General features: G+C 38.6%; 4 protein-coding genes across 5 annotated transcripts; 1 reads left to right on the top strand and 3 right to left on the bottom strand.

The window, feature by feature from the left end:
* The first annotated feature begins 4,278 nt into the window (after positions 1–4,278).
* LOC108959176 (splicing factor YJU2) lies at positions 4,279–5,155 on the top strand. Its single transcript, XM_039311038.1, has 2 exons — positions 4,279–4,597; positions 4,693–5,155. Exons 1-2 carry the CDS (start codon positions 4,343–4,345, stop codon positions 4,888–4,890), a joined length of 453 nt encoding a protein of 150 aa, XP_039166972.1. The 5' UTR covers positions 4,279–4,342; the 3' UTR covers positions 4,891–5,155.
* A 5,811-nt stretch (positions 5,156–10,966) lies between these two features.
* Positions 10,967–20,154, bottom strand: LOC104440683 (probable 3-hydroxyisobutyrate dehydrogenase, mitochondrial). 2 transcript variants are annotated; one of them, XM_010053615.3, is made up of 10 exons: positions 19,918–20,154; positions 18,726–18,814; positions 18,192–18,306; positions 17,516–17,666; positions 16,694–16,776; positions 15,564–15,659; positions 14,610–14,752; positions 13,743–13,827; positions 11,710–11,789; positions 10,967–11,310 (listed from the first exon to the last, which is right to left on the bottom strand). In XM_010053615.3, exons 1-10 carry the CDS (start codon positions 20,053–20,055, stop codon positions 11,214–11,216), a joined length of 1,077 nt encoding a protein of 358 aa, XP_010051917.2. In that variant the 5' UTR covers positions 20,056–20,154; the 3' UTR covers positions 10,967–11,213. The 2 variants fall into 2 exon arrangements, with proteins under 2 accessions (XP_010051917.2, XP_039166558.1); XM_039310624.1 differs by lacking the exon at positions 18,726–18,814 and having other exon boundaries at positions 19,918–20,108.
* A 727-nt stretch (positions 20,155–20,881) lies between these two features.
* LOC104440682 (LRR receptor-like serine/threonine-protein kinase GHR1) lies at positions 20,882–26,783 on the bottom strand. The gene is given in 5 exon segments (XM_010053611.3): positions 20,882–21,679; positions 22,969–23,382; positions 23,385–24,509; positions 24,630–26,381; positions 26,638–26,783. Coding segments are annotated over 4 exon segments (3,189 nt in total). The 5' UTR covers positions 25,696–26,381; positions 26,638–26,783; the 3' UTR covers positions 20,882–21,095.
* A 9,969-nt stretch (positions 26,784–36,752) lies between these two features.
* On the bottom strand, positions 36,753–52,415 carry LOC104440681 (obg-like ATPase 1). Its single transcript, XM_010053609.3, has 12 exons — positions 52,212–52,415; positions 50,964–51,131; positions 48,930–49,053; positions 48,015–48,106; positions 45,344–45,442; positions 42,911–43,024; positions 42,361–42,425; positions 41,921–42,037; positions 40,688–40,763; positions 38,375–38,467; positions 37,665–37,715; positions 36,753–37,134 (listed from the first exon to the last, which is right to left on the bottom strand). The coding sequence occupies exons 1-12, from the start codon at positions 52,296–52,298 to the stop codon at positions 37,036–37,038; spliced, it is 1,185 nt and encodes a 394-aa protein (XP_010051911.2). The 5' UTR covers positions 52,299–52,415; the 3' UTR covers positions 36,753–37,035.
* Positions 52,416–60,948: the final 8,533 nt, after the last annotated feature.

Here is a 60,948-nt window from a genome sequence, read left to right as displayed (position 1 = left end):
CGCAACTCAACTTATTTGCTAAAAATACTTTTCATAAAACACCCTTAAATAATTTCAAAACTCTTACCAAATCAAATGCATGTCATAAGACATTTCACAAATTGATATACATAATATTCCATAACCCATGCTCAAAAAGCTTTTCGTAAAAAGGTTTCGTAAACCCAAAATATATAATATTTCTCAACTTCGTTTCCCAAACAAAATATATATTCCCACCAAAAAGTTCTCACACTATTTATAAATATCAAAATGTTGTAAATGCCAGATCCAATTTTATGCAACAAACATGCTTATTCATAACTCATAAAATGTCAAATCTTTATAATTTGAAGACATGAGTTTATAAATTCTTAGAAGAAATAGTATCACTCACTGGGAAAGCCCAAACCAACCTACTACAGTTACTCGAGCTCACATACTCAAAGTCCTAACAAATAACCAAATAACACTATCAAAAGATTGAGTAAAACGATATTTTTATAAATGACTCAATCACACTATGCCTATTCATTGAGAAAACGACATCCATACGCCAACCAACGCTTGCCCATACCAAAAATCTATTGTTGTCCCATCGCGCTCTAAACTTGTTTGGGCCATAATTTCCTCCACATAGGTTATTTTCAAACAAACCATAGAAAGCCCTTTTGATGTACTACAAAACCCCAACTCAGCCACCCCAAAGACTCATTGAAAACAGCTGAAATTCAGGCTTGAAAATTACTGTTCGGAACCCCACCAGCACGCGCAATGAACTTCGAAATTTTGTTCTGGCCAAACCATAAGTCCAAATTGAGATCTGTAAGATTCTACAACATCACAACACCTTAAACTATCACTTCTATAAAAATATGCAGTTCAACGACTTAAAAAATTAGACTTCACTGCATGAATATCCAATAATTTCGAATTTTAGTTCTAACCTTGAAAAATAATCCTATTAGAAGAACGATAGGTGCGAGCGTTTACCGGGCGTTGCAAATCTGAGTTGAATCAGCTTGGGGATGTGTCCATGACGAGAATCCGTCTCTTTTTCCTCCTCCTCCTTCTTCTTCTTTTCCTTCCTTTCTCTCCTCTCCCCTTTCTTCTGTCCGAACGTGCTTCTCCTTTTCCTTTTATCTCCTTCCCTCTCTTTTTTTTTCTCTCTTTCCTTCCTTTCCCGAATGTTCTCGGTGCCTCCTCATCCTTCTTCTTTTCTCCTCGTTTCTTCTTTGACTTTTCAACATTTCTTTTCCTTTTATTTTCTTATTTTTTGTCTTGTTTTTGCTGAGCCCCAAAAATGCCATATCTTACATATAGTATAAAAGGTAGGGTGTAATTACCGTAAGTGGGATCATCATCACCAACGAGTACAAATTCTTCATGTGCTTTTTAAGTTTATAAATATTAATTCGTTTTTGATTCCTATCCTTGCAATCTTTTTTCTCTAAATTTATCGTTCTTCGTCCGTATTACGCAATTCAATTCCTAATCAAATCACCATTAAACCCATTTTACAAAAAAAAAACCAAAGATCAACCTTTGATGAATTTTTTTTTCACTATTTGGGTCAACACTCATTTCTAGAGAAACAATTTTGGAGAAAAATAGGTCAGAGAATTAAATCCGTAACATAGACACACACCATTACAAATCTAGGTGTATGATGTATAAATAAAAATTGCAGAATTAGGTATCGCAAAATAAAAAAATAAAAAAAATATTTACCCCTGAAGTATGGCAATAAACATCAAGTGAGGTGAGTAAAATCCCTTTTAGTTATTATAAGTTTGTAGTTATTTTCCCCTTCTCTACTCTCCTGAAAATTGTACTCCCTTGTCTAAGGATTCTAAACTAGAGAGTGAATCACCCACTCAACATTACTTTGATCTTGCCATGGAAATAATGTAGATTGCAATCATTAAAAATAAAATCAAAATTGTAAATACATAAAAATAAAAAATAAAAAAAGAAATCCCAGAATGAATGTCTATAAACCCTTGGATTGCATGCCGAATGCCCGAAAAGCTCGCGACTCCTCCTGGGCCTCAATACCCCATCCAATACTCCTCTTTTCCCATTAATTTGTGGTAGGGGTAAGGGTAACAACCTACTAAATAGTTAACTTTACAAAGATATCTTATAAATCCTCATTCGTCGCCCAATAATAATGATTAAATAATTAGAAAATGACTTACAAAAATTGATTTCCTCAGGAATATCAATAAACTTTTATTTAGTGCTTAAAAAAATAAATTTGTTTCAATACGAACTCATGAATCTCGAGTAATAATACCCGGTTGTAGTTCATCACGTCAATTTTGTTCCAATTTTGCAAATTAGAAAATTGGAACATGTTCGGGTGAATTTCGTATGTGAAACTTGTCTGATCCCATATAATAGGTAGTTATCGTAATATTTATGATTTAGTTTTCAAATTGTATCGATCCTAACATGCTTTAGATGGTTCAAGTTGGGAACAGAATTGAAGAAGAAAATTTATTTTTAGACAAGAAGAACATTTCTAGCACCCATATAATTGGCTGGACGTGTTAAGTTGCTTGACGGTTGAAAGTGTTAATCACCCGTTTTTTACCATATTTTATAGCCTGCCGCCATTTTCACGCCTTTTTTAACTGAAAAAAAATTAATTTTTACATTAAATAGTCAGATTAGCCTTCAACTTCATTAAGTAGGTATTAGTATTTCGTAACACCTTTTTATAGCCAAATTAATTATATATGAATTTTTAGCTTCCCATCTCCTTTCAAAAAAATTTCATGTTCTATTCTTTCTTGAACTTGGCCCCGAAGAAAACAATTCATTTTTTTCCTCCAAAACAGCAAAAGCAACACCGAATGTGTATGTAACTAGAAACTCAATTCAAGATTTTAATTTACGTGTTCATTCCAATGTTTAAACCTAGAAATTAGATATCATATCTGTTCACAATCACAAACTCAAATTTCCCGACATAAATTATAATGTAGATATCATATTTGTTAGCTTCCTATCTCCATGCAATACAAACCACATTTTTCCAATCTTCTTCCTCTTGCAAAGACAAAATAGATAATTCTCTCAAGTTGTGCCTCCCCTTGCAAATTGAGATTTTCCACAAATTACATTATTTTTGCTAGACTTTTCTTATAATTTTAAACATTTATCTTTGCATTTCCGGATTGAACTTTTCTCGTAATTCATGCCAAAAAAAAACACCATTGCGATGAGTCATCAATGGATCCAGGAAACAAAAGGGATGATATCCATCTACCAGGAAAGATTGCAGATTATCCTAATTGAGTAGCAATGCCAAGATTAGGAATACGAGATCAATTCAAATTTTCATTTCATTCCTTGAAAAGGCTGTTGGATCTTTTTCGCATTAAAACATAATATTTTTCAAAAATATTTCTCAAGTTGCACGCTTCAACAAGTCATAGACTAGTTATAGACATTTCATTCAATTGCATTGTTTCGTTCGGGTATCTACCCCTGAAATTCAAGAAAACACAACCGCATAAAGGAGAAAAAACCTGTGAGAACATTAGACAACTTCTATTCAAAAAAGTTTGATGCAGACTCGCACGAAGTGCAACATACACAAATCAGAGACAACGCCGAGAAAATTGGCATCGCCACCTCTTCCGTACGCAATCGCCGCGAAGAGCGATGGTTCGCCGAGATCACAAGAAGCCGCTAAAGCAGCAGAAGATCGCCCACAACTTCGATTCACACGGAGGACGAAGGTTGTCTCCAGCATTGGCTTCACCGAATTGGAGAACTCCTAGCGGAACTCCAAGTTTAGTCTATTTGGACAGTGTAAAAATAATTTTAAGCCGCTAAAGGCACCAGAACATGAGTACATGGTTTTGTTCATGTTTTCATCCTCTAATGTTTCGATCGCTTTATTGACTGTTAATTTATTCGTTTATTTAAGCTAAATGTTGTCTCAATTTAGCCTAAAATATCCTTAATATTTGCTTTTTACCTAAAATATCCCTAATATTTTTTGGTTCCTACCACAAAAAACGCTAAACTAATACGTCTATAACAAGTTTACCATAAACTGCTTTTTTATGAGTAAAAAATCAAATTAGTACATATATGATAAATTAAGTATTTCCTTTCTTACTTCATCCCGGTAAGCGTATTTACATAATAACCTAAATCAGTGGTGGTTATTAAATTAGACCTAACCTCTCCGGGTCGGGCCCACAGAGAATCGAACCGGGGGCCCAGTCTGTAACTCCAAGTTTCAGTTATGAAAAGACGGCCACCGCCATAACAGTTTTCGCCACCGTCATAACAGTTTTCGCCACCGCCATAGCCGTTCCTCGTTGAGAGAAAAGGAGGAGACATGGGAGAAAGATACCGCCGGAGTTCAACTGCCGTTCCCTGGGGCCTTCCCCCGGGGAGCATCTGTCGCCGGCCGCCGCCGATCTGGCCGGATCACGAGAGACTGCCGGTCCGGAGGCCCAGGAATCGACGGCCGACGAAGGTCCGGATCATGCTTCCGATAAGCGTCCGATGCGACGCCTGCGGGAACCGCATCGACAAGGGGTCCAAGCTCAGTTCCAGGAAGGAGGAGGTCGCCGTCGCCGTCGCCGGCGAGGTCGGTTTGCGCTCCTTCGATTCTGTCTTTTGCGTGCGTTGGAGTTTGCCTCTGTTCTAATTCCGGGCGCGTTCTCTTCTGCTTTCCGCGAGCAGGCGGATTTGGGGATCCCGGAATTCAGGTTTTGCTTCGGATGCACCGGTTGCTCTGCTGAGCTCGCGATCAAGACCGATCAGCGGAACTCCTACTGCATCGTGGAGTCAGGAGGCACGAGAGTCGAAGGCCCCGACGTTCCAGAGCTTACGGATGATTCGGAGAAGATGCATTGTCAACCGAGCGGGCACGAAGAATAGGTTTTTTTGAAGCTTGTTTCTGTTTCGTTTAATGTTCAGGCCACTTCGATTGGTTTTGACGTATTGCATATGAAAAGGGGCTGTTCATATGCATGTTTTGCATGAGTGAATAATGGGAATCGTGTTGGATCACACATACTGTGGAAGTGCTTCTTTTTTGTTGTTTTCGGGATAGCAATTTAGGGTAGAAGTCATACTTGCCTTGTTGCAGATGCATTCTTACCTTGCATTTTGACATTTACTGTTGAGGGATAAACTTTAGCTGTCCCTGGTCTTAAGAATGATGTGGTAATGTGCGATGGAGACACAGCTGGGAAAATGTTTTCTTTGTGAGGCGATCGTTTGCAATCTATATGTTACTTGTCATGGTCGCCTAATGGTAAACACATGGCAACATCTTGTTTGGACAGGCAGGTTTTAATCTGGGATGTTCGATTAGAAGCAGGACATAGACAGCCAGAAATTTGATGAAAGGATATGTTGCTTGTCATGGAAGCCCATTGGCAATGCCTTCTTATATGAACAGTGAGAGGAAGATGACAGTGACGATTTAAGCTTCTCACCAAAGCTCAAATCTCGAAAAGGATATCGCGATGATAAAAAAGCATCAGATAATGGTCATGGGGGTCTTGGAAGCATAATGTCATCTTTTAGATCCAGAATGCAGGATGCCTTCCAGCCTGGTAGCACTCCTGTGTAGCCAGGGAAATGGTGGTTCTTATACTGTAAAATAGGAGGTATAACTACAGTCGAGTAAGAGGGGTACTCCCACATAGAAGTGATGCTCTCCCTAATTTATGTGCACTCTTTTTTTGCACACGATGGATGGCTGTCTAATTATGAACACGTCTTGGATATTTCACGTTGTACCAACAGATTAATCAATTTTGGTTGCAGATAGATCTTCACGACACTGGAATAGGTTCATGAGTTCCATCACGTATTGCCCCGTATATTCACTGAGGGTAGCTTGCTGGTAGCACAGAAATAGAGACAGAAATTTCTGCATTCTGCCTTGGGAACAGTCGTCCCATACAATTCATAGCAGCTTTCTTTTATTGCTGTCAACGCTTATCTTGGAATCTTAAATCAACCAGTACTCATCAACAAGACATAGATGCATTTTTCTCCCGTTTTATGCATAGTAATTAATATCTTCTGTTTCACCATAATGAGTGAGGCCACTCGATAATGAAGAAATATTGAAATAGGAAGTTACATATCAAGTTACTGGAGTAGAGCTACCATTGGTGAATAGATGTTTTAAGTAAGAACATAATGGAGAAGGTGCAGTGAGAGCAATTCTTGCCTTCCACTTTTCTATCTGCATGTTCATGATGGCCGAGCCAATCTATTCAAGATCTGCACTCAATCTCTGATTCTCCGCCCTGTATTATGGAAACACGGGGTCTCGCTTGATGGGCCTGCGAACACTGCAGCAGGCTTCAAGAATGAGCTTTTGCAGTTGTCTCTCATGCTTCTGATGGCCTTCCTTCTGGTGATCAGCAGGTACTGAATCCTCATGTTTGTGCCTCAATAAATTCACCGTTTCTACTCAAAGGCACTTGATAGCCAATAATTCGCGAGCAAGTTTTAATCTGTAATCTTCATTTCAATTCTCATTGAATTGTGGAAAGATTAATGTGGTTTAACTCCTGTGAAGAAGGGCTGTTGAGTTTCAATGACTCAAAGGTACTGCTGGATTTTAGCCACGTTGTTGCCTTTTTTCCAGATTGTGAAACATCAGGGAAAAAAAAGGAAAAATTAGTCAAGTTGACAGAAAGTTAATGTGCTTTTCTAGATTACTAAAGCAGCATAAAACCTTGGTTTAAAAGTAAAACATGATGTAAACATTTTCCCCATGTGTTTGCTTCATGTTGACATCGCCAAGCTTTCTATGCCAAAGATCATTCTTATGGCTGAAATATAACATGGACAGCTGACACGTAAAGCCACATAAAACGGTGGACTTGGTGTTTTACCTAGATCTTGACCGGTCATAAGTCTCGAGCTCTTGCTCATGAGTGCATTATGTGAGAGAGAGAGACAAACAGAGAGACAGGTGGAGAGAGTCGGAGAGAGGTCTACTCGTGACTCAAAGTAATCTGGTCAAACGTGCTCCCAAAAAATAGCACAATTTATAACTCAAAAATGGCACAACCGAAAGAGAGATGAGCCTGCCATAATAGTAATGGAATGGAATCTCCCCATGGATCTCAATCCAATGGAAAAGAAGCAACATTATTATGATCAGAAAAGAAATTTGTGTCATTTCAATCATTCAATATAAGCCAAAGGGTACTTCAAAACAAATTGCCCATGAATCCATCGACGTCTATATGTCACTAGTAATTACGGAATCCAACACTCAGAAATGTTCGACTGAAGCCATACTGGTTCAATTTACCATAATGCTCTCTAAAAATTCCCTAAGAAGCTTATACAAAAGATTGGAACTTTTCAATATTGAAACTTGGCAAGACAGATATGTCGACCATCCCAATTTCGCTTCTAGCTGAAATGATGATCCACACATGATTTAAGTTAGGCCATTTCAAAATCCAGCCCAAGCAAGGAATAAAGGAAAAACTCAATCTAACGATTGCTTGTCCATTACATAGTCCGGATCCAACAACCGTCCTAAGTTCTAAGTTGATAACCCTTAACATAGCCATTGCATGGAAATTTGGGAAGAGAACTCATGCTCGTCTGAATTAGGCTTCAAATCCTCCGCATCTCCGGCACCATCACTGATATCAGCATTGACCTTGAGATGAAAGCCGAATCAAAATACTAGTCGAAGATTTGTGTGTAATGTGAGAGAGAGCCTGGGGATTGCGCAAAGAGGATTGATGATTGGAAGGTGACAAAGGACCCCATTGAATTGGCATTGGAACTAGCTTTACAAGCTAAAAGTTTGAACTGAGATTCATTCCGTTAGGATTTTGTATCTATAAATGTAGTCATAGTTGCGTCTACTTTTTCATATTATACTTTGAAAAAATGATTATACTACCAAAAAATAAAATATGCTCAGAGGCTTGTGTAATCAATTTATTCTATGTAGCCTAAACATAAGTTATGATTCTCCAAGAATGGATGGTTCTCCGAAATAAATAAATAAAAATTCGGCATGTCTAAATACTCGTTGGGCCTTTTTTATTACGTATTAAACAAATATTCTCGGAATACCAACGTGGAGGGATGACAAAGGAGTCGGGATGGGCCGTGCAAGCCCAGTATGTGGGCCTATTTGTCAACCCATACCACGAGTAAAAGAACATGTGGCCTTGCTCAGTAGGATGTGGGCCCACTAAAAGGCCCTTCTTTTGAGGGCCCGACACCATTGAAATAGGAAAGTGCGCCACGGAAGTAATCCGTTTGCGTTTTGGATAATTCTAGCAGCGCGTTAAGAAGAGGAGAGACAGAAACAGAATGTAAAGTTAATTTGAATATGTCGATATGTGAAACCGTGATTGATCTAGTCGTTTTTTTTAATAAAAAAAAAAATCGAGCATATTTCTTCCAGAGACTGGCCAATCCATTTATTTTGTGAATTATAATCTTTTCACTTTCAGGCTCAATATGTTATAATCTAAATTAATAGTCCGATAAATCTCACTCTCAACATCTGAGTTTAAAATGGTACTTGGCGATTTTTTTTTATTACAAGAATGTTTAAGAAAGATTGAGCTACAAAATAATCCAAAGTGCATGGAATATCGAGATATCCCTTTTGAAAAATTAGAGGGTAACATTGTTGAAGAATTTCTCCAAGCAAAAATCAAAGGTTTAGAATTCAAAAGGTATCGTCAATAAATGAATCGAAGGTGTATTTATAATGATAGGTTCAAAAGGATTTGTTTACAGAATTATACCGTACAGTAATCCTAAAATAAGAAATCAACAATAGATAGGTTGCCACGTGTCAAGATGACACAGGAAAAATCTTAAATAGCTGTGAGGAAAGAGGATATATGCTAGCACCAAGCCCATTAGATTAGATACATTGAGCCATCCCTGAAGAGTGGAGTTTGTCCCGATGAGGAACTCAAAGCATCAAGTGAGGCGTGCGAGACGCTTCTCGGTCATCAACGACGTCACTTTGATCTTCCATGAAAATAACCTAGCTCATGATCATTAACAAAAAAATCACAAATACATAATAAATAAATAATCCAACAGTAAATGCCTATAAACCTTTTGGATCGCATGTTGAATGCACCAAAAATTTTAATTTTTTATCAGAGCTCCAGAATCTCTCTAAACGTTGTTTTTTTTCTTTTCAAAACTCCTTTTTTAACTCTTGGAAAGGGGATGGTGAACAGCATAGCATATTCCGACCAAAGAAAAAGACATCGGATGTAGGTATCACTTTCTCTTTTCCCATTGAATTGTGATAGGGGCAACAACCTACAAGAGTAGTTTACTTTGCAAAGATATCTTACAAATCCTTATTTCGCATGTTCGTAGTTCATTCAAGAGAACCATTATCACATTTTGCAGGTGTTACCTTTCCTGAATGCGTGACAAGAGAAGCAAGGAACCAAGCCGGTTCTGCCGATGCAGTCTGCCAGTCCGGTTTGGTCATGTTCTGCTCAAGGCACCAGAAACCAGATTAATCCCGTGGAAAACACTCAAAATCGGCTAATTCAGTCCAATTCCCAGTTTAACCCAGAACTGGTGCTTTTCTTATATTGATTGACTATAATTTCAAAATTATTTTATCTTGAATTCTCTTTTGGGTTTTAATGTTCATTCACAGTTAGGGTTTCGTCCGCAAGTGAAGCGGAAGCGCAGGCGATCTTACACGGGATCTCCTATACCCACGAGCTCATGTCGTCTCACGTGCGGGACTTCGGAACACGAACAGGGAAGTGGCTCATTGAAAGTGACTGTTCTCCGGTGGTAGATATGATTATGGGCATGGAATCTTAAGGAGATAGTGCAGCACTGCCGAAAGGGCTCAGTCGAAATAATAACATTTTGGTGACCTACTGTCCTCGCCAAACAAATGTGGCAGCGGATTGGATAGCACGGAATCATCACCTAAAGTCTCTCCCACGTAATTGGCAAATCTCCCCCCCTTTTCCTCTATGGAATATTTTATGTGCAAATCTTTTTCCATCTGCATTATGTAAGTCTCCTCTTTAATCAAGTAATAGAAAGTTATTTTTTGACCCAAAAAAAAATAATGATTGACCATATTTCAATAACGTTTTTTACCTTATTTCCCACGCAATTTTGAATAGATTCTTCCTTGCAGCTCGTGTTGCACTTTCAAACGAAATCAATAACAAGTAGAAATAATTAATGCACATGTTACATTGAGATACAATTGAGGCTATCACAACATAAATGGGGTGCTTTATTGGTTGTGTTTAATGTGATGCTAAAGAGATCCTTTGATCAGTTGGAAAGAATTGACCATAACTACGAGGGAAGGTACCGGAAAAAGAAACAACAGTTAGATTTTGTCTCTGGTATATTCAGATTAAATAACATTTAAAGATTTCAAATGCTCAAGCTTTCTAAACTAGGGTTTATGCATGCTGCCAAAAGAAATATCTATGGCGTAGCACAGTTCTCTGGGGTCAAAGTTCATCAAGAACAACACTAGCTTCTAAATAAATAAATAAATAAAACAATCATGTACTACCTTTTTTTTTTTTTTTGGTAGGTATCATGTACTACCTTTTGACCTCTAGAGAAAAAGGAAAGGAGGCTAGCTCTAGAAATTTGTCTTATTCCGAGAGTTCTACCCAGATTACAATGTTCCTCTGAACTGTATTGAGATCTATTGAAGAAATGCATTGAAATCAATGGAAGTATCGTTCCTTCTGAGGACAATCTGCAATGTGATCGAACTGTCATGTAAAATGAATTTTTATTATGTTTGCATCTGCAATTGAACTGGAGAGAAATTTCAGGTCTGATAAAATGCGAAGAGTGACTCAGAACGAAGCCACAAGTTTGATGCACAGAAACAAATTTTCGGCTTTAAAGGTCTGGCACCTATCGGTCGCAAAGAGGGCTCCACGGGTACTGAACTGCCAGGTGTTTCTGAACAAACAAAGGTCAAAACCATTGGGCTATAATGCGAAACTGCTTAAGGAGATAATAATACATCAACCACTTTGCTGTTTTATACTGGAATAAACAGAAGAATGAGGGGAAAAAAGGAAACCCTTCTTGGGCATACATGTTTGAAGCATTAACTTGAAAGCTAAAAGTCTGAAAAACCCTGTAGATGCCAAAAGGCATCATAAAAAGTCTCAGACTCTCAGCATTTTGAGCAATGACGTAGCAATTAACAGTCTTCACTATTTACCCTTGTGCTCATCGATGCCAGAATAATAGTGGCGGAAAACACAAGAGAAGTCCTTGCTTTCATGTCCATCTTTGCATAGCCCCGAGTATCTAGAGAAACAAGTTGTATTGAAAAAACAGTATTTTAGCCGAAAAGAATCATCATGAACAATAGTAATCAGACATATAGAAAATCATACAACTTTGCAGTTGTTTTGAAAAACAATCCCAAGAATCAAAGTTTTCCTTGAGGCACAACATGAGAATGCTTTCCTTCTTATTATTTTCTGGCAATGGTGAAATTTTTCATCTCAACGACTCATCAACTTGTTAATCCATATGTTAGGCCACTTATTTTTAACACTGTAGTTGAATTTTAACAAGATAAAATAAATGGAGCGAGTCTAACATGCCCAAAAAAAAGTACTAATCTTTAAAGAAGGAAAATGGTGAAATGAAGTAAAGAACAATGAAATTCTGAGAACCAGCACAAATGGGCAAAGTACTTACATGTCTTGGGCTTCGAATGTCAATGGGCACTTAACACCAACCTCTTCAGCTGATGATTTCGCAAGATTTAAATCTTTAGCCTGCATCTCAGATAGGAACTCGATGATTTATATTTTTCCAAAAAACTGCACATACACAGAAACAGATCATAAAGAGAACTCCTCATCATAGAAGATTCTTCTAATTGTTCTAGTGTTTCTTCTCTTTACATTTGGCTGGTGTAGAGTGTGTCCTACTTTCCAGTCTACAGAAGCTGGGTCATGCCACTAGGCCCAACTGCTCATGCAACTACATGAATAAATGTAATAGCAGAACAACTGCAGAGCAATCGGCTGCATATACTTAGTAGAAGGCAGGTAGAATTTAATGATATAATAAGCCGTACAAAGATAGGGACCCTTATTAGTCCCTTCACCGTTCCGGCAGAAGGCTTATGCTATATTTTTAATGGAGAGAGAAGGAAACAAACTATGGAGGGAAATCAATAAATATTGCTTTCATATTGCCTGTTATAGATGAAACAAAAGACCTAAACATGCTGGCTTTAAGGAAGCATATTAGAGAATAATAGATTTCATATTAGACCTCTAACAAAGGAATCTAAAATACGGAGAATGCAGAGAACGACAGATTGCTTCCAGGAGGAAGTAGATAGGGGATTTTGTCACGCATTGGAAGTTTTTATGTAGTTCTATAGCAGATGCTGTCAGAAGAAAGTTTCCTTTGAACAAGCACCCTTCTGAGTATGATATGCATGCATTATCATCATAGGAATATCAAAGTGCACACGTCACTATCATTCATCATGTGCGAAGAAAATTTTCCATCAACGTTTTTCTTGCATAAACTCCTATTAAGGATGACTTAAGGTTCTGTTAGCTAGTCCACCATGTTCTGTGTTTCAGACAATGAAAGCCAGCCTATTCGAGTAACTTTGAGTAAATTAAGAACAACAACGGAAATATGTGCCTGCATATACAGTCAGGTCACACATTCTCAGCTTATAGGCTTGAGTGAGAAAGAGAGGGCCAGACAACAGGGGAAAGGAAGGTGAGAGAATTCAATGCATTGTGAAGATCCAGATTTTCAAATCCTTTCTTCTTGATCATCATTTTGTTTGATGTCATTGTAAGTTGGATAGCTCCCTACTAATTGGTAATTACATTGAATATCGAGAGAATATCAACCACAACCCACACAAAAAGGATTAATGAAACGAAAAACCCTAAACTAGTACATTTGTGATAAAAATATTCCAAATTTTTTTTTTTTTGACTACCAAAACCCCAAACCAATACACAAAAACCTTAAACCAACCCATTGTTTTTTTTTGGTAATAAAAGGTAAACCCATTGTTAGTTTTCATTAAATTGAATAGTACCACAAAAAATCACAAATTGGTACACCTGTGACAAACGAAGAATATAACAAAACTGATACACCCATCAACTATCATATGTCATCCAACTCAGAAATTTGACGGTAAAATTTAACGAAAACTAATAGAAGGAAAATTTGTCAGAGGTATATCAGTTTGGGGTTTTTGGCAATCAAAAATTTAGTTTAAAGCAAATTTGTCGCAGATATACCAATTCAAAAATTTTCATAATATTAACCCAACAAACAATCTGAAGTGAGATAATTTTAGCCAAATGATTAAGTCCTAATAAAATGTTTTTGTACAGTATATCCGCAATACTTGCTGAACTTGTATTTTTATGCCAGGCTCCGAACATCCTCTCTTTAACCTATTCCAAGCTGACTAAATGGATCAACCATCTATCTAATGAACAAGACAAATGTTATAACCAGAGGCATTAGTATGTTGAAAACCAATTGTCTCTTGATATTTTCCTCACAATCTGATCTCTCCACATTCCCCCAACTAATGAAGAGATCGTGGAAGAATTGCCAAATGAAAATTGTCAATAAGGCAAAAGGGAGGCAAAGAGCAATAATTTTGGCCAAGAATTCAGAAGGAAAAATAAAATAAACTCAGTTGCTTTTCCAAAAAAGCAAGTTCGAGTTATTACCATCAGCTTAGTTGCAAATCCACCTTCATAGTTTCTTGAAGACGGAACACCTTCCATCACTCCAGGAACTGGATTATAAGCATCACTGTCGTGCACAGAAATGCAGTCACCAGGAGGACGGTCAAAGAAAATTCATAGAATACATGATAAAGAGTTTATGACACCGAATGGAACAGCATACAGGCATTTCATAAAATAATAACTTTCAGACTATGATACCTATAATTAAATTTAGATGGCTGCATGGAAACACACTCGAATGAGCCATTTCACTTTTCTTAGTTCTAATAAACCACTGACTTCCACGTAATATATTTCTACCAAATTAAGACAGGTTCAATCTCATAATGGCAGAACACTCCAAACTGTAAGGGACCCCATATTATTGCTGGTGGATGTTGAGCAAGCTTGTTGGATCGCCCAATTTTAACGTTAATGTTTTCCATTCAGGAGTGGATCTTGGAAATCTGATATACGTACTTCTCAATAGAGATGACCTGTCGCCCTGTGAGACAGGGTCAGTCTTTCACTTTTCACTTGATTTTTCTCTTCCCTATCGACCCCCCTCTTCTCTGCCCCTCCTCCTCCTCCTCCCTTTTTCCTTCCGCCCACCTATACGCACCCTACACTCATCAAAATATCCATCATCTGCTTCTCAGTCACACCGAGACAACATTTCCGTCTCCTCTTTTTCACTTGAGTGGACAAATTGACCAGCAGACAGCCAAGCAGAGGCAGCAGCTGCTGCCCAGTCTGAACCTAAATACAATGCATAAATGACTACAAGCCTTTTATGATGCAAAAGTGCTAGAGAAAGAGAAGTCATAATAACCCTACTTTTGCCACAGAAAAGTGACCAATTAGTACCTACTCCAACATCGAGCACTTGAAGAGTTGAATACTCTTGTCAAAACACTTGCAGCAATTCCTAAAGACTGACCAAGAGCAAGTGCCTCAGATACACCAAGCATGCTCACAGCCATGGCTAAGTTGTTGCAGATTTTTGCTGCCTAAGATTAAAGGACATTGAAAGTGTTACAAGCAGGTACAGGCTGATGAGAGTAATTGTTGTTCACAATCACTACACATTCAAAATTATGTACTTCTATTGTCTCTTCAATGTATGTCGTTGTATCGAGGATGTCTGCTAAAACATTAAGAAATTCCAGAAAATAATATCAGTTTAGTCGATGGGACAATATCCGTCAAAATTTTCTGGCATTGAATATTAGAAAAATGTAGTGCATGTCATTAAGAGCCCAAGAAGATGCTTCGCTTGTGTCTTGTTCAATTAGGTTTCAGTTGTCCTTCATACAATAAGCACTTATCAACCTTTCAGTTTCAGCTATGTCTGAATTATTCCAGAAGACAAGATGGATGTTCTACTTTAATGCAGGATAGAACTTGGTAAATGCACACTAAGTAGGACAATCCGCTAACCATATAAGTAAAAGCAAGACTAAAGCAGCAACCAAGCGAAATTCTGCCTTCAGAGTATTACTAGTAATATGTATTTGATAGGAAAGGGAGCCACCATCTCAATCTATTTGTTGATGACAACAAGCTTTAGGTGCATGAACATCAGTATTCAGCTCATAAGTGGCAACCTCCTCTTATCAGGCAAATCAAACAACCAATTCCAGCTTTAGCAGTGGCATAATGAAAGCAACGAGGTTTTAAACTTTTTCGAAATGTTTCTCTCCTTATGCAATCATAAATACTAATTGAGGCTCATATCATCCTTGACCAGTACATGAATTAACACTTTCTAGTAAACGCACACAGATTATGAGTCATTGCACCAATGATGATGGAACTCACCGAACCATTTCCTGCTCCACCACAATAAATTGTGCTTTTGCCCATGGCGAGGAGCAAACGCTTTGCTGTAAGATAAGCTTCTTCTGATCCACCAACCTGCCAAATGCCATGAAATATAACAAGTAGAACATTCAAGATAAGCGCATCAGTTAGGATGTCAAGGCAATCGCTTTTCCATAGATCCACGTAAAATTCATTAACTATCTTCCCAATCCCTGCTATTTCTATCAGCTGTATTGCTGCATATAGTTTCATTTAGTGCACTAAAATGTAATATCTAAGATGGCGTCAGAAGCCAAACTTGCTTTTCGAATATTAACCAAACTCTCAGCTAGCCAAACTTTACTCTATCAGTAGTGACATTTTCACCAATTATTCAAGCTATAAAGAAACCATGGCCAGGACACTGTTTTAAACTTTATAAAGGAGGCACAATTGCTTAAGGGCTTCTGTATCAACTAATCCATTTATTTCAGAGAAAAATATGATTACAAGGAGATATGATTATCTGATTCCTTTGCGGAGAATTAGCTGTATTGCTGCATATAGTTTCATTTAGTGCACTAAAATGTAATATCTAAGATGGCGCCAGAAGCCAAACTTTGCTTTTTGAATATTAACCAAACTCTCAGCTAGCCAAACTTTACTCTATCAGTAGTGACGTTTTCACCAATTATTCAATCTATAAAGAAACCATGGCCAGGACACTATTTTAAACTTTATAAAGGAGGCACAATTGCTTAAGGGCTTCTGTATCAACTAATCCATTTGTTTCAGAGAAAAATATGATTACAAGGAGATATGATTATCTGATTCCTTTGAGGAAATTCTCAGCTTCTTGGAGTGAAATTTTGTCAATAAGACGCCACAAAAGATAATCTGGACATTAGTGAGAATAAAGTAGGTGCTCAAACAATTATTATGTCATGAAGGTTCTTTACTGGAAATCAAAGCATGAGCAGCTATTGGATAAATATTTCCATCAATTAATGTTTATCGAAACAGAGTTACATGCATGAATCAGAATAAATACCAACTGAGAGATTCAAAGAGTACTTTTAAAAGCAAGGCCATACTCAGAAGCTATTATAATCATATCAGAATCTATCGACTGCACAAATCGAGCATACCATGAACGTTAGTGAGCCAGCTTCAGCAGCAAGAACACCTCCAGAAACAGGTGCATCCAGCATCATAGGAACTCCACCTCCATCTATTTATTTACAAAACGTATAAGCTTGTACGGCATATCCATATAACACAAGGAAAAAAAACAAAACTAGAAACAATCCAAAGGGGCCAATTACCAATTCTTCTGGGACCAAAGATGATGTACAAAAGGCAATAAAAGAATATTTATGACTTATATACATCTTCTGTTTTTCAATATAAGGTATGTACTCGCCCTCCCCCTGCATCAAACAATCTAAGTATTCCAAGTCTGAGATTCCTTATCTACTTAATACAGCAATTAAAAAGGGTGTCCAAGTGCACAAGGCTTCCAGCACTGTGGGAATCTAGGGAGGGGTTGATAATCCTGATGGAACATTACAAGCTCAAGTCTCATTTTAACAAATAGAAAAGAGGAAACCTTAAATTTCTCACGGTGGCATTCCGTCCAAAGTAATAAGTCCTAGTAAGAGCACCAGTAACTCCCACATACATTTCCCTACATAACACTGGAAGAGTGCATGTTCTTGCACATGGGCATGAAGAAAGCAAGATAGCAATGCGGCGTAAGTAATCATGCCTGCATAGCAATAATCATATATCCAGGTAAATCATATTTTTAGAACATTACCATGACGACAACAATCAAACAGCTTTCAGGACATATGGACTGCACGTAATTCAGGGAATACTTAGGACGGAAAGATGGGTTTATTAAGCATGACACTTACAAGCACTGATTTCATTTGAAGGATAAGTCTGCAGAGTTTACTTTCTGTTACCTCTCTTCCCATTTAAAGTACAGTTAGACACAAGTGCTGAAATCTTTCTCGATGTTTGGGGATCAATAGTAGAAGAATCTATCAATAACCACGGTCTTAGGAGATTTCCACCATGAAGCAATCCATTCGGTCCAGTGTATACATCAAATACCTACATTAATCATACAGATAGATTATCCAATTTCATCCTTATATGCCTTTCACCTAGCAAATTTTATGAGAGAGGCTCCAAAAACACAGTGACAAACAACTTACAGGGTTAGCAAATTGTTTTAAAAGAACATTTCTGCATTGTTTACATTTGATGTGTGAAATAAAAATGTCAATGCCTAACATGAGTCCAAAGGACTTAAAGTGCTCCTCAAAAAGGTAAACAGGACCTCTTCATCAATATCCTATGGTATCAGTTAATGCCAATGATCTCCCACCATATATAAGATCACATATAGCCCACGGAAAGAATGGGCCTCTGAACATTAACAAGCTTCAATTTTCACTGTTGAATCATTTACCCTCTCTTTGGTTAGTTCATATCAGAACTACAATCATGACAATAATTTCTTTTTACAATCTATAGGACAATCATAAAGATTAACTTCATTCGTAATATAACCATGATGGCAGAAAAACTACTGCAAGGAAAGGACAAAAATAAAAGAGAAAATTTAGAACTGACATGGGAAGATGACGGCAACATTGTCACTATTACATCACTTTCTTCTGCAACTTCAAAAGGTGTTTTCTTGGTGGGGACTCCAAAGCCAGCAAAGATCTTCATGGCATCACCATTTCTAAAAGGAATAATTTTTATTTAATTACACAAATTGGCATGGAACAGCTGCAAGAAACTAAATGCTCCACAATAATTATATTGCAAGAATGTTTTATTATGTGTGAATACTTTATGTGTGAATACAAAATTGAAAAAGGTGATGCTACTGGGAAAGTCAAAGGATAGTCTGGACACTAATAGTAAAAATGGGCTTCTGTCTAGTAAGAACTTTCTGAACATCTCCTAAAGGATGTGAATAAACCAAGATTTTACTCCTAATCTGCTCATAACACATTCATCTCCCCATTGGTTTAGTCAATCATTTAATGTCAAAGCACTGGAAGCTCAAACAGCAACATAATGAGATCATTTTGGAGTATTATCATTTCAAGGAAATGCATTTAAAGATTATTAGGTTCACAGAATACAAAACATTACATATCATGCACGGCGACGTTGTATCCAGCTTTAACAAGATTCTTCGCCATTCTGGATCCCATATTTCCCAAGCCTATGAAGCCAACATTCTGAACATGCAAAAGTAAATTCAGCAGATACAAAACAAGAGATAAAAGCTGTAAGCATACCAGTCATATGCAATTAACCATGGAAAACCCCATCTATGAATTAGCTTGACATGGTAAATTAAAAGGGCAATATTTGAGATATCACTGAAGCTAAAAATTGAGCAAACCATGATGATGATGGATTAAGGTTCTTGACTCGACACAAAAACAAAATTCCAAGAAATTCATGGGTTGGTAGAGCAAACTCAAAAACCAAAAAGACGCTATGGCACAACATATGAATAATGTCTTGGATAGATGACTGGAAAAGGATGAAAATTATATAACATACATGCTTAATTATCCAACATGGAATTGAAAAGGTTAAACACCAAACATAATCATTGGTGCCTAAGAGAGCAAAAAGTTGAATCCTGTCCTTTGACACTGAATCTAGTCCACCCTAAAATTACAGTCATCAAATGAGAGTACTAGGAAAAAAGAATGACGAAGCATCACTTAATGCTCACGCACAAGAACTGACACGCATGAACTAGATCAACATCTCCAGTGTTATGATGCCCGAAATAAAACAACCACTGTCTAAACTCAACTGAGAATTAGCAATATCAAGATCCAACTCTCCCACAGAAGAAGCAAACAAGCAGGTACCCAGTCTTTTCACCAACACACGCTTCTTGCAAGCACAAAGGGAAGTAATAGCACAGACCATCACTAAAGGGTCCTTATTAATTTCTACCACTGAACATCACTCCGCACCGTGGCTGGTGGCTACCACTTTGCTTCACAGTTCATAAAGTTTTGATATTCTTCATATAGACTATTCTATCACCAATCATGGGATTAGAATCCAATGTCAAAAGCAGAACCCAATCGAAAGATGCACCAAGACAGATAAAAACGAGACCAAAGAATTCATTACTGGCTCACATAAGCAAATCTCTGTTGATATTCTAGAACCCAAAAGCGGTAAGCCACCCTTTTTTTAGTCAAACGTCCACAAACAACGTATCCCTTTAGTTCTGTGCATCGAAGCGGTTCGCACAACAGAAAGATGAGGAGGAGGAGGAGGAGGAGGAAGAAGAGGAGCTGGCTTTGCTTACTCCGAAGTGCGCCGGCCCCTCGTCCGGCGAAGAACAGAGGCCGCGCGCCGGCGCCGGCGGTCGAAGGAGAGGGGACGGCGACACGTTGGGTTTGCGCTTGGGAAGAGAGAGGAGAGCTCTCGCCGCACGACTCGCCATGGCCGTCTTCGATCTCGCCTTTCCCGAGTCGAAGCCGTGCGTCGTCGAGTTTCAGACCGAGAGAACAGCACGAACTACGAAGCGAATGATTGTCTGGCCTCGCTGGTCAACGCATGGTCGAAGTCTTGTCTTCTTTCGGCCACGTGGGATATGCTTTATCTCCTTGTGGTACTTGTCTGCCACGTAGGATAATCGTCACCCTCCCCGCGGAGAGTTCAATTGCATGACGCTACGTGCATTAAAATCGATTCATAATATTATCTTATGAAGTGAATTTGACTAGATTGCCCCCTCCCAATCCATGGTGAATTACTTTGAACAATAATTTGGTAAGTTCGGAAGGCAGTCGACATCATTTGGTCCGACCTGATTAACAATAATTGTTCCCAGTCCCATTGGAGTCGGTATTAGCATACCCAACTCCGGATTGGATCTTTATGTACTAGGTATAGTCGAAAGCAACCCTTCGAATGCAGAAAGGAAACACTCCGCTAGTGACAATGATGAAGAGTTGACAGGTTCGTACCACTGTCGACATCATTTGGTCCGATCTAATTTACAATAACCATTCCCCTTGCCATCGGATTTGGTATTAGCATACCGATGTGCTGATTGGATTCCTACATGCTAAGTGCAGTCAGAAGCTCAATCTACTTCCTGCGTTTCATCTGAAGAGCTCGGACACCACCTCTATTCTCCGGACATGCGTTTAATCCGTTACAAAATTCATGTCGACATCCACGAAACATCGAGGGGATGCTACCCTTTACTTGGAAAGATAGGACAGCCCTTCAAATGCAGAAAGAAAATACTAAGCCAGTGACGATGATGAAAGAGAGATGGGATCAAATTACATGGAAAATGCACTTGACATCCTCTCAGTTTCACTGCATTTTCATTTCCACTACCACCACCTAAGAAAGCCACTGGATCCCAAAAATCATGGAACTTCCGAATGGGAATCGAATGAGATATTAATTCCCACCAGAAAAGGAAAAGTAAAGAAAAAAAAAACTGTTCAGACAGTCGACTCCGATAATCTATATAGAGGAAAGATCTTCATATATCGTCTTGATACCTGGTCGCTCTGAGACTGACCGTATACATCTCAGCGCGATTCCAAGGACCTCCTTCATTCCCTTCTCGAATGCGGGGTTACCCATTTCAGGGAGCAATGCTGAATCGAAGCATTCCGTACCACGACCCTCGGCAACCCTCAACCGCACCCAGTCAGTCAAGTCGACGCCACCCCCTTCACCAGAAATCACGTCTCCAGCACATCGCCCAGTCAACAATTCAAGCATGATCACGCCAAAGGCATAGACGTCTGACTTGAAGGAGGGTAGAGGCTTTTTGGAAGCAGCCAGCTCCGGAGCACGGTATCCCAATACACCTGCATCTAGAATCTGTTCGATGGTACCAGCCTGGGTCATCAGACGGTGAAGGCAGTAATCGGAAACCCGAGCATTGAGGTCGGGCCCGTCTAGCAGAACATTGGTTGCTTTGAGATTTCCGTGTGGAACGGCGCGATCAAAATGGAGATAGTTCAGGCCACGTGCAATATCAACTGCTATTTTGAGCCTCTGAGCCCAAGAAAGAGGTGGACCCTTTCTTCCTGGCCGATCTGACAAAAAAGGATCACATAAATTGTGGAGTCACTTAACAGCGGATGCATCAACATATCTCAAAGTAATGAGAAGAGAGACGGTTGCATTCAGAATGAGTACTACAAACACTAATTTTAAACTATATCATTGGAAAAGGACTGGAACGGTTGACACAACAGCATCATGTCCAAGCAACAGGAGTAGCCACGTACCATATGGGATATGACAAAGTGTTTCGTCAACCTCGAGTACCAAAATAAGTATAAGAAAGCACATTAGTTTTCGGGATAGTCGGAAATGAGTTGGTCGATAATCTATGGCATAACTAGTCTTATACCGTGGACTAAGCCTAGGGCTTTTCAAAAATAAAAAGGAAAAATGCCCGGTGAGCCACTAGGATTTCTAGAGTAAAGTCACATCGGAAGAAAAGAATCATATAAGAATTAACTGATTGCCAGATAAAGGAAAAAGTCCACGTGTAAATCTTCACAGCAAACAGACATTCACCAACTGGGCAATTGCTTATGAAGCAGCAGACATGAGCCCACCTAGTTTCATATCCCGTTAAACATTCTTTAAGTGTCTCCAAGTATACTTCTCTTGGGCATAGAGCTGTGACAATTGATTGTTAATGTCCCTTCACGTTACTGGATATCCTTGAGAATAGATTTAAATGTTTATCGTGATTCAACATAACAGAATACTTGTCTCAATTTTGGTACTTGATTTGTTCAAAATCCATTTTAATGTTCCGTGATCATATGAAAGAGACACCAAAGTGTCAATCAATCAAGGTAACTACCCAGACAGATCAGATAGGACACGAACAGTCAAAACATTAAAAAGTATTAAGATATTTTTGCTAAACATAGATTGGAGTCCACAAATACTCATATCCAACGTTGCTGCATAATGAATTATGAATGGTATAGTCATTCTTCTGCTCTGGCCCGAGACTGGATGCAATGGTAACTTTGCAGTTACTCCAGTCATCATACTCCAGTTTCACCCACAAATGCTTCATATCGCAGGAATGTGGGCATTCTGTACAGTCTATCTAGAAAGTACTAAGGCAAACAACATTTCTCAGTTGTCACCAATATTCACGTTGTTTGCTAAACATTATAATACCCCGACATAAGTGGTTTATCAAAGTGGCTAAAGTAAAAATAATCTCATAGCCAAGAAAGTAATAGATCACAGAGACATTTCTGCCAACATGAAACAGGGCGAAGATTCTATTTTGTTTGTTCATGGGTGTGCTCTGTGTATGTGTGTGTGTAAGAGAGAGAGAGAGAGACGATACCATAAAGAAAGCTTGCAAGGCTGCCAGGTGATATGAAATCTGACAGAATGAGTTTCTCATGTTGTGTTGGGCCCCAGTAGTACCCTCTTAGGCACACAACATTTGGATGACGGATATTTGCAAATTTTTTTGCCTCCTTGGCAAACTCCTTCCGCTGTTTAGCTACTCCTTCTCTCAGCCACTTTACAGTCAGGAAAACACCATTATCCAACGTTGCCCGGTAAGATGTCCCGTGACTGCTTCTTCCTAGAACTTCCGCAGGAGCTCTTGAAAGCTCCTCAGGTGTAAGAGTGATTGTATCATCAAGAAAATGTAATTCACCGACCAATCGATCAGGTGACTTCACATCCAGCCTCGCAAGGTGTTCAGTAGTGAATGAATCGCCAGATTCAGGTGACCAGGACAACTGGCTGTTTTAGATGGTGAGAAGCCGGTCGTCACTGCTACTTTCTCAGGACTAATTACCTCAGCAGAGGATGATCCTTTGCGTGATGCCAGAAGATCTTCTGCTGAAACAACCAAGGCACCACCACTGCCTGCTCCACTAACAGCAGAAGGATTTGAAGCAGCTCGTCTGCGACCCTCTTTGTTGCTAACATGTTCTGTTTTGCGGCTCTTCGATCTACGGACATAACAGACGAAGATGACTAGCAGAAGAAGAATAAAGACGACCAGTACACAAGCAACAACCAATGCCACTTTATAAATAGTTTTGACCGTCTTCTTAGAACTTCCAGCCGGCGAGCTGCCTGATCCAGAACTATTTGGAAGTTGTAGCCTAGTGTTCCCAGGAAAAAAGGAAGACCTTGGGAACTTCCTCAGATTTTCTGGGACCACTCCAGAAAGATCATTGTATGAGGCATTGAAACTCTGAAGTCCATTGGACAAGTTGCCAGGAATGGCACCTGTAAAATGATTCTGGGATATATCTAATGAAGTGAGTGAACTCATGTCAACCATTGAAGTTGGAAGAGAACCGGATAAATTATTTGATGCAACATTGAGCACCTGAAGTCCAACCAATGATTCAACTTTTTCGGGGAAATATCCACTGAATCGATTATGGGAAAGATCAAGCACCTTCAGACTAGATTCAGTTGAGGATGGAGGCAAAAGCGAGATATTACCAGTCAAAAGATTGTTTCCAAGGTAGAGTTCTTGCAAAGTGGATAATGTCAGAAGATCAGGTAAAAGAGGTCCATCTAACTGATTTGAACTGATATCAACAACCCTAAGTTTTGGATACTGGGTCAGGACTTTTGGAATATCACTGCTAAGAGAATTATGCGAGAGATTAAGATAATTCAGGCGCAAAAACTGAGGAGTAACCTCAGGGATGGCCCCCAACAAACGATTACGGCTCAGATCGAGATATTCAATGTTACCCCACTTAACAATTCTGGTCAAGTTTCCCTCAAATTGATTATTTGATAGATCCATGACAGCACAACTCCCACTTAGCAGCGGAAGTTCTCCAGTGAGACCATTTGAGGAGAGATTAAGAACACTCAAAGTGGTTGATGTGATCATATTAATTGTCCCTGAAATGAAAAGCCAAATATGAGGGTCACAGAAGAACAATATAAGAAGCAAACTATGAAAGGAACACTGATTTGAATTAGTCCCTATCGCAAAAGCAAGAAAATTTGCAAGGAGTATACCTGAGAGATTGTTGCCACTCAAATCCAACTCAGTCAAAACCAAGGAGTCTCCTTTCAATAATCCGCTAGGAACAAAACCTGAAAATCTGTTGTTGCTAAGCTTGAGAACCTCCAGATCATAGACAAAATTAAACTCAGGTAGTTCCCCAGACAGTTGATTGTAACTCAGATCCAACACTTTTAAATTCTCAAACACTTGCATCTGTCCTCCATTTACCAATGATCCTGTGAGCTGATTGCGGCTCAGATTTAAATGCTTGATACTCTCGGAAATGGCAGGTAAAAATTTCTGCTGCTGTGAACTAGAAGTGACCAGCGAATTTCCACTAAAATCAACATAGGTGGCATTTGATAGGAATAAAAATTCAGAGGCCAAAGGACCATTTAGCACATTCCCATGCAAATCAAGCACCTCCAAGCCAGCTATCAGCTCAAATCCTTTGGGAATTTCCTGAGTAAACCCATTTACTGACAGATTAAGATACACAAGCCTGGCAAGTTTAGTTAATGAAGGAGGCAATGGCCCAGAGAAGGAGTTGCTGCTCAAGTCCAGAGATTGGATTGACGCAAGTCCAGAAATAGAATCAGGGATCAGGCCAGAGAAGTTGTTCCCTGCCAACGAGAGATTCCTCAAGCTTGCCAATTTCCCTATGCCCGGGAGAAAGGACGATGAGAACAGGTTGTGCGATAAATCCAGGTACTCAAGGCTCTTGAATTCGCCTATATTATCTGGAATTTTGCCTGTTATGGAGTTGTTTGCCATGGAAAGTTTAACAAGCATCGTCAGGTTGGCAAAAACACTCAAGTCAGCATCAGCAGTGAGGTTCAAATTATCAAGGACGACTCCTGCAACGTTGGCGCCATTACAGACGATTCCATTCCACGATGAAGGGCATCCATTGAAATCTATGGATTCCTCATTCCATGAATCAAGTACATAACCAGTTGGATCACGCCTTATGCCCTTCTTAAACTCGAGCAGCGACAATATATCCTGGGAAGGAAGCTGCCCTGCAGCAGAAATAAGAAGCAACGACACCACGACCGCCAGCTTCAAATACATCATTGGATACTACCAAATACTCCAGTAAGATGGAAAGTGCGCGCACAACGGCTAACGACAGAGGTTTTCGAGGCTTCTCAGAGACAACTTCAACAGACAGTGACAGTCTTCAAACGAACAGACCAAATCATCAGCGCCTGGAGCTCGAATTACAGTCCCAGTGTTGCTAAGAACAAATAAGCACGCCCAAATTATATCAAGCCAAAAGCTACAGAGACAATAGGGCAGTCTTCAAAGCAATCAACAACAAACCATTCTGACTGCCAAAAGAAAACACGGCCCTCTATCAGATACAGCCAAGTTCACATTTCACGCAGCCCGCCAAAAATGAACTCTAAATGCACCCACCTTCAGGAAAACCGACGCCTTTCCGACACTTGCAGAGGCATACACATACAATGCCCAGAGTTCACTGAAGCACTTAGCAAATGATATCAAAAAAAAAAAAAAAAAAACAAATCGGTTCTACTGAAAAATGCTTCAACACTTGTGAACCAGCATTCCTTCTCTCGAGACCACAGCAACTTCTTTCCTCTCGCGGGTTCAGACTTTCAGACCCCAAAAAGCCGCTCAACCACTCGTCTCGGAGAGCAAGGAGAGCACAGACCTCCCCAGCAACAACACTGCATCAGCAGCACAGAAGCTCCCCACTCACCATTCTGCAGACCTCTGAAGACACTCGACCTTCTCTACACCCAAAGAAGAGAGACAAAAAGAAAATGAAAAATGACAACCCATGAAGGAAGGAGCAAAGAAGTGGGTCTACCATGAAGCATCAGCCATCAAGCATTGAAGAAGAAAGGGACCCAGAGAGCCCTGTTTTTTGGCTCATTTTTTACAAAAAAAAACATTCCAAAAAGCCCTAATCTTTCTACAACGATAAAGGCAATGCATTCCCCGGTGACACAGACTAAAGAACCAGAAAAGAAAATGACTTTTGCCCACCTTCTCTTTCAAAGAAAAGGCTCTCCCTTTTTCTCCCCTCACCTCATCAGAAGTCATGTGAAGGGAGAAACCCAGTAAAGCTGAGCAGAATCTCCACAGAATACATCCAAAAGAAGGTTTAAAAAAATGGAAAAAGCCCCTAAAAATTTCACCTTTTTTCTTTCCTTATGTGTGTGCGGGGCCGCGGGCTCGTGGTTCGGTCTTTTGAGGGAGGTAGGGAGCGGCTGGAGATGTGTCAGGCGGCTAATGGAGGGAAAAGCAGTGGGTATTTTCGAATAGTATAATGTTGGGGGAAAATTTTGGAGGGACTTTTCCTTTTACCCGCCAAGAACAGTGGCTTCACTTTAGTTTTATATAGTTTTTTTTATTAAAGTTTAGTATAGTTTAATTGACCCGTGTTTTTACAAATCGGTATATCCGATGATGTTTTCATGTGAGAACATCATCAACTTATAATGAGACATCATCAGGTATTATGCTGATATTTAAACAAATAAATTTTAATTTATCAAATGGTGAACAGCTTGATATAACCTTCTTACATCTTTAAGTGACATCTCGAAAGTTGCAATATAGGAAAAAAGCCACTCCTAAAATATACTCAGTGTAGCACATTCATATTTGTATCTATATAATACATATATTGTTAAAAAATTGTCTACACAACACCAAACATGTTGAATGTGTCATGTCACAGGAAAAAATTTATAATAAATGTATCATAATTGGCATAATTTGAGATTTTTGATGTCAAGGAAAAAAATTCTAAATAAATGCATCACAGCAAATATAATTAATGGGTTTCTGTGGCCTTTTCACTAAATAATGCATATTTTTAGAAAGCTTATTCATCCAATTTCAAAATGCCACAACATGACGTACCAAATATTTCACACCAAAATCACAATACCGGCAATTGTGTGGGTACGTACCTGGCCCACGTGATGGACGGCCGAGATTGAATCGAGTGCGATCCCCTCTTATCAACTTTTTTTTTTTTTCTTTCAAATGGAAGTTCAATTTAATATTGAAGGAATCTCTATTCCCTGCAAATGCATGGGGTGTGCCTTGTGGACGTCAACGCATTTATCAAATCCGATTGAAACCGATGCTTTTGGTCTTTTCCTCGAACCCAATGAATTGACCGCCATCGTCCGCTATTTTGACCGTGAGTGTGCAATGTATGTGCATGGCCGTCCCGTCCGTCAGTCTGTCCGTCCGTTCAGTCTGTCAGCGCCACGTGGACATCGCGAGTGCCCGGTCGACCAGGGCTTTTGGGCCTCAGGCCCACTAAGGATGGCGGACGGGGGAGAGGTGGAAGTAGGTGAAGCATAATGATTGGATTGATGACTTGATGGTGCATATAAAAAGAAAGGCACTAAAAAAAAAAAAGGCAAGAGAGCGACGTTTTTTTCTTTTTTCGAGCGACTTTCCAAAAGGTAAGTAAAACCGCTGCGTTAAATAATATTTAAGTCGTTTAAATTAATTGAAACGCACAGTGAAAAGTTAGGAATTGTAGATATGTAATGAAGGGGAATTTGAAATTATTTAAGAGGGTAGTTGTAATATTAGAAGGTACGAAATTTTGAAATTGGGGAACGCGAAGAATAACACAAAAATTTGAAATTTAGGCATTCAGGCATTTATTTATGTAAGTAGTACGTATAATATATGAAATGAGGATGAGTGAGAAAGGAAAAACAATCAGTTTTAGTTCTATTTTACGAATAGTATAGGTAATTAACTAGGATGATTTCCGAGCAAATTTTATGCACGGAAATTTCTAAAAGAACAAGGTCAATCAACAATTTGTATTGGAGAAAATCATAGATTATTTTCTTGTGCCATAATCATAAGATACAGAATATCACTGAGCTTAAAATGTAGAAATCATGGCATTGGTTTTCCTTATTATGTTATTTGCTTAAAGTTTATAGTTATCTTAATACTTTGAGTGATATTTTTGTTTTTTACATAAGTCGAATGTCTAGAGTGCATTGAGCACACCATATACCCTAACTAGATGTCACAATTCCTTCATACCTCACAAATGGTGTAACAAACAAAGACATGCAAACATTCTAAATTTTTATCAAAAGAAAATTGCTTGAGCAGTAAGTATATTTGTCTTTATTACTGAGACCTAGGTTCAAATCACCACACTCGCATGCATTCTTATAGGGCAACCCCTAATTACACAGATTTATGTGCCTCTCGTGATTCCCCAATGTTGATGGCACAATTGAATTCTATATCTAATAGAAATTTATAGAGTGCCTTCAAAGTTCCGGACAATTCTATTAATATAAAAAAAATCATATCAAAATTAAATAAACAAGAATCAATTAAAAGGCAAAAAGCCTGTCAATCTATAAATACTCTCACCATTTAATAATCTATTAACATAATTTGGGAGCCCAAAAGAAAAAGAGGAAGGATCCCAGGATAAGAAAAAAAAAAAAAGGGGGGGGAAATAACGGGAAAATCAACAAAATTTCCTTAGAAGGACACATGGAGATTTTTCTATTCACACCCTCAACCACTTGCATATAATAAAGGTTGGAAAAAATGGCCGAATAGAAACGCTGGCGCGGGACCCGCTTCCAATGTTGTCCAAAAGGATTTGCGCCATTTATTCAACGGCGTGGTCCCCTACGGATTTGTCTCTGGTCCAAATGCCTCATGACTCATGACCCTAATCTAACCTAAGCCCAATATGTGTTCTACTTTTCCAAAAAGTAAAGAGCAAAAATATTAAAATTTACCACCCACCGCAGTAGCTCAGGCGCTAAATTTCCATCGATGAGGTCTAGTGTTGAAGCTCTCCCGCAACGCAAGTTACGGAATGTTAGTTTTGGAGCCCTTTGGCGACTTACCCTATAAGACGTGTGTGTGGTGGCCAAGACGTGTCGCCCCTAGTGGTTTATCTCCATTCCGCTTAGACCAGGTGCGGGGTTCGGATCACCAAAAAAATTAAAATTTTAAATTATACTACCTTTACACATATCTAAATTTTATCATAAACTTATATGCATATAACATATTTATCATCGATCAAAATTCCATCAACAAAAACCATTAGAGAAAAATTAGAAAAGTTTATGTGAGTAAAGGCGCGTTTAACGATTACCCTTAGAATAGATTCTAATCAAAAATGATTCTTTTTTACTCTATTCTCGGAAATCGATTCTAAGCATTTTAAGCCGTTTGGTAATTGTCCAAAATTTCGATTCCAAATAAATTGCGTTTGATACCGTGCTTATTAATTTTGTTCCAAATCAATTTATTTTAATTTTTAAATAATTTTTTTTTACTTTTTCCTCTTTTTTTTTTTTTCCTTTTCTCCTATTCTTCTTCTTATTGTGGTCGGTCGCGGGCACGGCGACCGCCGACGAGGGCCAACAAACTCACCGGAGCGTCGTCAACCCTCGTCGGCCAAGCCTCACTGGTAGCTGGGCAAGGCTCGCCCAGCCACACCGAGGCTCGGCCTCACCGGGGCTAGGCGAGCCTCACTTGGCCACCGGTGGGGCTAGGCTTGCCTTCGGCGAGTTCGCCAGACCTCGCCCTAACCTGGCGAGCTTGTCAGACCAACAGACGGCGACAGCGGGTGGCGAGCAGCGGTGGCAATGGTGGGTAATGGCAGTAGACAATGAACGACGGGCAGCGACAAGCGGGGGTGGTGGCGGGCGGGGGTGGGTGGTCGCAAGATGGCCAAAGAGAAGAAGAAGAAGAGTTGATTTTTGATTCTCAAATTCGTTCCCGAAACAAGAATCAACTTTTTTTTTATTATTATTAATTTTACCAAACGCGATTCTTTACCCAAACTGATTCTAAGAACAAAAAATCAGAATCGTGAGCAATCTTGAGAGCAGTTACGATTATCCCATTTTCTTTTCATATAAATTTTGATTAAGCAACCACCTTTAAAAATAATAATTCTACAATAGCTAAAGAAAGCTAGCCCGCTTTTCTACCCTATCTATGAAGTCTTCCTAGGTATCCGATTGCTACAATGAAAAATCCATTATTTTGAAATCATTATTTGAGCTAAGCAAGTGACTTTTTGAAAGCCTCCAAAGAGTGTGAAATAAAAATAATTATATTTTGGTTGAAAAATATCTACCGAAACCTTATGCAATGATAATGGAATGAGTGGAAGGAAAAAGACGAGTGTCAACAACACTCTAACCTTATGACGCAGTCTCGCACTTATAATATAATGTTCGATTTAAGTCATAACTATTAATTGTGTTTAATTAGAGCAAACTCGTCTACATAATAACCCCATCGTACAGCCCTCTTGCATTTTGGACAAGCCGAATTAACGCCATGCACGAGTCAACGTTTCTTGAAAGCGAGGAGAGACAAGGGAATTCGATCCATAAGCCATCTCTGCTACTAAGCCAACAAGTTTGATGCTAAAATTGTCGTTAAATTCCTCTATTCTTCAATGCTAAATTACTTGGCTTGGGTTCTCCCAAACATCTTCGATTTTTAATGTCAATTGCTTCTACATGAGGAGGCGCCATTCATCCATTATGGGCAAGTTAGAAGCTAAGTAAAATGCAAGAGTTTGCTTTTAGCAAAACAAAGATTCGCAAGACGTAGACTTGATTCTGCAGGATATTATCTCATGCCCAATTTGTTATATTTTTCTCTTTTATAAAAATGTATTTCACACGACCTTTCCAATTTTGTTCCCTAACATGCATCCAGATGCCCATTAATAAATGCTCATGCAGTAAAAATTAAATCAGTGCATAGTAAAGCAAATAAAGTATGGAAAGGAAAATAACTTGAGCCGTATTTGACAAAATTGATACGAAGCCTTGTTATTAAACCCTGGGATAGGAACCCCACGGGCGGTTAATGGAAATTCAAAGAAAAGAAAATACTCGTGCAATTTTCCCAAATAAACTAATGCGTAGAAGAAAAGTGGATCAGAAAATATGACGTGTTATGGAAAATATTGTACCAAATAAAGTTTTCTCCTAAAATGGGCGTTGAACACAGGTATATAATTTGACATAATGCCATGTAAAATGAAATGAAATCCTAAGAGAATGAATCTATTTATATAAATATGAATATGCAAATAAATCTAAATTTCCTTAGATGTGTCGCGGGACATATTTTTGTGATTCTTTTTTCCATGAAAATGCAAACTAAAATTACTAGCATGCAAGATGCACTTTTTATTTTTATTTTAAATATTTTCCATTTTATGACCGGTGGCGGTTAAATAATAATTCAATCCATGTCTTAAACATGCATAAACATACTACACCTGAAAGAGTTCTATTGATCTAACATGACTATTATTATCATACACGTGCAATGCAAATTACTATTTGAATACAAAAAAATTCTACTTGAATAAATAAGTATATGCAAATCTGACATTTTTCTTTTGGCTAAAAATATGCAAATCTGACATGATGTTTAACTGTAAGAACAGTGCTCTAACAATCTGTGAATGATGCACGTGCATCATGCATCATTCTCTTACGAATGATTCACATGCATGAAAGGAAGTCCTAAAATAAACAATCTATGAAAGGAAGTTTAATCTATTCTTAGAAGATATAAATAACCATGGATATGACTAAGTGATGACATTGAACCTAGTAAAATTAAGACTCCGTTTATTTTACAGAAAATAAATATTGTGTAAAATATTTTCCTAAAATTGATCATTTGTATTGCTTGAAACAATTGATCAATGAAAATATTATTATCAATAATAATTTATGTATAAATATTGTGAACAATGAACATATTTTTCATTCAATCATTTGAGCAAGAGATGTAAGTGATATTTTTTTAAACTAATATTTTTGCTCATTCACTTTGGTATAATCCGGTTCCTAGGTAGGTCCATATAACCAGTTAAAATGTCCCCAACAAATTTATGCTAATAAATTGAGTTTTAGGGTCCTTGTCTTAAATATTCTATCATCATATGCCCAATCAATTACAATCTGAAATGTACGAAGATACATTTGCTAAGAGGCATACAAATGTTGACACATATATTGTTTCTCTTTCTCTTATACAGCACGAATCGACAATGCAACTATCGGTAAGGCAATGTAAATTCCATGCACGTTTTAACAGAAGAACCATGAGATCTCGACTTGATTAAGTCTGAGTGCAATGGTAGCCGCTTAGGATCATGTTGGATGGGAGTAAATTCTCCCTGATCCCTTATCGGCTCTAGTAATTTGTTGCATGAAACAAAATAAAAAAGGGATGATAAATGTGTGGTGTTCTTCTCGCATGTTAGGGTTTTGATCTAAAACATGATTAATTTTTTTGAAAAAAAAACTATATATATATTGATATACTAGTTTGATTGGGGTGGACGATTTTACACTTGGAACCGAAAGCCAAACTGGTACTCACCGATTCCAATAAATTGGAACCAACACCCAGACTGGTTTAGTCTTGTTCCGAGTGGTCCCTGATTCTTTTACATATCCCTATATATATATATATATATATATATATATATATATATATATATATATATATATTACAAAAATAATCGTCCACAAAAATGTTAAGATATAAGGTGTTGCCAATTAAGAAAACAGTTTTCTTTGGCTAATTATTTCAAACAATACAAATGATTATTTATAGGAATTATTTTCTAAATAATTTATATTTAGTGAAATAATTGGAGCCTCAAACTTAAAATGGAACGCAACATTTTGAAGATCTTTGAGTGAACGAAAGATACCGATTTTCTCTTTTCAATATAAAAATACTTTCAAAGTGAGGTAGAGAAAATCAATTGAGGCTTCATTTATTTGACATAAAATGAATGATTTGGAAAATATTTTCTTGAAAATAATAACTTAAAATAATTAATCGATAAAAGAATATCATTATCAATAATAATTTATATTTAAATATTTTCATAAAAGATGAAAATAATCCGACATCGCACTTGGAAAGCGACGAAAGAATCGAAACAAAGCATAAATCCGACCATGAATTGAAGAATGAAGGTGGATACACACTCCCTCGCGCTCTTCCGACCTCAGGCCTACCCCACACTGACCTCAACTCACATCTTCATTACCAGCACATGGACGGCCCCGCTCGACGCATGAACGGTACTTGACACACACGAACGCACACTCCAGAACTAGTGAGCCGCCCACGCGTGCACGCAGCACTCTTATCACTTTCGCTTTTCTATCTCTCTCTTTTCTCTTTTCTCTTTTCTTTCTTGAGAGGAGAATTGGAGAAGAGGACTAAGAGCCCATTTGGTTCAACTTTGGAGATATGTTTTTGCATTTTCCCAAGTATCTTTGAGTGAATGGGCATTTTGTGAAGCCAAATATGTTTGGAAACTCATTTTTTGTGTATATTTTGCAAAGCAACTTTGAGATGAAAAGAAAAGGAAAAAAAGAAAAAAAAATGGAAGAGGATATGCAGCTGCGCGTGGAGAGGGGAAAATCGTGGGGGAGCGGCCGGTGGCGGTGACACTGGTGGTGGTGAAGAGGCGGATGGTGGCGGACCCACCATAGTGGTGGGGAAAGGGCGCTCACAAAAGGTCGCTCGACCTCAAAGTTGCAACGCCTTGGGTCACGCAACCTAGCCGCCTAAGGCCACGCTGGGTCGAGCAACCCAGGCGACGCCCGAGGTAGCTCAACCTCAGGCGAGACTTCTTGGCAACCAAATCTGGCCACTCATGGCTGAGCACCGCCTACCGTGAAGCTTGGCCGAGCAGCAAGTCCAAGAAAGAAGACGAACAATGTTTTTTAGGGCAGAAGGGGAAAACATGATTATTAGTAAATGCAATATTGGAAAGAAAGAAAAAATCATTAAACCTTAGACTAGCATTCCAAATGCTAGCATTTCGCAATGGAGACTCAAAAATGTAAACCAAACGCAAAATATTTTTCCCAATGAGCTTTAGGGGCTCAAAACCTCTTTTGAAAGCGAACCAAACGGATCTAAGAGTTTTTTTTTTGAAGATTAAGTGACTGAAAATTGTTGCCCGTTTACTCTTCAAGTTCCCATCAAAATTTAGAGGAAAAATGTTAGAAAAGCTCTAAACTCATTATATTTGTGCTAATTTTAATTCTTAACTTTTTGACCTAGTGTCAATTCAATCATTCTAGATAATTTTTGTCAGATATTGGTAACATGTACAACGGTCCAACCTACGTGACACTATTGGTGCTAACGTGAATTTTTTTTAATATTATATTATTTTATTTATTTTTATATTTGTTTCTTTTTTTTCTTTCAAATTGTATATTCCATTTATACAAAAATGGCCACCTCAACAGGTCTTTTATTCAGCTCCTTAATAAATACCACCGGCTGGCCTATTACACAGGCAATGACTGGAAGGACTGAATGGCTATTATGTTAAAAGATTTATGACTAAAGTGATAAGATTTAAGACTAAATTATCATTAATTTAATAAATTTCAGACATTTTTTGTTGACACTTTTCCCGAAATTCTAGTTTAGTTTTCTACTTCAACTGGTACTAATGGTGCCCGGTTGGAGGGACCTAAGGATGCACAGACAATGTAAGGTGAGAAGGGTAATTAAAATGGGTGTTCAAGAAGAAAGTTCGACCCGAGGAGAACATAGGCAGACCGCACAGTTGCACAGGACGGCGAGTACGCGCTTGTCCTTCTTCCGATTTAAGTTCGAAATCTTGAGGAGAGTCAGTTCACACGTCGGCATATTTCATGTAAAAATTTCAGGCCGAACGGATGTCAGGAAGCCCTCACGTCACCATTTTCATGCGGGCCCCCGCTGGTAGAGAGAACCAGCCGACACACTACCTCGGAAATTTGCAAATTCAGAAGCTATACTTGGAACGAGCACATGAGCCACATACCGCTCAAAGACGTGTTCGAAAACACTCGTCGTGGTAACTCACAATTTTCTGAGATGGGCCATCAATCGATGGGGATAATCCAGGCCCAAAAGCACCGCCAAGAGATGTGAGTGCAAGTGTGGAGCACTATGGTTGAGGCTCTCTGGTGCCTGAGATTCTAATACCATGACGCCCCTAGTTGTTCAGTCCATAAGGAAGTTTAAGACTTGTGTTTTGGTTGGAATTTTGAGAAAAGCCTTTAAGAAAATACAAAGAACTAAATTAAAGGAATTTTTCAAAATACAATTTGTGTTTATTATCTAAAAGTCCATTGTGAAGTACCTTTTGTGGTAGAATAGTATTTAAAAAATTTATATTTACAAAGAACATTTAGTATTAAGAAAAAAAAAAAAAAAAAAAACATTTAATATTAAGAAAAAGAGAGAAAAAAAAACAAGTGACCCTTTGCCAACCAAGGGCAAACAGCCACCAGTGATCTAGATCTGTCATTGGTGGCTGTCATCTGAGTGAGGCGTTCCTCCAAGACCACCAACAAGGGTCGCGTGACCTAGGCTAGGGCCACTTGAGGTTGCGCCACCCTCGTGGAGGTCGCACAACCACCAAGGGCCATCTAGATCGAGCTACCTCAGACAGCCTTGAGAGTGTCGCATGACCTAACGGCACTCACCTAAGTCATGCGGCCCCTCATCGAGGTCATGTGACCACGCCACCCTTTCTCCAGCTCATTGCCGGCCCCTCACACCTCGCACAGCCTCACTGAAGAAGAAAATGAACAGTCCCAAATGAGAGCAAAACCAGAAAATTAAAAAATTAGGATTGTTTTGGAAGAAAAATTTTATACTAACCCTAGCCATCTTGCATACTTAGAAAGCTGAAAGTCCAAGACACAACCTAGCCATCTTGCATACTTAGAAAGCTGAAAGTCCAAGACACAACCCAGGACAACCTATGATCCGTTTTGGGCTTTTAGCCTTCTAAAGGCTGACTTCCACTGAATGGGATTTCTTAAAAACTTTCCAAAACACCAACAATTTCGCCCAGCCAATGCCCCTTGGGAAAGCCTTTCCTAAACGTAGCTTTGGTAGAAGAAATGATGTGGGATCACGTAATGCCGACATTCTCGACTAGGGGTTGAATCCCATCGTTTTCGGCAATTTTGATAGCTGAGATAATTTTCTAGATGGAACGTGGGCAAAATTTGGACGTCAACATGCATAGAACGCGAAATTAAGAACAACTGGAGTGAGAAGAAAAGCTCACTTGCACTAATTGAACTCTCCAGGGAGCCAACACAAAAATCCCCCAATATCATCGTATACAGCTGCTCTCAAAGTAGACGTTAACTGGTGTATTTTTTCAACTCGATTACTAAGCACTGGAGTATTACGCAAAAGCTAAAAGCAGGCACATCGCCCGTCAATAGTAGAAATTAATATTATTTCATCAAAGCGAGAGGAGACCGCCTAACCAACATCACAAGCAATCTTCAGGACTAAAAGTGGGTGAAGAAGCAAATGCTACATGTTTCACTTCTTGCCACCACCAGAAACATTGAATTTGAAAAATATGATGTCTCCATCTTGGACAACGTATGTTTTCCCCTCCTGCTTGTACTTCCCTCCAGCCTGCAATTTATTATAATAAAACTTAGAGATCAACATCCAAGCGCAGCTCAATATGTTGGGCCACATAAGTGACAATTTATGGTGTTACCCAACTCGAACTTGATTAGGCCAATAAGACCATTAGAGTCCCATCCAGTCAGATAAAGCTCATGTAGGCCCTATTCCAAGAAGGGAGAAAAAAAAAGGAAAATCGCGCACGGGTTTGGGTGCTCGTTTGTGCGCTCTTGTGTGCTTACACAACGAAGATCTTGATCCAGACAGATGGCGCCTGACTGATCCAAGGTGATCAATTTAAGGAACAACAAACAGAATATGAACTCCTCCGACTTCAACAGATACTAATCAAATATTGACTTAATTTTTTTTATGCCCTTGACTATCGCATAACCCTTCTTTGGTGTTTGTTTGCGTGTTTCACAAATGTCATAGCTTTAAGTCTTGTGATTCCAAAGAGGTCTATCATCCACACTACGGAAACTTTCCAGAATGGGACAGGGGATATGCAACCATAAGAAAACAAAACAGGTTACCTTGACGGCTGATTCACTCCCAAGTTCTTTTAGATCTTCAAATTTCATAACCTGCAAGATTATGAAATTCAGAGAAAATAAGTGACCTGCTCAACTGTTTTAAAAGACCCTCTGTGACATACTTTTATCACAATAGACAAAGGTTGCAATACATTTCGTTCTTTCTAAGTCTAAGCCATCCATTTCTCTCTTTTTCCCCATTTCTATCCCCTATTTAACTGGGTTGAGATTTGGACTTGCAGTTGAAAGTATTTAGCTCCACCTTTACATACCATACTGTTTCCCCTGTGAAATTACATTCACGGGAAGTTTAAAAGGTGACTTTGCTGCATAGAGAACTAACATGATGGGCCCTATCTAACCAGCAGCCACAAAAGTAAAGGCCAAAGGCTCCAGCTTAGGAATACACCATTGAGAACAAAAATAAAATTTTTGACAGCTAATTTATGCTCCTCACAGGTAAACAAAATCAGCGTACTCTCCTTTTTAGTTACTTCAAACTATTTTATTAGCCTGTCCATCATCCATATGGAGTCCACAGTACATATTTCTAGCATGCAGGATTTTCGTTATTTCGTGTGGATACTATGGCTATTCTTCTTGTTGGTACCGTACCTCAAAGGAATCATCTGAGGATTGGCCGGTAGGTAAAAGGAAGAAATGGAAAAGCAAAGCACTGGATATTCTTGCAAGTAAGGAGAAAGAACTACCTCAGCACAAATGAACCCTCTTTCGAAATCAGTATGAATGGCCCCAGCAGCTTGAGGAGCCTTTGTATGTCTCCTGATCTGCCAGCACTTGACCTTCAAAACCAAAATGCATCCATCATAGTTTCATAACACAGTATAGCAATGCAAAAATAGGAGCTGTATGACTTAGGTAGATGGCAGGAAAACTAGAACTGCAAGAAGGCAGAAGTTCCTCGACACCTTTTGGCATCCCCAAATCTGGCCTGCTTAAGAAAACGCTAGGTCTTAAAGATTAAAGGTGGACCAATTCCTGTGCCTTCAGATTTGTACGGCACCCATACATGAAAACTATTCCTATTATCTTTCCTAAGACTGCTATCCCAACAAAGAAAGCAACCTTAGCCACCCAACTACTTTGATCCTAGATGTCCAATAATGCAAGACATCAATCCCTGGAGAGGTATCAACACCACCAGACACAATTAGAGAGCACCTTAACATTGTGTTTGGAATGATTTTTTTGGTGGGTAAGGAAAAATTAAGGTGAAAGAATTTTTTTTTGATATTGTTTTGGAAGGGGTACAAAGTAGAGGTGAAGAAAGTGTTGGATAAGAAATTACTTTATTTAGGGAAAAAAATGAAGGAAATGACATTTATCCTTAAAAGAACTATCACAGAGTTATTGAATTAAATTGTGGGTCAAAAGCAAGGGCAAAGATGTCATCTGACTTCAATTCCCCTCCCTTTCTCTCAATTTTTGGGAGAACCAAATTTGGTTGACCCCAGAGAAACGAAATCCCCAACCATTCTTCACATTTAATTTGGGCCAGCCTCTTTCTAGGGATTTATCCATCAACTTTTCCACTATCAGCCACTAGGCTTGTAAAATTCACTAGGATAAGTGAACCAGAAAAGAGCAATCTTTAGTAAAACTTTATTCAAACAGTGATATCCAGGTTTTCAAGTCCACAGCCAAGTCCTTATTACTTCTTGAGTTGCAGTCTCCACCAGATCTGTTCCGGAGAGTACCCTAACCAAAAAGCCCAGCTTTTTCAATGTTTTCCCGTACAAAAGAGAGTCCCAACACCCACCCCGCTGTGGGCGCGTTGGCTCAGGCGGACTTCCCCCATCCCACTTGGGGGGGTTCGATTCTCCGCGCGTGCAATTGCGCGACTTAAGTGCTGCGCCGTGGGAGGTGAGTCCCTGCGCTAGTGTCGCCCCAGGTTTGCGTCACCAGCTGCCGGCTGTACGCCGGTTCCCGGGTCATCAAAAAAAAAAAAAGAGAGTCCCAATGCTTCACCCTTTTCTTTCTCCATCTTTTCTCTTCCTACACAAACTACCCTTCTAAAACAAAGGCTAAAGGGGAAAAAAAATAAGGATCAGAAGAAGCACTGCAGGAGAATTTACATAGACCATCCATTTTCCAGAAATAGCTCTTGCTAATAGATGCATCTATCTCAACGAATAGAGGGAAAAGCTTATATGGTCATCCATGATTCAAGACCATACTGATGCACCTGGTTTACAAACTTATCAATCTTAAAACCACAAACAAACCTCCTTAATATTTAATCCTTCTCAATAGTCCTCAAATATACCAATGCCAAACTTTGGTAAATGCACCACCTGTCAGAATCACCCCAGATCCTCTCAAGTCAGTGCATGCTGTAATATCCCACAATGTCCCAGATTTTCATGCCTAACTTTAGCCACTCCACCACCATGTCAGAAGAAGATCCATCTGGACTCCCTCAAGTAAATGTATATGCTGAAGCAGAAACAATGTAAGCTAGGATAAGAGAAAATCATTCCCCATTTCTTTCTAAACTCCAGTTCATTGAGCCTCCTTCCCCGCACATTTTTCCCTTCTGTTCCATAGCTGCTCAAGCTAGATAAGATCTCCATACAACTCATGGTACCACATAAGATAAAAGCAAGCAATCCATTTTGTGAAATCAAAAGAGATCATAGTCAATTTTATTGATGCCCTGCTTTCTTCCAAGATATATCCCTCTTTGCTATATACTAATTCGAAAGGAGCCATCGAAACCTAAATTTGTAGACCAAAACATCATAAAGAAGCCAAGCATAACCTGAACTCATCACCAAGTTGTTTCTTATCAAGGAGGCCACCCAGCAACATATACAACAATATAAAGATTCTGAAAAAGTGTGTATTTAGCGATTGTCAACAATGCTTAACTCGAGAAGCTAATCTACTTTAACAACATGCAACTTTTACAGATGATAGCTTTGTTAATTCTCTAATTGACTTGAATTGAAATCTTCTAATACTTTTGGCTGTGTTTATTGTAAATCTGTTTGTTCACTTACCTCATCTGGTCCTGCTGTAAAAAAGTATATCAAATTGATTGCTGAAAATCCTGTCTTTATTATCTTTGGAAGGGCACTGCAAAAAATAAAGACTTCAGATCAAAATTTCCACATTTATTCATGATGGGCTTGCCATGGAAAAGGTCAAAACCAAAAAACACATGAAAAATCTAGTAACATAGTGTTGACAGCTAGTGAACATGACACAGGACACTAATTCATTGAAAGCAAAAAATAAAAAACAACGAAGAAAGAGGCGTTGAAGCCATTGGCATTTTGCGAATCATGAGCTATAAGTATTCTCCCATTGCCAACAAAAACCAGTCCCTCTTAAGCTATGAACGATATTATCCAGAGAGCACAGGTCAGAATGACAACAATGAATGAAGAACAAAAGTTTCTTCCTTTGCTTGTGACTTAGGAGGATATGGGACAAGCATTTGTACTCTAGATAATGCAAATGAGGGGAATGGCAACCAGATGCTGTCGAATAACATTTTGTACTAGAGTGGGAGAATAACCACAAATTGGTGAAGCTGTTTAGGATTGAGTCAATTTTTCTTATAAAATTTTCCCAAAAGAGGAATTCATAACTATGGCAAGGAAAGGGGATAGAGATTAGCATTTAATAAGATGGATCGAAAGGAAGACAGAGAAAGGAAAGCATATCATCAGAGAGAGACTATTCCAAGGAGACGAGATTGAGCACACCAATGTCAGCATCATTAGCTAGCCAACAACCCATGACATAAGTTCTACAGAACAGTCAATATGACTACTCAGGTCATTATACATCAATGTCGAATTACAAATAAGAAAAGAAAAAAAAGGCAAATTTTCAAGAAAAGGATGCAGAAGGGACCAAGCAGCATATTTGAAATCATTGTTATGAGTTAATCTTCTCAGAATTCTCCTAGTACTCGCAGATAAACTATTGAGAGACACTTTGATCAATAATTCAGGGATCAAAATTTCTTAAGCACCAACAGAACAGTTAAAAATTAGTTAGACTCTGCCACTCTCTGTATCTTGCTCCTTCAGATTATATGTAAGAATGCAGTTCAGATTAATTTAACGTAGTAACACCTAAAACTTGAACATAGAGTAACAGTAAGCACATATCAGTACACAATATTGATTGTACCACTGGCGATTCCATCACCATAGCCAAGAAAAACTTTGTTCGACTTCATCATTTCAGAGTATGACCTAATCAGGAGCAAAGAAACTCACCTTTGCACCTTGTTTTCCTCACAGTATTTTGCAGCTTCATCTGCTGATATATCAGCAAGGTTTCTCTCCAAGGCACAGCTAAAAGGAATAATTGTTTCACCTCCATGCTCCTGCACCCTGCAAAGCAATGTAGCTCGCTACAATAGGACCAGACTAGAATGCCCGTCTACAATCCACAGGCAGCAGAAAGTAGGAGCTATCACATATATGACTGATACAAAAAGAAAGAAATGCACCAATCACAGATAACAACAGCATATTGCGAGAGAGAGAGAGAGAGAGAGAGAGAGAGAGAGAGAGAGAGAGAGAGAGAGAGAGAGAGAGAGAGGGGAGAAGATGGGGGGGGATAAAGGGGGGATAAAGTATTACAATTAAAAAAGAAACCCACAATTCTTTTGGGCTTAGAGACCCAAATTGAACCCATACGATGGTGAACATACCAAGCATGAATCTTGGGCAAAAACTTGTTCTTCTTTCTCTGATAATCTTTCTCATTCATATTAACCTGGCAGCACACACAGACATGATCAAGAGTCATACATGAGGAGACCTCAGTCAGCAAGCAACATCTGCTTGAGGTTCTAGCTTATATAAAACAATTATCCATGAAAATTTCAGCTGTCTATTTACCCGAGATATCTTGATAAAAAGTTAAATGGAGAAATTAATCAAGAAGAATTGTCTTCGGATCTAAGTAGGAGTTATGTGGGTAATAAAGTAAAAGAATTCAAGTTTCATTTGACCAGAGGGTGACATGGCCTACAACTATACTCTTACCTCATGAAGGTTTCCTCATGTTTGATCTCTTCTAATTGTAAAACTGTACGTGGGCTTTGCACACCACCAACACAGTTATGAAAAAAGCAACCACCAAAAAAACTATAGAATATATGCCATGCATGTATTAGTCTCTTCATTGATTGTGAAACATAATGAGTCATAGTGTCCCCTCGCAGCTAAGGCCAAGATATCTTCAGAATTAGAACTCACCAAGTAGACAACTGGCTTTGCTGTAAGCAGTTGAAAGGTATTCAATATCTCAACATCAGCAGCTTTCCACTCTCCCAGACGAACATCTTTTCCATCCTCTAGCCATGCCTTGACCTGTCAAGAAGATCATCGGCTTCCTTTAGACATTTGCAACATCTCAATTGAACGTAAAGCGGTTCTAAACTGACACTTACAAGGTGTCCTTCACAAATAATGAAATCAGCATCTAGTCACAAGTTCAAGCTAAGAGCAGAAAATAGTGAAAAATACAAGTGCACTTAACTAATCCTGCAGCCACGCAGCCCTTTATTTGGGCCATCTGGCTCCATATTTTCACCATTCTTGTATAATGAGATTAATGCTCAACAAATTTCACATACTTTACCCTATTAGGCTTACTAATAACTTGCATGAAGATTGATGAAGCCATCATAGACGGATTCATTAAAAATCAGAATGCAATTGTCAAAAAAATGAGCTAATAAGAATTGGAAGACTTCCATAATTTTAGCCAATATCATCTATCATCACTGTTCAAGAGAAGCAGCAAACATTTAATACTTTGGCACCCTTTGGTCTCCAAAAGAAAAAAAAAAAGGTAGGCGGACCAGTTTCTTGTGAATAAGATGCATAGCCAAAGTTGAGTTAAATCATAAAGATTGATGAAGCTAACAAGGTGTACTTCTTGAAAGTCAGGTATCTACATATTAAGAAAACTGAAAGGTTTTCCATTAATTTAGCTAAAATATATTCTCCAACAACATCAATAACATAATGGAAAAAGGGAAAATTTTTAATACTTCACTATCCTCGGGTGAAAAAACTATGTCAATCAGTTTGTTGTGAAAAGATGCATTGCCAAAGTTTAGTTAAATCATAAAATTGATGAAGCTATCAACGTGGACTTCTTGAAAGTCAGGAATTTAAAGTCAAGAAAACTGAAAGGTTTTCCAAAAATTTAGCTAATATAATCCCCAAGAATGTCAAGTAACATATCAGAAAAATGGAAAAGTTTTGATACTCCAGCATACTTTTACAAAAATAATGTCTCAGTTGACCAGTTACTTGTAAAGTTCACATCCACCAACAATACTAATCCCCCTACCCGTCTCTCCTATTTTCACTTGAACCCACCAAAACCCAAGAAAGGAAAAAACCTACCCCTGCCATCTAGTAAGGAAGAACATTTCAACCTTACTAGCGTAAGATATCATGCAAAATGTAATATCTATGCTCTGCTTTTGTACCAACATAAGATTTTAAAGCAAAGAGGCCAAAACATCCTGGGAAACTACAAGAAATTCTTCTTCACACAACTGCATAAAGTATCAGAAATGCCAGAACATGATTCAGATGAAGCAGAAGAACAAAGTAACATTACAAGCCAACATCTGAGACTTGTAGGGAATATTTCCCACACCAAGTGGAACTGATAAGAGTCAATGAAGCTAGATGAATCACCAACAGAGAATTCCAGTTTCAAGAAGAATATTAAAGCCGATTTTACAACTTTATTTTTAACACAAAAAGCACAGATATTTGCCGATCAAGAACTATGTGCAGCTCTTGGTCCTTTAAGTTCCAATAAAACCATTTCCCAGTAGATAGGGAAAACCACATCAAATGTCTTGTGTCATCGAGCTTGATTTAAACCAAGCTCCCGCAAACACCAAACATCGGAATCTTCTCTAAACTTTCCTATCTCTTCTTCACAAATCCAATGAGCTAATTGTGTAACTTCAAACCAATTAGCACTTCTAGTCGTATATCCTATTTTTAGTGCAACATTCTTTCCGGATGGCACTTCCGAAAATCACACAGCAATGTAATGCAAACTTTGCTGTATGCCTTTTCCACGTGATTGCTTCTGTAACACATTCTCCGCCCAAAGTACTGAAAATTCAGAAATATGTTCTCTTTAGTCTTAACATCTTTTCCCAAAGCCACTTCCAAAAATCACACAACAATGTTAGCCGCATGCCTTTTCTGCACGATTGCCTCTCTAGAGCACATTCTTTGCCCAAAATACTGAAAATTTAAATACATAAGGAGACCAAGGAGAGTTATCATCATTTTACTAGTTAACAGCGAAAAACACATAAAGAAACAGAAGCTGGGTAACCCAAAGAGCCTTTCCCTACTTGAGAGGGTTGCATTTGTATATCCATTGTCATAATTCTTAACAATAACAACAAATATTAATGAGACGTAGGAAATGAGAACAGAAATTGAGGAAAGAAAATCCTGAGCTACTCAAACCATTTCAAATCAACTGAGAAAGCAGTTAATATGACATACATCTATTGCTGCCGACATTTCATATTCACATGGGAATAACACAGAGCACTGAAATATCACATCTGCAAAGGATAGGAACTACAGAAGAAAACTTACCTATTCAGACAATTGTGAAAGGAAAAAGTAAAGCCATACCTTCAGACAGCATTCATGCTCAATCTTTAATTGTTTGTCATTGCTTCTCTTCATGCTCTTCTCTAAATCCTCTATCTTTCTCTCCATAAATTCAACATCCTTCATAACACAATCTTGATGGGTTCAGGAAAAATAATAAATATTGAAAAACATGGTGGCAAGAATCATAATGAAGAATCATAGTACAATCTGAGAAATCTTTATCCTCCCAAAACTGTGGTTCCCGAAATAAGACAGAAAATTTAGCATCAGAGGACCTTCTTCAGTTTATTTAGTTATATTTTATTATTGAAACCCAGAGAAGGTTTATTGATTATGGATTATGTCACATAAATAAATCATCCTGTATGATCATGCTACTGAAAGTCTACCAAAAAGTAGAAAAAAAAACACATAGGACTCCATACCAGAATGCTGCACCTGGCTATTATTCTTGTATTGAAAGGATAAAGAGGAAAGCCTCTGCCGCTGCTTCTTTAATCTCTAATTTTATTTTATTTTTAAAATTGTTCCACCCACTATAAGGTACCAAAGGGGTGCAAATCCATCTACAGAAAGAGCCCAAAGAACTAAAGCCATATACAAAACAGCTCTCAAAACCAGAAGAAATCTGAAATTCAGGATAAATCATCAACCCCATCAATTTCGGCACTTAAATCCATATGCATGTTTCCACTATAGCAAAAACGTATAACCTAAAGCAAATTTTCAATAAAAACAGAAATGGAAGATTCGTCCTCAATCAAAGAGAGAGGGATTGATGTAATCCTTCTTTTCTAATTGCGCAGCAAATGAATGGCCTGCTTCTTAAATTATTTAAGTCTAACATCACAGCATTAATCACCAATTTATCAAGCTTCTACAATTCAGGAGTTGGATTTATGCATAAAGGTACTATCAATTCCTCAAGGGAAGAAAGTTTCTCCTCCCTCCCCCTTCCTCTCTCTCTCTGATGCAGCCAACAAAATCAAACAACCTGATCTTTGTTCAAATATTGATGTTCTACTTGAATAGTTAGTCTTATTAGTTCGGATTTCTGTACTATTAGTATTCAATAATTTTCCTTTTGCATACAGGATAATATGTTTCTTATTCTTGTTTGAAGTACGATTTTATACATAATAAATTTCCTGTTTCGACTTGGAGTGGGGTTTTTTTAATTGCACTGTAGAGTAATGAAGATTAATAAAATTTAGCAAATCTTTGCTTTGGAATGTGTGAAGCAATTCTTCTCTCACAGAAACCCTAGGTGTGAAGCCTAAAGGGTTTAATAAAATCGGACTCACTAGTTTGGAATTCATTATACCCTCTCTCCTATTTCACTTGAAGACACCCACACATGGAACTATAAGGTATAAAGAGTTCGACAGTGATCAGTAGTCTTTTTCACCAAAATAAATCACATCCTTTACAACTAGGTAAATTGTATGTAGCTGCTTGTATTCCCTATTCTACAACATACAAGGCCCTAACTTTAAATTTTTAATGCCCACCTCATGTGAAGCTGACTAGGATGCAAGTGCAGTGAAGCGCATACGCACCTAACTGGAAGGACCTAGGGAAGTGAACCTGTATCTCTCAATGAAGCAACTCTTTTAAAGAGCCTTGACCAACTTGAGAAATCAATGGATTATGATGGATATCCATCAACATATGCAGAAGTACATTTCTTTAACTTATAGCTGAGTAAAAGAGATGGCTTGAGAGAGACGTTTAGCCAGTTAGATATTTGTCAAGGTTGACTCATGTAACCCAAGTAGGCCCCCTTGACTTGGTGATATCATGCAAACACATCCTCTTGAAAATAACCTTGTAGACACAAGCACACTTGGAACACTACCCTCTTTAAATGTAACTAGTCATCTACTTATCATGCAAATTCCTTTCATTTTCTATGCCTGGTGGACAATTAATTCATTAAAATGATTTCAAAATAAGTGAACTGAAGAATGTTTATCTAGTTTAGGTTCACTCAGGTCCAAACTTTCCGTCAACCCATCAAACCTGTAACATCCAATACCCGTTCTTTTTAAAGTGCAACGCCACAAATTCGTAGGCTAATAGAATATTTAATATGCAAAAGGACCATTCCTAAAGTGCACTTCCCCTGTACAGAAATCTTTGGCCTAAAAAATGGGAAAAAATGAGCAGTAGATCTCCTATGCATTTTGGATATAGGCTAAACATTGACCAGACGTCCAAGATAGAGAAATAGTTAACATGCCAGGACATATAAGGGCCACTTTGCATGGATGTAGATCCAGAGACCACTGATTAAATTTCTGAGACTCCAATTTCTTAAGAACATGCAGTGGCAATTCTCATAGTCAGCTAATTTGTGAAGCCACAAAGAGCTGATCATCCCTCTCACAAGTTACAAAATGCGGAGGGAGAGGAGAAAAAGACAATTTCGAGGGAGATAGAGTGACTTATTAAGGACCGTGGTCTCGTTTCCATTAACTTTCTCTTCAGTCATGCTATGTAGATATTGAATACCATGCCTCACAGATGAGATTATTTTGAAGCAGGATCTTCTCCTCCCAAGTTTATGGTGAAAGGAATCAGGAAGGCCAAAAGACATCATGCCCATAGCAAAAATCCAATCCTCAAGAACAGCATAATTTATGGGAAAATACAGACAACGGTATGGCTCATACTTATCTCAACTCACCTTTAGACGTAATTCGGCACTAATAACCTCTAGATCCCTCACAGGATCAACTGAGTCATCAACATGTATAATATCCGGATCTTCAAAAGCACCTAAAAACAACAGTAAAGTTTTGCAAACATCTCAGATAAGAGAAAACCCCAGAAATTAACAAACATACATAGAGCTCTTCCCCAACTAAAATTACAGCAATTGCAATGCTGAACAGGATGATGACAAATCGACAGAGATATCTGAAATGGATAGTCACTCTCATTTCTTTGATGCATGGCCTTATGGCATCAAAGACAATAAAAGTTAACATGTAAAGCCAAAGGTTGCTCCAACAAACTTCTGTGCTCATTCTTTTCGCTTGTCGCTTTTTAGCATTGACAAAAGTGAAAGGCCGAAATTGTGCTTTGAGAGTGGAAGGTGACATAAGATGCTTTTGTCAATATTCATACTATTTCCAGTAATAACTTCAAACAGAACATTTTCAAGATTGAGAACTTCCAAATACTAAATCTAATGAAGCCAAGATTAAGCCAGAAAGCTAAAAGCTACAACTAGAACTGAAGAACCATAGCCATCCGACCAAGCTTTAGATTGTTTGACCATATCATCTAGGCAAAAGGGGTAAAAACCCTATCGACTTCCAATATATCACAAAAATGTCAAACATAACTCTAGATGAACAGACCTAAATGAAATTGGACAATAATAAGGAGATGCATGTGGCCAAGAGAGCATAAAATCAGATCATTTTGTCCTTCTCCGCATTAACTTTGCATTCAATTATTTCTACCTAAGTATCCTGATCATTGAGAACATAACTAACAGCAAAGAAGTACGATGATGTAAGAATCAAAATCCAACAACACATAGTCATGTTCTACAGAACAAAGATGATGGCAAACACAAACTCGAGAGTCTTACGAAGAACATGAAAAATCCCATCAACTGCACGGATGTGGGAAAGAAAACTATTGCCCAAGCCTTGACCTTCATGAGCACCTTTGACTAGCCCAGCTATATCGTGGATTTCTAGGAAAGCTGGGACCTGCATTAATTAACAGATGGCCATAAGTCATTTTCAAAGATCTACAATTTAATCTCACATTTATCAAAAAAGATATTGATCCCTAGCAGAATGGGCTGAGAAGTGGATTGCCAGAAACAAGATTTCTAGATCAACACAGACACAAATTAAGAATTAGAGTTGAGAATCTCAAATAGTGAGTTTTAACAGTCATTAATCCCACAAAGGGGACAAACCAGTCATCAACTATCCTCCCATAAAAACTACAGTCACCAAATTCTTCAGATATGAATACAAGTTTGGCATCACTGGTAACCACTCCCCTCACCCCCATGCCAGGTGCAAAGGCCTTGTGATGCTTTAAGTAAATTCACTAACTCTCCGTGGAAGGCATCACTCACATAAATGCATATATGAATGAGCTACATGATGCATCTGCAACAATTATACTAAAAAAATAATAATTCCATTGAACGGTCATTGATCTTGGCATGGTACATATGTAGCATGCTGGCGCCACCTTTGCAAGGTGATCTTAGTTGTATATAAATAGTTAGAGAGAAACATTTTTAATAACAAAAGGTCACTAACGTAATTTTCATCCTGGAGATGCTGATTTTATTTATGGCAATAACCACAATACTTGTTGAACCGATAGTGAAACAACCAACTTTTTACCCAGAGCTGCATCTCATCAGCCAGATATGCCTTAAGAGCCAAGTAAATGAGAAACAGGTTTTTTTATCTTCTCTCTTTTGTTCAGATGGTATAGAGCAAGTATATGTCCTCAACGAAGTTCTAAAGCAATAAATCTTAGTACAACACCAGTTCCAGTTGAATGCCAAAAGGTTTCGTCCTTCCACGAATTCTTAAAAAGAAAAAAATTTAGAACTCCCTATACTTTCAGGCAAGCCAAAAAAGTTCTCACATCTCTGCTGGAAGAACTCAGTAGCAACTCACTTGGGCCATCTTATCCCTAAAAACACAGAGAAATCATCCACCTCTTCTTTATATTACCCCAAGATCTACTGAGCCAAACCCCGCAACTACATTCTTATCTAGCCGTGATGCTTTACTTGGGTGAGAGCCTTACCTCCCATCCTCCATGAAGTAAAGATTACAAAGTAGTCAAGTACATCAAATTGAACAAGATTCTCCACGGGTTTTTAGCAAAAAAATTTTATCCAACATCCTCCATGTCATTAAATTAGCAAGAATTACGTGTATCAGATATGTACTAAAAGATTTGATAGCATCCTCTCAATTAGACTAAGTCTGCTCAGTCTTCTTCTTAGGGCATTGTAACTTCCCTTCTAACATTTCCAGTTAAATTAAGCATCAATCAGCTTGGAAACACAGTGGAATACATCTTCATTGGAAAAAAGATCCCGTTGATACAATTGCAATATGTTGATGCTTGGTGATGGTGTTATCAGCAAATAAGAAATGCAAAAACTGTAAATGATTGGCAGGATTAAACCATTTGTAGTCTCAAAGTTGAAGTGGTGAATCAACTGGCTTGTGGATTCAAGAATGTCCCCACAGTTTAAGTTGTCAGATGTACAGATAGAAAAGTGCTCTCCACACAGAATCGTTTGTCAAAGATGGTCATGGTATGCCATTCTCCTACCAATAGAATGCCGCATGTTTCCTATGTTAGTTCACTTCTCTTCCAATACTCTAGCACACATCCAGGCTTCCGACCACGTTGCTTGACCCAATAAGAGTACAGGAAACCTTTCACTGGCTTTACTAGAGCTACTGAATGGCAGCTTCACAAAAGTAAAGATAGATGCATGGAAACGAAAATCAAATCTCCAAAGATTGAAAACCCACGGACCATCCATCAAGAGTACAGCTAATGATTGATAAGTATCATCATCACATTATAAAAACTCTGACCAAGAAGCACACAAAGTAAAGTGACTTGCCTCACTTTTTGGTTTGAACAAGTTGCAAAGCCATTCAAACCGCTCATCTGGGATATTCACTCGGGCCTCATTCGGCTCTATGGTGCAAAAGGGGAAATTCTCTGCTGGGATAGCTAATTTCGTGAGGGTATTAAAGAGCGTTGATTTGCCAACATTTGGTAATCCAACCTGATAATGAAGCAGCAAAGTAATTCAGCATGACAAGTACTAATAAACCCCCTAAAATTCATAAGACGGTAGGATGCAAGAATGGGAACAACAAGACGCAAACAATCATAATCTCAGACTGCAAAATATAATCTCAGCTCCGCAAGATCTAAATATTTGTACATTGCATGCACGTATGCACACAAATAGATAGTCTTCTACACTTCCAGATATTCTGAGTTCAAATTGCTTGTACAATTAAAGGAGTCCATAAAAGATAATCTCAGCATATGGGTACACAGATCACTTGATCAAATCGATGCATCTGAAGAATGACTGAAATTCGGATGTTGCATTCGAGTGCTTTTCATTAATTCTTTTCACTCAATGCTGTACAATCTCTTACCCAACAGTTCCATAAGGTAATCCAATACTTAAGTCACATTTATATTCAGAGGAAACAATCATTGAGAAATTAAATATACTACCATTCGACTAGAAAAGAAGTACACTAAAGAAAGACTTGGGTAAAAGGAAAGGGGAGGAGCTTTTCACGAAGATAACATCGAGCGGTCCTCCCTGCACCTTTTCAACATTCTCGAAATAAAACAAGAACGAAGAACCATGGAGATAAGTCATGACCGCCGCACAACGTCGCCCGAAATCACCGAGTCAAGAAGCGCGAAAATCGGCACAAAAAAGTAATCAAACCGAACAAAAAAACACGGTAAACACGAGAAACGAAGATGCTTTTATCGACACAGACGGAACAGCAGCTCGCCAGAAAGGACAGCTTTTATATCCCTAAATCCACGAACCGCAGATGCACAACGAGAAAACGAACGAAGATCAGGCAATCACGAGGCGACAGAGCAATAGAAGAATCGAAAGGAGCGAGACGCGAGATGCTCCCGGCCAAAACCGGATAGCGGAGAAACCACATGCAAACTACGGAAGAAATCGCGAATCTCCGATCGGAAACGACGTCGAAAGACCCCCTCGTTTTCCACCTCGTCCGAGCTACTTGCGAGGGAGGGGTGAATCGAAGCGAGCAGACGGAAATGAAGAAGGGAGGAGGAGGGAGAGGAGGAGGGAACGTACGATGCCGATCTTGAGGTGGGAGGAGAACCTGCCGAGGATCGGCCGCTCCGCCGGGGCTTCCTTCGATTTGGCGGCTTTCGGCGGCATTTCCGGTGGGGAAGCGAAGCGGAGCTTCGATGGAGAAAGAGTTAGCGAGGGTTTTACGAGAGAGAGCAGAGGAGAGAGGCGCACGACGCAACTCAAAGGATCGACCAAGATGCTGCTGGTACAAAGCGAGGACTGCGGGTTAACAAATGTAAAGTATAATCATTAGCCTCGAGCCCGCTGGGCCGCTGCGTCGGCTGGACGCCTGATGCCACCAGTTTAAGGTTTCCATTTATTTTGCCCAAAAAAGAAAAACAAATAATTTAAACAATGATTATTTATATATCTTAAAAGAATTAGCCAATAAAATTTATTTTGATTATCAAAATATCAAAATAATTTTGCAGACAATGAAAATATTTTTTATTTATTCAATTTTTATAAATGATGTAAATAATCATTTTTACTTTTTTCTACTAAACATACGCACAATAACATCATAAGTAATTTATAAATCAAACAAAATGAAGTATCTGAAAATAAATCTGGATGTATTCACGAGCATGTCTATTTCGCTTATATCATTTTATACTTGAGAGAATTAGAGTCTAATTGATTGAATTTTTCCTATGGCAGCTTTTTTTTTTCACTTTATAAATTCTCGAAAATTTGATGATCATAAAATAATGGCATCCCGTGAACTTATACAATTGAAATCATCAAATATTTGTCTAAATACTCAATCAAGTAAGATTAGAAATGTCTAGAAATGCTTGCATATTATTCTATAATAGATATTCACGAATTATAAGCATAACAAATTTACATCAAATTTTGAAAAGAATGGAAAAGAATGGTTCATTACTTTTTGACCAATTTCAATGCTTGCGGTAAGGGTGAATGGTTTGCCAAACTTTCAATTTGAACTAGCTAGACATGTTTATTTTTGGAAATGCTTGTTTCCCCTTTTTTGCATAAAAATACATGTTTTGACTAAAAAAATCATTTTATGCGTTTTAGCCATATGCCACGCATATAGTGTCATATTTTATTAAATTAATCAATTCTAAAACACAATGTTTTGTCCTAATTTGATACATCACAATTCACATTGTCCATATGATCTATTTTATTTAATCTTTTGAGTTTTAAAATATAAAGTTCAAGTCTTATACGAGTATAGATTTAAATGATCGAAGATTAAAAAATGCCCAGAAAAAAAATAGTGAATAGATAATACTGTATTTTTCTAATACCCAAAGTAAAAAATTTAAGAAACATAAGAACATAAGTCCACAACATTGGGCCTCCACGCCATTGGGCCAATGCATCAATGGTCTCATCTTGGACGGGATTTTAGGAAAGTGACACATGGCACACGATAGCGAGGACTTAATCGAAGTATAGAAATATTAATTGTTGCCTTTTGTCTTTACCAAATGATCGAATGAGACAAGAGTTAATGTTTGAATTGTTGTATAAAACAATACCGACATTACAAATTTCAATAAAAACTTGAAATAAACAATAAATAATTAATCAAACTATATTACGCTAATCGAACTTGATTCTCTTACCGAGAAATTTTAAGATCCCAAAATCAATTAACACTAAGAAGGCAATACATCGATGAAAGATGCTCGTATAAGTGAAAAATGAAACGCTTTAGGGAATGTGTAACAATCATATTAAGTATAAAAAAAGAAAAAATCCTAAGTTTTCATCATTTAGAGTCATTGAGTGCACTTGATAATCTTTGGTAACATAAATTTTGTTTATTTATTTGAGTTATCGAAATTGCCCCTAAGGAAATGGATACAAAATTATTATCTTAACAATTACAGGCTAAAATCTAATAATAATATTCAAAATTATTTTGTGTAGCATTTGGTTTTCATATATATTATTAATAAAGGGAACTTATAAATTAGTGTCGGAGCGCACTCCAAATTTACCAAAGTACCATCGACATTATTATAATTGCTGCAAGAATAAAGTCTAATATGGTATTTATAATGTTTCGGAGTGGGTGGTTTCTTCGATAATGTGTAGTTACTCCCGTTAGAATCAATTCCCAAAAACACCCAAAAGTATCGTAATGGACCATCTCTCGCCATTAAAAAAGTTATCAAACACGTCCTATGCGCGTGTATGACAACTAGTCTTTTACGAAGCCAACTTTTTGTTTTCATTCTCAGTTTTCAGACTTGTCGTTGCTTAATATCCAATATTTTATTTTTTGGGATATGTACATTAAAAGTCTTAAAACACGTCACGAAAGTACAATTGAGTCGTAAAATTTGCAAAAAGTAAAATTAATCTCTAAAACTTATTAAATTGATACAAATGAGTCTTTCTATCAACTTTGTCCAACTTGGCTAACAAAAAGTGCTAATATGGTTTTTAAAAATATATATATATATTCTCCCTCCTACGTGGCTAAAACGTGAAACATTAGATTGAAACGACGTCAATTTAGTCTAAAAGTTGAAGTTTAATACAACAGACAAGGGCCGTTGGCCCTTGTTGATTGTAGATGAGGGCCGCTAGTGGTGGTTGACCTCCACTAATGGCAGCCCTTAGCTAGAATTGGGCGAGGCCTACAAGCTTTTAGCATCTAGTTCTTGCCACCTAGTTCTAACTTTGTTTAGAATATTTTTTTTAACTTAATTTATATAAAAAGTTGTAGTAAAATCACATTTGAATCAAATCGGCATCATTTTAGTCAGATTATCACCATGTATGATAGTAAATATAGTAAAAAAAAAAAAAATCATTTCACTATTTTCCATTGGTCAAGTTGGACGAAATTGATGAAAAGACTTGCTTATACTAATTTAACACGTTTAAGGACTTGATTGCATTTTTTGCAAGTTTTAGGATTTATTTGCACTTCTATAACAAGTTTTAAGATTTCCAATAAACACATTTCTTTAATTTTCGACACTTAATTTTTATTTTTATGAAACGGCCCTTAACTTTAGGTCTTGCTTTACCAATAAGTAGATGGAATAATGCGTTTGATTTTTTGAGTGAAGCAAAAAGACTTTAGTGTACTACCCAATATCAGTGAAATCTTTTAATGAAATTTGTTGTTTTCGAAAGACTAACTATCATAGTACTTCACTTAGTTTAAAAGTTGACCTTGAATATTATATTAACAAAAGATGAGATTATGCAAATAAAAAAAAAAGAATAAATGTAGTCCGAACCTAAGCCGACTCTAAACTCACGCGTACCTAGGAGGGAAGGCCAACGAAAAGAGGACAAGGCAACAGCTTTGCTTTTCGAGAGAAATTTGTTTGGACTTGATTCATATAAGCAATTTCATTACAACTGTTGATCAATCATATTAGTATGTAATCCATCTGGTCAACGGCTCAGATGGACTTAGTCTAGTGAACCTAGTGGAGGCAGGAATTTTCCCTTACTTACTTCCCCCTATGCATATTTAGGATTTACATTATGCTCAAGTAATGTAGATGGAAAAATTACTTTAAAATAGTTGAATTAGTTGAGGATTTTTCTCGCGAGGTTATGTTATGAGGATTTCTCATTATTTATCACTTAAAATAACGTCAAATCAAGGATAATTTCAGAAAAATCGAAAAAAATTATATTGTCGAATTTTTGCCTCTAAAGGGAAGGGACCCCATAGGGCACCGTCACCCCGCGCGATGCCCCTGCCCCACTAGGAAAATTTCCCTAGCTTTCATGTTCTCTTATCTTTACCTATTACCATAAATAATTGTTCTCGTGCATAACATAAGTGCGATAATGTATGGCATTGAAATTGTGTTCATTGTGGTGGAGCCTTTCTTTCAAATAAATTGAATTAACTCTTTTTATTCTTCATAGTTTATTCTTTCTTTGAGAGGCTCTAATTTATAATGAATATCTTATGTCTAATGACCTCTTTTGTTGTTAGAAAGCTAATCCGTTTCATGAAATGTCGTCCATATAGAACAATGAATTTGAAGTGATCCGGCTTTTCTTCCGAAGTTCAATCCTAAATTTTCTTTTATCCACTAAAATGTTCCAAACATGTTCATTATATTTTTCATGAGTTGGGGATGTAAAACAAATATCACAAATGTCGGTATGTTTTCTTACATTGGAAAGATACATATGAAAGTTAACTAAGCCCTCATTATCTTAATATTTTAAAAACAATAAAGAAATATTGCTCTTAAGTATAATAGTTTCTTGCTTTCTAATATTAGGAAAGAAATTCAATCCCCTTGGTTTGACACAATTTATTAGGGTGTAAATGGACCACAGCTCAGGAACTGCAAATCCGCACATTAAAATCTATTAATTCGTGCAAAATGTTTAGAATTAGAGTTACCTACACTAGTCAAAAACTCTAATGCTAGAATTACCCACAAAGCAATAGCCCAATGATCCCCAAATCTTAAATCTCTTTGCTAATCTTCTATAGTGGTTTGCAAATTCCGATCCAGATTGTCATAGTGACCACTTTTTAAAATATTCATTGTGTGTGGGTGTGAGAGAGAATAAATAGTGACCACTTTTTTAAATATTTGTTGGTAGAAATTACGCGTAATATTCATTACTTAACGGAGTATGGTGAAATTACATCAAGAGCATCGGAGCATGATATATTAAAAAGAGTAAAAGGAGGGTGAGTGACCCAATTCTTAGGTAAAACGTTTAACCGTTGTGATTTGGCTAACCAATCAGTGAGCTTGCTCGAGTCCCAGCCGTAATGGGCTATGGAGAGGCTCGAAAATTTGTTCTTCAGCTCCTTGGTCCGGTCCACCAGGGGTTGTACTTCCCAGTTAAGCTGATCAGATGAGTTTACACAGTGTACAAGTACACTGCAGTCAGATTGAAGCTCGAGTGTCTCTGTAGATTTGGGGAGAAGAAAATTTAGGGTTTCCACCAACGCCACCGCTTTTGCTTGTTGAGGTGAGCTTGCTGCAATTGATTTGGAGAAGCCATCGAGCATCCTCCCGGACGCATCTCGGATAACACATGCTATGGCCGCTCGATTCTTCCTTCCACTCTTGTTATGTCGGCTTCGATCATCGGAGTCTCCATCAAGAGAAGCCTCTGGTCGGGAATCTCCACTGTTCGCATATGTGTTCTACTCAATGAGGGGTAGATCTGCAAAATCTCGAACAAAAGAGGCGTCCTCTGCAAATCCTATTCTGTTCTTACTAGTGTTCAACGCTGGCTGTCCGCTGGTCAGTCGCTCAGGTTGGGTCGAAACAGCAGGGGTTTGGGCGAGAGAGATGAGGGATGTATCTGCATCTGGTGGGGAGTCTCCGCTATTCGCATCTGGGCTTTGCTCGGTGAGGGGTAAATCTGCAGAATCTTTAACATAAGAGGCGTCCTCTGCAGATCCTGTTCTGTTTGCACCCATGTTCGACGCTGGATGTCCACAATTCATCCTCTCGGGTTGGGTCGAAGCAGCAGGGGTTCGAGAGAGAGAGATGAGAAATGGATCTGAATCTGGTGGGGAGTTTCCACCATTTGCACTTGTGCTCGACGCTGGGTCTGCTCTGTTTAGGGCTGCCGGCCAAGGTTGCTTTAAAAATCGCTTGCGAATGAAATGAAAAAAAGATTTGCTCCTAAACAATTTTGAACAAAATACGCGTTTGAACTGTTCTAATAAAAATAAACAAACATGTTTGGTAAATTTGATAATTTTTTTTATTTCTTTTATTTTTCTAATTTTTTCTTTTTTTCCTTTTTTTCTTTTTTTTTTTCTTTTTCATTTTTTTTTTTCTTTTGGCTCTGGTCGCCGCCAGGCCTTGGCCGCGACCGCCGGCGAGGGCCGAGCTCGCCTGGCGGCGAGGCGCGCCGCCGGCCACCGCTGGCGAGGCCGAGGCTCGCCGGGCGAGCTCGCCTCGCCGCCTGGGCGAGCTCGAGGCCGGATCCGGGCGAGATCGAGCTCGCCAGGCCGGCGCGAGGTCGGCCCGCTTGATCCGGTGAGGCCGAGCTCGCCACGGGCGGGCGAGGCGCGGCTCGCGGATCCGGGCGAGATCGAGCTCGCCCAGGCGGCGAGGTCGGCCTCGCATGGCCGGGCGAGCTCGAGCTCGCCTGGATCCGGCGAGGCCGACTCGCCCAGGCCGCGGCGAGCCTCGGCTCCTCGCCGAGCCACCGCTGTGCGACGAGCTCGCCCGGCCATGGCGAGGCCGACTCGCCCGCCTACGGCGAGCCTCGGCCTCGCCGGGGCCGGGACGGCGAGCGTCGGCTCAGCGGGGCCCATGAGCTCGCGTGGCTGGGCGAGGCCGCCGCCCTCGTCTGCACGGCCGCCGCCATGGCCGAGGCCGCGACCGGCCAAAAGAAAGAACAAAAATAAGAAAAAAAAAAAAAAAAGTGTTTTTGATTTGTGTTTCGAAAAACAAGAAACAAGTTTTTGTGTTTCTTGTTTCTGTTTCTTTTGTTCCTGGAACAAAAAGAACAAAAAGGAACAAACGCACACAAACGCGTTGCTCCTTTTTTGTTCCCGTAACAAAAAACAGAAATTTCTTCACGAATGCAATAAGTGCCAACCATGCAGCCCTTAGTCTCCCGTGAGGCTTGGGTCGAGTCAAGCAATAAAGTTTTGAGCAAGAGAGATGACCTCCGGAGTTGAAGCAGCAGAGGTTCGTGCGGGAGAGAGGATCACCGGAGTTTCTTCACCGTTATGCGTTGTTACACTTGTAGCTCATCTTCTGTTTTCACCCCTGTTCATCTCGGTTCTTGGTGGGGTCTCTGAATCTTGCACGAAGGGACCGGTCGCCCTAAACTCTCCTCTGTCCGCCTTTGTATTGTTCTCAGTTTGGGATGGATCATCAAAATCAGGAAAGAAAGAAGCATCGATATTAACCTTCAGAACACCGGGTTTCGGTTTTTGCCACCTGCGGGTATGGTCTACTTTTTTGCTTGCTCTGTTTTTGTTGCCGTTCCAAGTCTGAAAGCTATCATTCTAGAATATTGCTCTATCTAAAGTTTGCTGTGGATTTAGGGCCATTTTCCGGAAAATTGCATTGTTTCGATCCTTCCAAATACACTATAGGATCATCACTACAAGGTCAAACTGAGGCGAGGTTCGTGGATCCTCCCTTAACTTTATTACTCATTCATCAAACCGAGTAAGACCCATTCTTTTGATACAAATTTTTAGAGGATGCTGATGCCATATTGGTGATGTCCAAGGACAGAGTAGCAAGGTGTGTTCCACTGTCTCAGGTTCTTGTTTGCATAGCGGACATACCGGTGCAAGTACGATATTCCTTCTATATAGGTTATCCAAAGTAGGTAGGGCATTATGGCATGCATTCCGTAGAAAGATTTTAACTTTGGGGGTTGTTTCTGCTTGCCAAATGTATTTCCACAAAGCTGGTTTAACCTGATAGGAAGATGATGCTCTTATAGTGAGAGCACTAGTAAGGCTCTTGTTGCTGAAGTATCTACTTTTAACCGAATAATCCCCTGATTTGTTATCAGCCCAGACTAGTTTATTCTCTATATTCAGTAAACCTATAGGAATGGTGAGAATTTCTATTACCATTTCTTCATCAAACAAAGTCTTAATTAAGGATTCATTCCATTGTCCCTCCTCGATGTCTATCAGTTCAGCCACTTTAATTCGCTCATTCCTCGTTGCTGGACCACCAAGCAGACATTTCTTTAGCCATCTATCATTTCTAATGGAGATTTTCTTTCCATTCCCAACCGCTCGCAAGATTCTGGGAGATATAGCATCCCTTCCCGTTAGGAGACTTTGCCAACCCCACAAAGACCGATACTCTCTTCCAACATTAAAAAAATCCCCTTGTGGAAAGTATAATCCTTTCATAAGTTGACTCCAAAGCGTATTTGGCTGCTGAGCTAATCTCCAAGCTTACTTCCCTAACATAGCTTTATTAAAAACTCCTAAATCTTTGAATCCAAGTCCTCCTTTCTCTTTTCTAAGCTTTAAACTATCCCATTTTTTTCAGTGTAAACTAGATGTTTTATTACTAGTTTTCCACCATAAATTGGTGATTTTCCTCTCGATAGCTTTACAAATTGAAAGTGGAATTTTGAAAATGGACATGGCGTATTGAGGAATAGCCTGCACCACAGCCTTTATCAATATTTCCTTCTTGGCTTTTGACAATAAGTTCTCTTCCCAGCTTTCCAATTTCATGTTGACTCTAGCAATGATCCAAGCAAATAGCTCTTTCTTTGATCGCCCCCAATCCGATTGAATGTCGAGATATTTCCCTGTTTTGTCAATTATAGGAACTGGCAATTCAGAAGCCATATTCCTCTTCAAACTCTTTGGGCAGCTTTTACTGAAATATATCCCGGATTTGTTTAGGTTAATGGCCTAACCAGAAGCAAAGTAATATTGATGAAGAATAGCCGTTAGATTCTGACATTCCATTATAGTTCCATGTAGGAAGAAGATGGAGTCATCCGCGAATAAGAGATGCAATAGCGTAGGACAGTTATGATTTAATTTGATTCCTCGAATATTACCTACCGAAATTGCTTGCTTTATCAAGATAGATAATACGTTGGCCACTAGAATGAAGAGATAGGAAGACAACGAGTCGCCTTGGTGAATTCCTCTAGTGGGTTTGAAATAAGGCATGGGCTCCCCGTTAATTTAAATGCTGTACGATACTGTAGAAACACATTGTATCACCCAATTAACCCACCTTCCACAGAAACCCATTTTAATTAGGCACTCCCGAAGAAAGTCCTATTC

The sequence above is a fragment of the Eucalyptus grandis genome, chromosome 4 (assembly GCF_016545825.1).
Source record: "Eucalyptus grandis isolate ANBG69807.140 chromosome 4, ASM1654582v1, whole genome shotgun sequence".
In the NCBI taxonomy this organism is placed as follows: domain Eukaryota; kingdom Viridiplantae; phylum Streptophyta; class Magnoliopsida; order Myrtales; family Myrtaceae; genus Eucalyptus; species Eucalyptus grandis.
This window is presented reverse-complemented; position numbering and strand designations above follow the sequence as displayed.

What these genes read in the sequence shown, in the direction of transcription:
- LOC108959176 (XM_039311038.1), top strand. Translation starts at nt 4,343, where the DNA reads ATGGGAGAAAGATACCGCCGGAGTTCAACTGCCGTTCCCTGGGGCCTT. An exon ending in CCGTCGCCGTCGCCGGCGAG is followed by an intron (nt 4,598 to 4,692) that starts GTCGGTTTGCGC and finishes TTCCGCGAGCAG; the next exon opens with GCGGATTTGGGGATCCCGGA.
- LOC104440681 (XM_010053609.3), bottom strand. Translation starts at nt 52,298, where the DNA reads ATGCCGCCGAAAGCCGCCAAATCGAAGGAAGCCCCGGCGGAGCGGCCG. An exon ending in GAGGAAAACAAGGTGCAAAG is followed by an intron (nt 40,764 to 41,920) that starts GTGAGTTTCTTT and finishes TATTTTTTGCAG; the next exon opens with TGCCCTTCCAAAGATAATAA. An exon ending in GAGGGTTCATTTGTGCTGAG is followed by an intron (nt 37,716 to 38,374) that starts GTAGTTCTTTCT and finishes ATAATCTTGCAG; the next exon opens with GTTATGAAATTTGAAGATCT.
- LOC104440683 (XM_010053615.3), bottom strand. Translation starts at nt 20,055, where the DNA reads ATGGCGAGTCGTGCGGCGAGAGCTCTCCTCTCTCTTCCCAAGCGCAAA. An exon ending in AACGTCGCCGTGCATGATAT is followed by an intron (nt 18,307 to 18,725) that starts GTAATGTTTTGT and finishes TATTCCTTTTAG; the next exon opens with AAATGGTGATGCCATGAAGA. An exon ending in GTGGAGCAGGAAATGGTTCG is followed by an intron (nt 14,753 to 15,563) that starts GTGAGTTCCATC and finishes CTTTAATCTTAG; the next exon opens with GCAGCAAAAATCTGCAACAA.